At 38.5% G+C, this 72,089-nt stretch overlaps 3 protein-coding genes across 11 annotated transcripts; 2 read left to right on the top strand and 1 right to left on the bottom strand.

Moving 5' to 3' along the window:
• The first annotated feature begins 18,776 nt into the window (after positions 1-18,776).
• Positions 18,777-20,231, top strand: LOC113279499 (dnaJ protein homolog ANJ1-like). The gene is made up of 5 exons (XM_026528194.1): positions 18,777-18,852; positions 18,952-19,093; positions 19,197-19,477; positions 19,561-19,688; positions 20,157-20,231. The coding sequence occupies exons 1-5, from the start codon at positions 18,777-18,779 to the stop codon at positions 20,229-20,231; spliced, it is 702 nt and encodes a 233-aa protein (XP_026383979.1).
• A 19,992-nt stretch (positions 20,232-40,223) lies between these two features.
• LOC113282494 lies at positions 40,224-44,315 on the bottom strand. 9 transcript variants are annotated; one of them, XM_026531513.1, is made up of 4 exons: positions 44,177-44,315; positions 43,743-43,919; positions 41,805-43,200; positions 40,224-40,681 (listed from the first exon to the last, which is right to left on the bottom strand). In XM_026531513.1, the coding sequence occupies exon 3, from the start codon at positions 43,191-43,193 to the stop codon at positions 41,853-41,855; it is 1,341 nt and encodes a 446-aa protein (XP_026387298.1). In that variant the 5' UTR covers positions 43,194-43,200; positions 43,743-43,919; positions 44,177-44,315; the 3' UTR covers positions 40,224-40,681; positions 41,805-41,852. The 9 variants fall into 9 exon arrangements, with proteins under 9 accessions (XP_026387298.1, XP_026387301.1, XP_026387296.1 ...); XM_026531516.1 differs by having other exon boundaries at positions 40,225-40,629; XM_026531511.1 differs by having other exon boundaries at positions 40,225-40,659.
• Positions 44,316-48,856: 4,541 nt separating this feature from the next.
• Positions 48,857-49,408, top strand: LOC113279500 (uncharacterized mitochondrial protein AtMg00810-like). The gene has a single exon (XM_026528195.1). It carries the CDS (start codon positions 48,857-48,859, stop codon positions 49,406-49,408), a length of 552 nt encoding a protein of 183 aa, XP_026383980.1.
• The last annotated feature ends 22,681 nt before the right edge of the window (positions 49,409-72,089 follow it).

The following is a 72,089-nucleotide window of genomic DNA, read 5'->3' on the forward strand; positions in this document are numbered from 1 at the left end:
TGCTGATTGATTCAATAAATGCGTTAGTGGTCGCAGTGACGTCATGTCAGATGTACGGTTTTACTATTTTAACCCTAAGCTAAAAACCACCATCAACATGTACATATTGTATAATACTCTAGTGATGTTATATGATCATAATAGGATGATCATAGTATTAGGGAATTAGACTACGGAGTATAACGCTTATCTTTTTAAATTCGTAGATATAACATCGACATAATCTTGCATATAGTGTTATGATTATGTGAATGGGTTATGGTGAAGATTTAATCCTAGGAAACAATGTTTTATATTTGTTTAAAGGAAATACATTCATGAACTTGTTTTATGAATCGAAAGGAAAATCGTTAGGCTTATTGGTCCGGCTATTCATTGCAAATCTTTGGATGACCAATATGTGTGAGATGGTAGAACCGATCTTAACTTATGTTATGTATCATAACTAATCACAATGCCTGACTTATGATTTGGTATGACTAGTTTTTATTAATTTGTGTAACCGATCCTAAGTAACCACCATGTGATGGTATGATCGATCCTTGTAATTGGTGTGACCGATCCTAGTAATCGGTGCAACCGGTCCTGATAACTGGTGTGACCGATCACAAGTAATACCATGTGTAGATGGAACCGATCCTTGTAACTGGGGTAACCGATCCTAGTGATTGGTGGAACCGATTAAACCCATGTATGTGATTTGGTATTTGATAAATCACATAGTAGTCTTGGAATACAGGAAAACCAATTCTAAACTTGTTTGGAAGTGTGGTATAACCGATTCCAAGAATGCAAATCCATGTAAATATGAAATAAGGATTTGCAGTGAGAAGATGTCAACATACTTTGAACACGAGCAATAACTCTTATCATTTATTGTTCAAAGATATTCCTTAGTACTCACGGTGATCCTGTGCCGAAATAAATTGAGAATCTTTTAATTAAGGTTTTTGGTTTTATATGGTTTAATTACTAGCAATTAAATGCATATTCTAGAGAATAAAAATTAGTAATGTGCATTTACTAATTGGAAATTTTCTATTGAGAGATTTCAGAAATATTGGACAAGCATTTATTGGAATTATGAAACCGAATTTTGCCATTTATTGCATATCTTGAGAATATTTTCGGTTTTGGAAATTCCTTGGTGTCCAAATATCCCTGGTCTATAAATACCTAAGTTTGCATTTCTAGCAAACTATCCTAAGAGCCAGACAAACTTCATTTCGTGTTGTTTCTGGTGGAGCCGTCTATTTGGAGAGAAAAATATCCTAGTTAGGTGAAATCTCTTAGGATCGCTCGTTTAAAGACTTTTGTGGGATCAAGAAGCTCTACGAGTACCGTTGGTGGTAAACTAGATAATTGCAGTGTTATTAGTTTTCAATTGATTTGATTGACTAACGGTTGTTGAAACTTTGATTGCACCTAGTTTGTTTATTCTTGAGAATCTTCCCATTTGATATAAGATTCACTCAAACTAGATCGAAGTATCGACGGGATCTTTACAATTGTTGTTAGATCTAAAGACATCTTGTGATAATTGTTAACAGACTCCGTTTTGTGCGTGATTGATCACAAGATACGAAAACCAATAAGAAATCTTCTTCGTCTTCAAATCTTCTTTAATCTTCAATAACCTGCACAACACCACTTCAATAACCTGCACAACACCAGTTGTGCACAAACCTTGATCGACTGGGATCCAACTAGAATCATATTAATTTGATTGATTAGTTGCGTGAGATTGGCATTCTCAATATATATCTTTGATATTTATTTTGATTAAGTGCGAATATATACTTGACTATTTCGGTAGTTAAAGTTAGATTGATATAACCAGACAAAGGAGTTTATTAGATTAAACGGAAGAGCCTTTGTCAACGACTCATTTATATATTATAGCAAAGATTGATTAGAGTGGTTACCAAACAGATTCTTCCTTTGCTGTTTGGAATACGATCCAAAGGACTTGTTATTCACGTACGTGACTCTATAAGTCGAAGGCGCAGGAATACTGAGGGAACTAAGTAGCTAGGGGTAGTCTTCTTGGTCTCAACTATACGAAGTTGGTTTAGATTTTGTATAGCGTCTTAATTCTGAGAGTATTCAAAACTGGATTAGGTCCCAGGGTTTTTCTGCATTTGCGGTTTTCCTCGTTAACAAAATCTTGCTGTGTGATTTACTTTACTTTTCCTCAATTATATTTGTTTATATAATTTAAAATAAATACACATATACGTTAACTCCGTTATACTTGATAGAGTTTGGTTATTACTGAACCTATCTTCAAGTAGCACACTTTGATTTTCGTATCGTCTCGATCTTGTATCCATAGCCAACCACATAAGTTATCTTGATGTCGTATTGTCTCGATCTCATACCCATAAACGATCACACAAAGTATGAATACCGAAGTTGTTGTATTGTCTCGACTTTGTCCATAGACGATCACACTTCGTAAAAGGACTTATACGTTGAAACAAAAAGATTGTGGTGTATTTGGGTACCCTCGTCTTTTAACATAATTTAATTGGTGGATTTCTAAAACCATGGTAATATTTTATTTTCTAGTTTATTTATTTTATTAGTTTTTATTATTATTTCTTAATTCATTTGTTTTTATTTTTTAGATCAATTATTTAATTATAAATTAGAGATAACAATTTATTTAGTCCTGGTGGAAGGATCCGTCTTTTATATATTATCTCATCGACAGTTGCATACTTGCAGTTTACATATTTTTATCACATCATGAACATATTTTAAAGTTACGTAATCGTGTTCAGTATTTCTTCGCATTTGAACTTTCTGACCCAACTTGCATCAACATCAAAATATGTTTGATCAATAAAGAAACATAGGCAAACTTGTAATGGATTCTACTTGAAATCGCTTCTGGAATCATTTCAGAATTCTTAATTAAATACAAACTTAATTCGAGTACAAACTAGTGTATAGGCATATTTACGAATAACATGTTTTTAAAGCATGAAGTCAAACTAGATTGAGATATCAAGTTACCGAAAGTTCAACACTAACTGGTATCAAGTATAACATTAGTGTTATTCCGAGATCATAAAAAGTAAAGAAAACTATACCTCGTAACCCAATACAATAAGTTGTGGAAAAAAACTAATGTATATCATTTCTGCGACGCTTTTACCATAGTTAATGATAAATTCACCTTATGTATTCAGTGAATAAGTTTGTGAAAACTAGATAAAAAAGGAACAGTTGTTCAAGTTAATAACCCGACTTGAAGTATGATATACTCGTTTGTTCCTTAGTTCTTCGTTTTCAAATAGTCAAAAGTAACTAGAGATTGTCTCAACATTTTTATATCCAAAGTCTAACCTAACGAATTGGATTTTAGTAAGAAATTCAAGCAGTGAGATTTACTATTATACTTGATAACTAAACCTGACATACACACGCTTGGTGAGGTTAAACGAGAAATTTTTTTAAGGTGTGCTCCCCTACGTAGTGTGTTCATGCGTGTAATCTTGCTGAGTATCTGATTAATTGTTTAGTGGTACTCTGTCTTCTTATCTTCATCGTGTTACAATCTTATGCTCAATTTTCCGAGAAATTTTGATTCTGGTGTGCTCCTAGCTACTTGTAGTTTTGTCATCTTTCTGCTTAATTGGTAAGTCTTTGTCATTGTTATTCATAGCACCAGTTGTCCCTAGTTATCACTTTGATCATATATAAGGATCAAGTCACCTTATATATACTAAAGCTATGTAAACAAACTTCGCATGTTATGTTTTCAATGAATTAGACTGTAAGAACAAGATAAAAATGAAACAATTGTTCAATTTACTAACCTCACCTTAAAGAATGATATATTTGTTTGTTCCTCGTCTTCAAATCCTCAAAAGTAATTATCAATATTTCTATGTCCTAAGTCTAACCTAACGAAGTTGACTTTAGTAAGAAATCTAAGCAACGGGCTTCGTTGTTAAACTTGACAACCAAACCAGACATATAAATGCTTTGTGAGGTCAATCGAGCAATTCTATTAACGTGTGTTGTCCTCTATAGGGTATGCGCTTGTGTGCTATCGGGTTTGAGTATCTGGCTGGTTGTTTGGCGGTACTTTATTCTGCTACCGTCTTCGTGTTACAATATTATGCTCTTTTTCCATTTTCCGAAAAAATTTAATTCTGGGGTGCTCCTACTTGCGGCTTTATCGTCATTGTGCTTAATCGGTAAGTCTCTATCATTATTATGCATATCACTGCCTATTTGCGGCTTTGTCGTCTTTGTCGTCAACTAACTTGCGGATTTGTCGTCAACTGAACTTCATGTCTCAGAAAGAAAATATCACAAACACTGGTTGTTGTCTCAACAGAGATATCGTGAATCTTCTTTTCCTAACTGTTTTTATAAGATTCTTTGAGGCTTTTGGAAAAGCTGAGTCGATCCCCTTTGTTAGAGCACTGCTCGGTCGAACTCGCATGCGTTGCTATCTCAAGCATGTTTGTCAATGTTATTGATCAAAACTATAAGTCTTGATTTCTAAGCTACTTATAGATGTCTCGGACTAGGACATAGATTGTGTAGTTGAGACTTAAACTTAACGACGTTCATCATTTGAAGACGAAGAACTACTAAGGAGAGCTTGTGGAACTTCATCAACAAAATATATGTGGAGACTGAAACTCATCCATCACTTGGAAAGTCTATTTATAATTTATCTCCTATATTGAGACATAAGTCGTGTTACGATATAGTTTTCTATTATACACATTTGAGATTTCGAGCTGAGTTTAACTCGCTTACATATTTCTCGGAATGTGTGTTGGCAAAGCTTTCGCTTCGACCAAGTTCATCTTATATTCTTGACGAAAGTCAAAAGATGATCATGTGAAAATTGCCGAGTAACATCTTACATGGTTTATGTGATACAATCATTTGGTGTAGACTTGGAATGTTTCGTTATGATTATTTCAATAACTTGAAAATTGCTTTGATGCTAATAGTGTGTGAAAACGGCTATTGTCATCCTATAAGAAAGTTCCAATGATTGAAATAAGAGTTTAGAACACTTAACCAGTATTGGATATGACATGTTGTGTACTCTTGTACATATGTAATCCATGTCCGGGAACCATCGTATGCATACCCGTATGCGTACCTGTTGGCTTGAGAAATCCGGGAACCTGAGTATGCGTACCCATTTGCGTATTGGCGTAAGGTTCATGTCCGAATATTTCTGTTGGGATTGGAAGTACGCGTACCCGTTTGCGTACTGGCGAAACCCAATCTTGGTCCGGGTATTTCAAGTATGCGTACCCGTTTGCATACTTGAAGGTTAAAGTTCTAAAATCGGTTGTATACATGAACTTAAACATTTATACAATAAGGAATACAATCTTTGCAAATCGTGGCTATAATGTTCATGAATTGATTTGAGTGAATCAAACAGATTTTGATTCAATTGTGTTCTTGTATAATTCTATAAGAATATAGCAATTGAACAACTCTTTAATTAGTTTCATTTGAGTCATTTGAACTAGTTATGATAAAGATGAATAAGGTTGATATGAAAGTGCTCATATGGCTAACCATTGTTAACTATTGTTGAACCAACTAAGTATACACGTTTAAGTACGGTTACCTTTATCTAAATGATGATACATTTCATTTGTGTATAACAAGCTAAGTTCGATCTAACGGTTGAAAGATATTAACTTGAATCTAATCAGGTTTTTATCTAACGGTGAATATTGAATTATTTGTTACTAAGGTAACTTAGATTGCAAGCCTTTATTTGAAAACTATATAAAGGAGAATTCTAGAAACTGGGAAACCTAATCCCCACACTTCTGTGTGTTACTAGTTGCATAAGCTAGAGTCGGTTCTCCTTTAACCTTAGGTTTCTCTCGAGACCCCGTAGGTTAACGACTTAAAGACTTCATTGAGATTGTGAATCCAGACCCAATTATTTTCTCTGTAGTTGCGTGATCTGATCTTGCTGTTTCTACCGTTTTGAGTAAAATTGAAAGAATTGGCTCGAGATTTATATCTCCGATAGGGAAGATAGAAAAGTAATCACAAACACCTTCGTCTCATCATTTGTGATTCCACAATATCTTGTTTCGCTAGTCGATTAAAATTATTGTGAGGTGATTGATAATACTAGGTTGTTCTTCGGGAATATAAGACCAGTTTATCAATTGGTTCATGTTCACCTTGATCTATCAAAAGACGGAACAAAAACTCATAGGTATTTATGTGGGAGACAGATTTACCTACTCCAATAGACTTTTATGTGTGAGACAAATTTATTTATCAAGTCTTCGACTTTGGGTCGTAGCAACTCTTGGTTGTGGGTGAGATCAGCTAAGGGAATCAAGTGCATAATATCCTGCTGGGATCAGAGACGTAAGGAACACAATTGTACCCTGAATCAGTGTGAGATTGATTAGGGTTCAACTACAGTCCAGTGTGAAGTTAATTGGTAGTAGGCTAGTGTATGTAGAGGCTTAATACAGTGTGGTGTTCAAAGCTGGACTAGGTCCCGGGATTTTTCTGCATTTGCGGTTTTCCTCATTAACAAAATTCTGGTGTCTGTGTTATTTCTTTTCCGCATTATATTTTGTTATATAATTGAAATATCAAAGGTTGTGTGTTGTATCGATCAATTAGGAAATCCAACCTTTGGTTGTTGATTGATCCTTGAACATTGGTCTTTGGTACCGTTCAAGTTACTTCTCTTATATTCAATCGGGCTCGCGAATTTCTATTTGTTGATTTCAGATTGAATTAAGAGTTAGAGATATAAACTCTTATATATACTTTTCTCTCGATTGAGTCTGAATGTCTAGTTGATTTTCTAGAAAGTATATTGGAGTAAGTACTCTCAGATTGCCAAACGAATTGTTGGGTGTAGTTGTTATACCCCGCATTTTCACCCTTATTTATGACCCGAATGTGCTTGGGTGTTGCACCTATGTTAGGTACTCCCTTTTTTTATTTCGAGGTGTTATCATATGAGTTTGATGTTATCTTTGCTTTGTAGTACGCCATTTATCGTTATTTCGCGGAATGCTATGTCTTGGGTTATTTGTGTGTTCAAACCTGCTTTACATTAGCTTGCAAGTTTCGTTTGTGAGCCTATGCCTTTCCAACGATCCGTGTGTAACAGTTTCAATAAGTATTTTGATATTGGTTATTTCTTCCATTGAAAGTCGGGCCATGTTGTCTAGGCGATTGCGTCAAATTTAACATTGACTATCTGGCTTCCAATTAAATTGCGGTGTTTTGTGTCGTGGTTGTTGTTGGTGATTTATTTAGTCATGAGGGCATACCCCTCATGCCTTCATGAGTCATTGTTGTGCAAGGTGCACATTAAGGAAACTACACACGTTCTAGGCCTTAAGTTTGTCCTTCGGACCGCTAGATACCAGTGTACAGAACGACCTTATGTATATATGTGCGTAGATATATGTACATATGTATGTTTGTGTGTGTCACGTGCGCGTGCCGATACAGTTCCCATCACGTATTTGTTTAAGGGAACATTATTTATATACCCTTCAATTTTCCTTTCTTTTTCGTGAAAGAACCCTTAAAGGTTGCATTTTAAGGTTGGATAGAACTTTTTTTCTCTTGGACCAGTGAAGAATATGTTGCTGTCAAGTTTCGAATTCAAATCACTTGTATTATCACCTAACGAGTGTACCACTATACTACAACAACATCGGCATGATCGCCTAAAACTTAACTAACAATTTTTTTTTTTGGAGAATACGACGTTATATGTGAAATAAAAACTAGATCCTAAAACTTAACTAATAACCTTTACAATTATACAGGCATTTTCGAAGGATGTGAAAACGAGAAATATTTTCTTAATTCCTTTGAGTGGCCATTTGAAATTAATATTAAAATGGATTTGGAATCATATCTTTGATTAATAATGTATTGCGTAATCAAAGTTATTCATTTAGATTATTAATCAAAAATATTGATGATTAATCTTTTTGAATTAAAATTGTTCCATGTGAGTGTAGGACAACTTACTACGAACCACAATTTCAGTTAATCGATTTATGATCAAAAGCGTGCAAACATATTCTCTGCTAGCTAATGAAAATTCGATTAACGGGATGTGATGTTTCGTACATTGCAGGGTATATCAATCAATACTATTCGTATATGAACCTATTTATCATTGATGTACACATTTTTCAGAAAATTTTAATTTGATATGTTAATCAATTGGTTGAGCAGTAGACGAGTAGCTACTACCGTGTATGGTAATAGTAAATCCTGAAATTAAATCAAAAGGTGATATAAAAATATCCTGGAATTTTTAGGGGAGACCCAACAAGAATTATGGGCTACTTAAAAAACAAAATAGGGTCACTAAAATGTAAATTGAGCCGACCCTTTATCCACAATTTTTCGTATTGGCTAATCTATCCTATGTTAATCGGTGGTAAGATTATATGGTTAGTTTTAGGAAATCATTTGAAGATCAAAAAATTTTGATCTCTAGTTAACGATGATATCTTCCAAAATAATAACTATAAAAATTCGACGATTACAAAGCTGCGGTAACCTAGCAACAAGCTGGGTTCCAACACCTTTTTGAATAACAATGCCTATCCTATGAAAAAGGAAACTACCAAAACCACTACTTGCGTCGTTGTTAGCTAAACAATTCTTCAGACGTTTGAAAAAGCATAAAGTATCTTCTCCAAGTTCCCCTAAGGTAGAGAATGCTAGAACGCCCAGATCATATCCATGAGAGACACACTTGTCCAAGTATTTAGTGCGTCTACGCGAAACAACACTAGAGATAGCCTTGCCTGGAACGAAAGAGCGAATACCATCACCCGTGAAAGGAAAGACACCTGTAACATCCATGCACACATCTTGACCATTTTCCCAGTTAAGGACGAGAATATCAGCAGGCCGTAAGCTTTTGTCATCATCTGACAGAAACCCAAGAGAGACTTCCTTGCGGGCAGGTACACTAGCTTTGTAGCAAATGTCAGCAATAATGTCACGAACAAAGTAAGTCATGTCGAAAATTAATCCCAACATCTTTAGCACAATGGAGCGCGTGATTCCCAAAGATATCCATAGATTTTTTGCAGCTTGAGCATAAACCATTCTCAACAAACAATGGGATACCAAGACGGTAACAAAGGACAGCCCTGAACTGTCTAGTCCCCGGGAATTGGTTAAGCCCACTAATCGGTAAAGCTAACAAATAATCTTGTGCATGCTTAACTTGGTAGCACTGCCACAAAATGGAATCTCTTGCAGACATAGAAAATTGGTCGGGGATTTGCTTCTTAACTGCATCAAAATAAGTGACTGCCAGAGAATGCATGGAGGGGGGGGGGGGGGAAGTATCATCGACGCAATAAGAAGATGGTAGTCCACATACCTGGATGAAGAAGAAAAAACTAGGTTTACATAAAATAAATAACAAAAATGGATGAGTATGGAAAAGAAAATGGGAAACATCATGAAAAATGTCATGTTAAAGGTTCAATAGCGATTAGAAAGACGATTAAATTATGCATTCAGTGCCATTAACATCCCAGAATTGGTAGATAATAGAGTACTTTATCTACCGATTATACTCTTCTGTTCCAATAGAGAAGCACAGTCGGTGTCTCGTGATGTTCATTATCTATCGATGTGATAGTAGCCCCAAATTTTTTTCAAAACAAATGAAATTACGAATTTCTCTATTTTCACAATCTGTAGTTTCGTGATGTTTATCATCTACCGATTATGTTTGAATTTAGGTAGAGTAACTCAAAATACCATAAAATCGGTAGATAAGCATCAATAATATCTACTAATTAATGTCGTTGTTCTTGAGAAATGAAGAACACAGTGAAGATCAGTTGTGAAAACCAGTACTAAACTGCCGATTGTAATAGGTATTTTATTAGCTACTAGGATATCCCATAATCACAACTATAAATGCCTATAGAAAAATCACCTCTAGTACTTTTTGGATCGCCCACAAAAATGTGAGGTAAAATATTACGAGCATACCCGACTACTAACCACGGACACCAACACACCACCACTCTGGATAAGTATACGATGAGCATGTACCCACGGATAAAGAGAAAAACACTGCTCAAAAACCCCACCAATTAACACAAGTTGTTTTCCACTGTTTGAGATGACCCGAAGACACTTCTGCACGGAATGCAGTATAATGGACTGACGTGTTCTAAGCATGTACTTTCAACTCTGATTAAGCGACGTGTCTAATACTTCCCACAACATATTCTATTGTAGAAATTAACGTTTAATCCCATATTAGTTGGGATTTGGACATTCTAGTCCTGTCCCCTTAGGCCTAGTACAATGAGGTCCAGATTTACCAAATCCTCGACGAGTTAATCCTTTAACGAACGATTCAGTCCAAAATTGATCATTTTTATGGCAAAAATACCCATCAACGTAATATCACTTCTCAATGTTTTCTTCATTTTCTTTGTCGTAGATACCTCTCCCAGCGAAGAACAAATCCTAAAACCTAAACTTGATATCTTTATCTACCAAAAGTAAATCTGAAAATCAAACAAACACTCGATTCAGTTCAGTAATAAGCCTAAATCATCATCATCTTCCTAAAGATTCACTTGAAATTGAGGGGAATAGTTGATGAGATTTAATTTCAGCAAATTGATTTGTGAATTTCATCACTAAAAACGATTTGAAAGGTAAGCTTAATCTATTTTTATTATTTAATTTGATTGCAATTGTTAGTTTATCGATTTTGAAATTGATTTCGGGGAAAAAAGAAAAAAGAAACGTTTGAAAAACCTAATTACTTCAGTTTCAGTTCGAATTCTTATTCAATCAATAATCAGTTTAGATCTATATCAATGTATGTTGGATGGTTGCTTATGTTGGATACACATAGACCCTTCAATTTTATTAGTTCCCACCTGTTTTCTCGGTTTATTTGAAAATTCGACATCTGGTGATTAAACTATGTTTGCAATGTAGTTATTAATCTCATTCGTCATCAGATTATAGAAATTGGGGTTGGAAATGTATTAAAATTATTATTTGGTGGTTAACTGTGATACATAACGTAGGTATGGTTTCTAACCTTTTCAGTCAGTCTCACCATCTGTTTGATAAAATGCGTAACAGATGGTAGTCTTTTTTATTTTTCTTTTCAATGTTCTGCAACTTAGACGTTGATAGACATGTATTACCAAATCTAACTTGGAATCCATTCTATGGATTGAATGGTTGCAGATGGAATTGCTTCCCTCTAGTCATTATTATTATGCCCACTGAATTTTGCTTTGGATTGGAGAGGGGATTGCTAACTAATTTTTTGTGTCAGAACCGTTGAAGAGGGGAACTGTTATACTATAAATTTGTATCTGCTACTTTTGGTAACACTTCTAAAAGATTATTATGGTGGGATTTAAAAATAAATACTTGGTAATAGAGGTATTCGTGGATCCTATAATTAGCCAGTCCAGTTCAATGTATTAAAGACACATTAGTTGTAAAGTTCGGTGAATGTGATTTATCCGCGTCTCTAATTGGACCATTACAGGGTAATCCAATCATGTCCAATGTTGTACAAATTCTAAGTACTACTTGTTTTGCAGTACCTAGCAATGAATGAGAAAACTAATATGGACAGAAAGATGGAGATAGTGAAGGATTTGACCAAATCTATGTTGAATGAGAGGATCAAAGACTTGACTGGGCAGACGGGCCTGTTTTGGGAATAGCATAACCGCTGGAATATGGAAGAATCTAGAAAGGTATGGCTAGTGTTTTTTTTTTTGTTTTTCCTTTCTTATGAGCATAACTCCGATCTACAAATATGAATTTTTTTTTGATGGATATTAGGATATGATGGTAGTATTAATCAATCACTTTTCACTTGGTAGTTACAATACATGTATAGATGGGACGATAGTAGTAGATACCGGTAGCAGTACCAAGTACTATTGGTAATCATAGTGAATACGAGAAAATGAATGTAGGCAGCAAGAAGTGGGACAGAGAAAATAAGTGGAGGCTTTATTAAATTTCTAACAAAACATTTGTTACAGAGGTACGTGCATAAGAGGGAAAATGAACTTGCTATTTATAGCATGTCCTATTAAGCCGGTAATGGAGGAAGTGATACGTACCTCTTACAAAAAAGTCTTAAATATTAAGAAAGTAACTTTCTTATATCTTAAGAAAATCTCAATCATCTTTATCTTAAGACCATCTCCAACCGAAGATGAATCTTTATATTTTTCATGACACGTAGGATTTTAGACCCCTAATTAACATAAATCCATCTCCAATGGTTGGATCCTACAAATTAGAAGGGATGGAAAAATAAATATGAAGGTGTTAAAGAACCTCCCTGTCATATTTTGAATTATTTTATTTTTTTAAAATTAGTTAAAGTTAAGATAAACGGATAAAATTTTATCATATAAAATATTCTGAGTATTAAACCCTTCACTGTTGGAGATAGTTTTTTAACCAAGGGATCCTATATTTCTTATATGTGTAAAATCTCCTAAATAAAAGTCTTAATTAGACTTCCATGTAGGATTTTTTACACCCACTATTGGAGATGCTCTAATGAGCAGTGCTCTCCCGCACCGTTTTGCGGGAGAGCTAAATGAGCAAGCACATTATTGATCGTTGGATCAAGCCATCATCCGTCGGATTTACTTGCCCTTTACTTTTCCAGCTGTATACAACTAAAGAACTTAACAAATTAGAGTTAGGTCCTTTTAGTTTTTGTCTAAAATAAAAACCACCCTCAACATATAAAATTCTCTTAGCTAATCCATTCGAACTCTTAATGTGCAGAAGTCTTACTAATATCTTAATGTAAATTTTGTCTTGTGGGAACGTTTCGTGTGGAATCTTTGCTTCAAGTTTCCAAAACATGTGCCCATGTATGTGATGTTAAACTTTATCCACTAAATGCAATTTGTTTACTGCTCCTGTAGTAATAAAAAATTTGTGCAAGCAAAAACACCACCCTGTGCTGCATAAAGTAGCTTGAAACTTTATATGGGTTGAATTTGATTGATTTTTTTTTTATCATTACAGCCATACTACGCACAGATTAATATCTTGTCATTTAAATTTATGCATATACATTTCAGCGTCGAATAGGGAAGATTTCACTGAAATAAGCAGTTATCAATATGAAACTTTAAGGTGTGTGTTTTTCGTCTAATAACGGTCTTGCGGGTTCTACTCTTCATGCTAGCTAGCAAAATTTGCATGGTGATTATGCGAACTCTATTATCTATTTACAGTTCATCTATAAGTAAAAGTGCATACATGCCAAATCAACTAAGTCAAATGGGTGAAATCGATCTTAATATCGATCTTACGGGTCATAGTTGGGTAATATTACGTTCATATATTTCGTCAAACGATTTTATATTTATATCACTTCATACAGTCACTAATTAATACTCTCTCCGTCCTAGTTTAGATGTTATTTTGACATTTAACTTGGGGATTTTTTTTGTCCTAGAATATTTGATATACTTCATATTTTTCCACCTTTTATCCTGATTTGCCCCTAACTTGGAATCATGCCATAACATGGAGAATTGTGTATTTTAATTTTCAAGACACTTTTAAATACTTTTCTCTATATATTTCCTTTAATTTGAATTTTTCCAACTAAACAACAAAAACCTAGACATCTAAAAACTGGGAACATTAAATACTAACCTAGGGTAATTGTGGAAGAAAAACTATTCTCTTTGTGTTTCTTAATCTTTGTGCAAAATATTATTTTGACATCTAAACTAGGACGGAGGGAGTATATTTTTATGGGGTACATGATGCGCATATTTGAATGCTTGCTATTGGTATCATCAAGGAGGAACAAAATGGTTTAGGAGTTTTCTTTAGATTTTGTAGCAATAAAAGATATGCGGTTCATGTATTTTGGATGGACATACTTGATTTTACTACAAGATATGAGTTTTACTACAAATGTGTCTAAAATCATACTTGATTTTGAGAACTTCATCAGAAACTCTCTTCTTGATAATCCAAGTCTACTTTTAATTGTTGTTTTTATTGGTGTCGTGCCAAAAAATGTATGTGTTCCTAACTTACCAGTACCTCCTAACGAGTCAACCAGTTCCTAACTGGTCTGAACATCCAGAGCAGCCTACTATCAAGTGGTTCTCTTCATTGGCAACCACGGTTTCAGACTTTGCCATGGCTTTGTTTCTCACAGGCTTCTCATGAGCTAAGTTATATTGGAGCAAACAAGTCCTTAGCAATACAGTTGGTTTATTTATCTTAATTCTTTTTATAAGGACCTAACTCTAATTTGCTAAGTTGGAGAGCTGTATACAACTAGAAAAGTAAAGGCAGAGGCAATCCAACGGTTGGTGAGTTGATCTAACAACCAATAGTGTGCTTGCTCATTTAGCTCTCAGCACTGCTCTATCTTAATTAGTTCAGTGAATGAAGGTGGAGAATATTTCAGAGACTTAGCGATTCTTCTAGGCGGTGAAAATGGTGGGCCACCAAAAGTGACATGGTTATTGATTTGTTAGGTTTTTCAATGGTGGGATCGTTGAGTGTGCTGCGTTACCTTTTTATTTTCTTCTAGTTATTTAATTTTTTGTTTGCTTCTCTTGTAACCTCATGCACTGCCTTGGCACTTTTGACTGCATGTAGACATTCCTGTCCCAATAAGAAATTGATACCTCATCCGAGTATCACAGGTTTAAGTTTGTTGATTGTCGATGTGTGCATAGTTGTACACATATTGATTCTTAATGTGTACATAATTGTACACATGTTGATTTTTAGTGTGAAAATAGTTGTATACATGTTGGTCGTTAATGTGCACATATGATTGTACACCTATTGGTTGTTAACTAGTGCCCCTGTTGAAACCCATTTTGATTTCAAATTTATTGATAACCATAACTACCTTAGGACGTCTTCTGCTTAACTATTATGGAGAAACACTTCATGTTGTTCATTCCTGTGTGTTGACACTTAGCTCATCTTTTATGAACTCTCAAACTTTTCAGTGGTAATGGGTCCTTGCATTTTCCTTATTGTACTGACAATTATATATTGTCCACTGACCTTGCTTCAATTGTCTGTTAGGTTGCTCTTGAGAGGAATAGAAAAATGAGAGGAAATGCTCCTGAAAGACTAGTATCGGGGTCTGATGATATCACCATGTTCCTACGGAAAATTGTTGTCAGTAAGCATCCCAAAGCTCGCCTGACTGGTCACCATCAAACATTTCTTGGCCTGCATACTGAGAGAAAATTCATAAAAGCTAATGGAAGTTGGTCTTTTCTGTAAAGTTGCACCGTCTTTTAAGCCTTCTCCCACTATGTTCGTGATGCAATCTGCTGGCTCAAGGTATCCGCGTTTCTATTGTTCAAGCTGATATGCTTATACACTATTATATTCCAGGTTGCTTATTGATTAAGGGAAAGATGGGATCATTTAGGTATATCTGCTTTGGAAATACATATGTGTATAACATGTGGACATAGTTGTACACATGTTGATTCTTAATGTGTACATTATTGTACACATGTTGATTTTCGATGTGTACATAGTTGTGCACCTGTCACGCTATGTACCTTGCTGCAATAGGTATACTGTCATCAACCCACTCTTTTTTTCATTTTACAGCAATATAATTGAAGTAGCATATCAAGAGGTTATTGGTTTGAAGAGGATGAGGAGCTCATTTGTGAGGAAGAGGAGAGTTGGCAAGATGGAAATGAGCAAAAAGTAAATGATGGAGATGCTGACAAGGAAAAACGCGCCAAGGAAAAATAGATGTAAGTGTCTCTAGCTTTGTAATTTACCGACTAGGATGTGTTGATCAGATTGAAAGGGAGAGTTGTCCTTCAACCTCAGGATGGCCTATTGTTTGTTGGATTGGCAGGTAACATTACAGATTCAGTATATGACATTTCAGACATACTTTCTTATTTTATCTTTAGATTCGTCCCAATACTAAATATTATTTTACAGAATAACTAGGAGCGGTTAGTTCGAGGTTGAGATACAGATCTCAACTTTGATTAGAAAATCAAACAAGTAGATCCTAATTGTTCTAGTTTATATGCATTAGTACTCCATGAGGCCTCCACATAAAAACCAGATCAATGATAATGAACACATTAGCTGCAACAGATGATTCTGTCGTCGTTGTAGAAAACAACAAAATTATTAGCGAAACTTGCATTAGTGCTACTATTAGCTAAACCTGGATTAGTGCTGCTGATGAACATTACCATGAATAGAATAGAAGGAAAGTACTTCAATTCATAGAAGAAATCAACTAATCTGGATAAAGTTCAAACTCAAGTTCTGTCAGAAATCTTATGTTGCAATGCGTAAGTTGATATGTACATAGTTGTACACCTGCTGGTTGTTAATGTGTACATAGTTGTTCACCTGTTTATGCATCTAATTTAGAGACTCAGAAGCTCAAAATGGTAGAGCGCCCAAGCCTATCATAAGGTTTGTGGAGGTTGATGGTTCAAATCCATCTGAGTTTCCATGTTTTTATAAAATATTGGCTAGGTGTGTATATACTAGTGCACCTGTGTAAATCCCATGAAATAGATTTGTTTGTAGGCAAACATGGTTGATTTGTTTCATGTTTTGAATGGGTGTACATATTTGTGCACCAGTGTATTCTCTGTTAAAAATAGGTCGGCGTGTGGGAATGAATGGTCGATTTATGCATGTTTTGTAGGGATGTACATATTGATGCATTTGCATAATTCCTATGGAAAAGTAGGCTTGTGTGTTGTTATGAATGATCAATTTTATGCATGTTTGAAGGGTTGTACAAATTGGTGCATCAATGTAATTCCCATGAAAAAGAGGTTTAGATGTGCTTATGAATATTCGGTTTTATGCATGTTTTTCAGGGGTATATATATTGATGCACCAATGTATTTTTCCATGAAAAAGTAAATTTTTGTGTGTGGTTACGAATTAACGGCTTCATGCATGTTTTGCAGGGGTATATATACTGGTGGACTAGTGTAATTTGGATGTAAAAGTAGGTTTGAGTGGATATGAATGATCTATTTCATACATGTTTTGCAGGTGCATGTGTACTTTTTTGTACACCAAATAATGAAGAAAAAATTAATTTTTTTACAAAAATGAAAATTATATAGCCATATGAGTACTCTTTTGGAAGATTTCAGAAAGAGCTTTCCGAATATATAAATTTCTTTAATTTTGGACGAGCGGTTCGAAAGATAAATTGTTTTTTAATTATTTTTATCAAAACTAGTGACAAAACCCCTAGGTGAACAAACTAGTGATAAGAAAAAACCGGTCATATTATTTCTACCAAATAAAAACCGTTTCAAATAAAACTGGGACAAAAACCCCAAACCAAATAATAATTTGTAAATTAATTTTTGTTACTTTAAAAAAAGACAAACATGCCATTGACCTTTTCTTCTTCTTCTTCTCTGATTTCTTTTTTCTTCTTTCTTCCGCCTCCTTCTCCCACCACCACCGTCTTCTTTCTTACGCCCAGAAAAGACGAACAACGAGCCTGCTGAGGTGTATTGTTTTGTATCCCCACAAATATCTCCAATGGGGTTTCATTTTACTCTTTAGAAATTTTCTCCCAGCTTTTCAAAACCCCATGGAATCCTGCAAAATCATCTCTTCATCTCCAATTCCGAAGCTCCGATTCCCGGAATTTCCAACTACAACTAAACACAAATCCCTGGTTCGTTAATCCTTCGTCTCTCTTAATCCACTTTCTGGAAATTTTTTTTGTTACTTATTTCAATTTCTTCTTCTTACAGTTCCTCTATTTGAAATTTCTTTGTTTTTTATTTACAGAACTTAAACCGGCAAAATTACAACATACGACGTCATCGAATCATCACCAGAGCTTCTTCTTCTTCTGGGTCTGATGAAAAATCTATTTAATAGAATAGATTGAGAGAAACACCCTCCTTCGTGTGAAATTCTAGGGCTTCCTTTCTGAAGAAGAATTAGGGTTCCACCCACAATCATAAAATCGATCGATTATTCTGAACATTCAGCGTGTTTGAAATTCTTGGTATGTTTTTAATTTTCAAGGATCTGTTGATTTTGGGAAAAATTTCAAGATCTGTTGAATTCTGTAATTTTTTTTAAATTTTTTTTTCATTTTTTTTGATGGGTTCTTCTTTTTGTTGTTGATGCTGATTATTTAGATTAAAGATGTTTGGAAGATTTGAAGAAGGCTTACAGAAAGGCTGCCATTAAGAATCATCCTGATAAGGGTGGAGATCCAGAAAAGGTATTGTGTTTTTCTATTAGATTATTACTGATCTAGTAGGGAATCAGTAACTTTGTTAATTACTGTAGATATAATTAAGAATTTCTCTTGGTTTTCCATTTCGAACGTATAGAGGTTGCAAAGGTCAGACCCTGTGTATGTTTTGTTTACTCGATTCTGTTGGTCGTGTCTATGCGCTTCATTTCAGACTATTATTTGGGCTGGGCAACTGAATTTTGAGATATCTAGTAGATGCTTGAATGATTTAGGATGCCGGGTTTTTCCTGGTTGGTTTGTTGATTTGTTGATTTGTGTATGTTTTAATTTGCTCTCTGGGGCAGTCAAAAAGGGGTGTTTATTGAGCATTGTAATATTTCTCTCAATGCAGTTCAAGGAGTTGGCCCAGGCTTAAGAGGTTTTGAGTGATCCAGAGAAACGTGAAATTTATGATCAGTATGGTGAGGATGCGCTCAAGGAAGGAATGGGAGGAGGTGGTGGTGGCCACGACCCCTTTGACATCTTATCATCTTTCTTTGGAGGAGGAAGCCCATTTGGAGGTAGGTGGAGATATCATTTTCTAATGGGTTAATGTTTTTACAAAATTTATTTATGAAAGTGAAAGGTATTCATGATGTTTGGAATTTGTTTACCGTTAGGTGGTGGCAGCAGCAGAGGAAGGAGGCAGAGGAGGGGAGAAGATGTTATGCATTCTCTTGAGGTGTCGCTGGAGGATATTTACAGTGGAACATCAAAGAAATTGTCCCTCTCTCGTAATTCCATCTGCTCCAAGTGCACTGGGTAAGTTTTATTAGACTGGTGCTTTCCATTGCTAGTTTAAGGATACTTTGCTTAGTTGGCTTCTGTCTGCTGTAATCTTATTCTTTACTCTTTTGTATTCCAGAAAGGGTTCAAAATCTGCTGCTTCAATGTGTTCTGGTTGCCAAGGTTCTGGCATGAAAGTTTCTATCAGGCACCTAGGTCCCTCTATGATCCAGCAGATGCAACATCCTTGTAATGAGTGTAAGGGTACTGGAGAGACCATCAGCGATAAGGATCGCTTCCCTCAATGCAAAGGTGAGAAGGTTGTCCAGGAGAAGAAGGTGTTGGAAGTGCATGTTGAGAAGGGAATGCAGAATGGACAGAAGATTACCTTCCCTGGAGAGGCCGATGAAGCGGTACACAGTAGACTGTTTACTGGGATGTGTTAGCTTTTGTGTTTGGCTTTACAAATTTACTGATTATGTCTTCTTTCGTGTTGCATCCAGAAACTGTCACTGGGGATATAGTTTTTGTCTTGGCTCAGAAAGATCATCCCAAGTTTAAGCGAAAGGGTGATGATTTGTTTGTGGAGAACACATTGTCCCTGACTGAAGCCCTCTGTGGATTTGTTTGTGTATAGTCAGTAACATATGAATTGGTATGAAGTAAAACAAATAGGCTAAGCATCATGGGCATGGGTACACAATTTACACTCACGATGGAGTGATGAGAAATAGCTAGTTACTTACTTAGAGTAATCCCGAAATAAAGAAAAATATAGAAAGATAATCTTATTATGTTAACATAGGAGAGGGTGGTTCCACGAAGAAAGATTTGTGTTTATGTCTCCTTTAGTTATAATTAGCTCGTTAATTGCTAGACTTTGGTCGTAAAGAAGGAACATTTTTATTTTTGAAAGACATGGTGGAAGGTTGGTTGTTCTTGTTGGTGAATGAGTATGTTGCACCAGTCTAAGGAACAAAGTCATGTTCATGTTTAAGATTTAGTTATGATGATTTAGGAGCTAAATATGTAACATATTGATTTTTGATGTAGCATAGAGCATGGATCTGTGTTGCTGTATTGTTGCTGTCTTGTCTAGGGATACAAGGATGAGAAGAAGATGGTCCATGAAGCAGATGGTGCTGCTGTGGATAGACGGAGGATGAAAGTATAGCTGAGTTATAGCAGATGATGCTGTAAACTAGAGAAGAAATGAAGCTTAAATGAAGTGCAACTACTGATGAATTCTGATGAAACCAATTATGGTTTCATCTTATTTATGATGAAACCATAATCGGTTTCATCGTATTTATGATGAAACCAAAATTGGTTTTATCTAATTTTTGGTCAGTGGTGGTGGTGGTCGTTAGCTGATGTTGGCGATGTTGCTGGTTTTAGTCGGTGGTGGTCGGCGGTGGTCGACAATGGTGGTGCTGGCAGTTGATAATATGTGTTGTAGCATAAAGCATGGATCTGTGTTGTTGTGATGTTGCTATATCCAAGAGAACTGCAACATAAGATCCTTGTTGAATTTTTCTTGTAGTTGAATTCTGATGAAACCAATTAGGGTTTCATCTTATTTTATGATGAAACCAAAATCGGTTTCATCGGATTTATGATGAAACCAAAATCGGTTTCATCTAAATTTTGGTCGGTGGCGGCGGTGGTGGTCGGTGGCGGCGGTGGTGGTCAGAGGTGGCGGTGGTGGTCGGCGGTGGCGGTGACGGTCAGAGGTGGCGGTGGTGGTCGGTGGCGGCAGCGGCGGTCGGAGGCGGCATCAGCGGTCGGAGGTGGCGTCGGCGGTCGGCGGCGGTGGTGGTCGGTGGCGGCGGCAACGGTGGTGGTCGGTGGCGGTGGTAGAAGGTGGCGTTGCTTGTTGGTGGTGACAATATAATAAGAATTAAAGTGGGGTTGATTTTTGTTTTTGTTGGGGTGATTTAAACTAAGAGGGTAATATAGATCAATTATATTAAATGGGGTTTCTGTGAACAATTTGTTTTGTTGGAGTTTTTGTGTATGGATAGTGACATCTTTGGGGTTTTAACTCGCGGACCGTATTTTTATATTATTTAAAATTTATGACATCCTTATAAATCACTTTGGACTGTAATACAAATATTTGGACTAAATTGTAAATGATAAGGGCTATTAGTGTACTTTCCATATTTCAGGACTAATTTGTACCTAGTTGAATGCGTGTGGACTAACTAGTATATTTGAACGAGGTTTTGGACTAAACCATATTTTTCCCTATTTTATTCTCTTGATGACGAGGATTCAGTTGGCAAGTATTTTGTTGTGCTCGTGTCCTTCACTCTGTTTTGCAGTAAAAGCTGGACAGACAGGACACTAGTAGTTCATATATGAAAAGACCACCTGATACAGTAGTATCTGAAGTAGACATAGATGTGCAATCTTTGGCATTTAGATGTAGCCCCCTGTTTACCTCATTTCATTTTAGAGGTGCTATTCAGATCCCAAACACCTACAATCTCCTTTCAACCTTAAGAGTCATCACCTACTAAAACTCACCTAGGAGATGGGAGGATTACAAAGGAGAGCAGAGAAGGAGTTTTGAGATTTAAATATCTACACAGTAGCGGTGTTCGTTGTTTGGGGCGAAAGAAGTTCACATGACCCCTTTTTAGACCATATATGGAGAGTTTAGGGTCAAGTCTAAATCTCTTCATGACTCTCTTTATGGTTCCCTTATACCCATGTATGTCCCCTACAGCTAAATGTGGGTTCGTTCACAATTTGGAAACTGGAATTAATGAGTTAGTTTCATTTGACTCGGCTTGAAGAGGTGGGCATTTGAAGGTCAAAATAATCAAAAAGTGTTATGTGGGCATTTGATCGAATTTTTCTAGTATTAGTTTGCACCTCATTTATTGGCAATTGGCATATTGAGTTCAAAAGCAAAAATAGAGTTCGATCAATCAATTTCTTCCTCAACAAATCATATAAAGAGAAGTTTCAATATGTAAGATTTGTCACCACCCTGAAGAGGAAAGAAAATATATAGGTGAGTTTATCCGTGTCGGATTTGTGTTAAGCACTTAATTACTGAGACAATTTTTTTTTCCAGCAAATGAACTTTGCTGATCCTGCTTTATTACTTCCTCCATTTCTTTTTAATAGGCTGATTTTGTTTTTAGAAAAAGATTAAGAAAATTAAGAGAACTAATCATTGAAAGTGGTCCCTATGACACTTGTCAATAAAAGAAGTGAAGTGAAATGGTTCACATGACACTTGTCAGCAAAAGAAGTAAAGTGAAATGATCCACATGACACTTGTTATCAAAAGAAGTTAAGAGAAAAGTGGTCCCAGAAAATTAAAGTAACATTTGGCTTTCTCAATTAGGTTACCAACCTATTTTTTTTTGAAACGTCTATTTATAGAAACCAACCTATTAAAAAGGAACAGAGGGAGTAGATATTAGACAATGCTTCTGAATTAACGAAAAAACATAGCGGGTTAAATGTGATTTTTATCTTCAAATTGATGATATAATCAGAAGACCAAACATCGTCGGTTTGATTCATCTTTTGCCTATGATTATGCTATTGTTTACTTCTCATTTTTGCTTTCTGTGCGATCTAAGTGCTTTAGGTTATAGTGTATTACGTCCAAATTAAGGTCAGTGCGCTAATCATCTTTGTTAATTGATATTAATACTTCTTTCGGCACTATTTTTTTTAAAAATACTATTCTTGATTGATTAGTAGAGCTTAAAGACGTTATCTTATGCATGGAGGAAAACTTTCCACTGAAGTTTGATTTAAAGCAGCCAAGTTTCTTGAAGCACTTGAATAGTTTATGTTTTCCTGACCATCTTTAGCAGTTTGTTTCTCTTTAGAATGACCATTTAATCTTTGAAGTTCACTTTTTGATCGATTGAGTGGTTGATAAAGAAACTCTTATGATCGAGAGTAATCAACCGATTCAGCTTGGTCTTACGCGAATCTCTTTCTATTTTTATTTTTGTGGTAGTTACAACTTTACAAGTATATATATATATATTTTTTTTGTTAGATAGTGTAGAATCGCCCACATGCTTTGATCAACCCAGTTATGTCTATCTAACCATTGAAGACCGGAATGAATCTGTTATAGATGTGGAAAATCCTACAACTACATCCAAAGAATCACAAACACACACACCATGAAGTAAACAAGCAAGAGATGCACAAGAACACAAGATATACGTGGTTCAGTATGATTACCTACGTCCACGGGGATAAAGGGATGATCTCATTACTCGATTCAAGGTTACAAAATGTGTATCTCACCAACAAGTACTCTATTCTCTCTTTGAAGCTCTTGATATTCTCTCCTCACTCACTGGTCACTTAGCCTTTAGCTCTCTACATGGCTCTCTATTTATAGCTACAAGTGACAATACATCCAAGTTACAATGTAAGTCGTGGTACATCTTTCTTGATGTCCTTCTCGGGGGATGGATGATGCCTTTTCCGAAATGTTGGGCCGAGCCTAGTGATATCTTCTCCCGATGTCCTTCCACCCGACGTTGATTACTCAGTGAGTATGGCCGATGTCTTCCTTGATACTCTCGGCCCGAGTCTTACTTTGACCAGATCCTTCTTATCCTTTCACCAACTTTGTCAGAGCATTTATTACTCTCGTACCCGATGGGAAGAGGTGGTAACGCCTGGTATTGATGGAATTTGATGGAATTGACGTTCCATAATGAAAGAGCGTTTCACCATTACTTCCTGCATTTACTAACCGTTTTATTCTTAATACACTGTCTTGAAACGGGCATTTGTGTATGTCGCACGCTGTAAACCGCCAAACCAAAACCCTAAAGAGCATCCCCCAGTTTGTGACATGTATTGATGTCTCGAGTGTTTTCGTGGAAAACGTGTAGCATGTCGCTGGTGTTTGATAAGTTGAGCTTGAGAGATGTGCCGGCTCAGTGGCGACCTTCGACGGTCGAGATTTTGCATCTTAAGAGAAATCGTGGCCTTTGATGTAGGCACGGCATGCCAAAGTGCAAGGGTTGCACGGCATGTGCCAATGGCTTGTGCGGAATGCCTTGGTTGTAGGTTGCACATCGGGTGCAAGTGGTAATGCCAAAATGCAAGTGTTGCATGGCATGTGCCAATGGCGTGCGTAGCGGCTTTGGCCCTAGGTTTGCACGGCTTGGCATGCCAGGTTGCAAGCGTCGCTTGGCATGTGCCAATGGCGCGTGTGGCGGCTTGGCCTTAGGTTTGCACGGCTTGGCATGCTAGGTCGCAAGCGTCGCTTGGCATGTGCCAATAACGTGTGTGGCGGCTTGTCCCTAGGTTTGCACGGCTTGGCATGCTAGGTCGCAAGCGTCGCTTGGTATGTGCCAATGGCGCGTGTGGCGGCTTGGCCCTAGGTTTGCACGGCTTGGCATACTAGGTTGCAAGCGTCGCTTGGCATGTGCCAATGGCGCGTGTGGCGGCTTGGCCCTAGGTTTGCACGGCTTGGCATGCTAGGTCGCAAGCATCGCTTGGCATGTGCCAATGGCGCGTGTGACGACTTGGCCCTAGGTTTGCACGGCTTGGCATGCTAGGTCGCAAGCGTCGCTTGGTATGTTCCAATGACGCGTGTGGCGGCTTGGCCCTAGGTTTGCACGGCTTGACATGCCAGGTCGCAAGCGTCGCTTGGCATGTGCCAATGGCGCGTGTGGAGGCTTGGCCCTAGGTTTGCACGACTTGGCATGCTAGGTCGCAAGTGTCGCTTTGCATGTGCCAATGGCGCGTGTGGCGGCTTGGCCTTAGGTTTGCACGGCTTGGCATGCTAGGTCGCAAGATTCGCTTGGCATGTGCCAATGGCGCGTGTGGAGGCTTGGCCCTGGTTTGCACGGCTTGGCATGCTAGGTCGCAAGCGTCACTTGGCATGTGCCAATAGCGCGTGTGGTGGCTTGGCCCTAGGTTTGCACGGCTTGGCATGCTAGGTCGCAAGCGTCGCTTGGCATGTGCCAAAGGCGCGTGTGGCGGCTTGGCCCTAGGTTTGCACGGCTTGGCATGCTAGGTCGCAAGCGTCGCTTGGCATGTGCCAATGACGCGTGTGGCGCAATGATTGTGCAACTCGAATTTGGCACGGTTGCCGTGAAGCGCAATGATTGTGCGGCTTGGTTTTGGCATGGTTTCCATGATGCGCAGCGATTGTGCGGCTTTGGTTTTGGCATAGTTGCCATGATGCACATCGATTGTGCGGTTTTGGTTTTCGCATAGTAGCCATGATGCGCAGCGATTGTGCGGCTTTGGTTTTGGCATAGTTGCCATGTTGCGCAGCGATTGTGCGGCTTTGGTTTTGGCATAGTTGTCATGATGCGCAGCGATCGTGCGGCATCGGGTTTTGTGTGTCGAAACCCTAGTTTAGCATTTGAAAAAAGATACCCTGGTAATTTTTTACATAAGTGCATTAAATGTTCTAATAAATGTGTTTAGCGTCACCGGTGACGTCATGCTATGCGTAAGGTTTTACGATTTTATCCCTTGTCTAAAAACCACCATCAACACCAAATGAAACGAAAAACGTCCTTATCCCTAATGTGTCTTAGCGGTGCGGCTTCCACCCATTTGGTGAAGTAGTCAGTAGCCACGATCAAATACTTTCTCTTCCCTGACCCGACATGTAAGGTTCCTACAATATCGATCCCCCACTTGGAGAAAGGCCAGGGACTAATCACTGAGTTCAAGGTTACTGCAGGTGTATGTATCTTTTTACCGAACTTTTTGCATTCGTCACAGATTAGTTCCATATGTTTTGCATCTTCGTTCATGTAGGGCCATAAATATCCCATGGTCTTGGCTCGGGTTGCTAGACTTCGACCCGAGCTGTGATTGCCCGCGGCCCCATAATGTAGTTCATTCAGGATTGAGTGCCCCTCTTCTTTGCTTAGACACCTTAACAGCGTCCCTAGGTAGGAATTTCTATACAAAACACCATCTCGTAGTTCGTACGTAGCTGCTTTGCTTTTAATTTTGTTGATCTCGGGTCGTCCTTTGGGTAATTCTCCCGTCTCCAAATATTGGTGGATGGGCTTGCGCCAATCGCCGACTTCATACTTATCGGCCGTGGTTACGGCTACGTATGCTCTTGTGTCCACTGTCTCGGATACAGATGGCATCAGGATTCTCATGACTCTGATGCCTTCAACACTTGTGTCTGTTAGCATGGAGGCGATATATGCCAGTGCGTTTGAATGTCAATTATCTTTCCTGCAGATATGTCGGAACTTGATGTTTGGTATCTGGCCGATATAAAATTGGGCGAGCTCCCAATACTTCTGCAACAAGGGGTCATGTATAGCGTACTGCCCACTGATTTTCCTAATGACTAACTGAGAGTCGCTGGTTAGCCTCACATCGTGGACCCCCATTTCCACTATCATCCGCAAAGCATGTATTACAGCCTCGTACTCGGTGACATTGTTTGTTTCCTTAAATTCAAGCCTAAATGAGTGAACCATCTTCTTCCCCTTTGGTGTGGTGAAGACTATCCCTAGGCCCGACCTATCTTTATTGGACGACCCGTCTACGAAGACTTCCCACCGTGTCGGACTACAGGTTTCAAGGAGATCGTATGGATCCTCTTGGTCTTCCTCCATGCCCGGAATGTCTTCGATTTCGTCCTCGTCGTCCAAGGGAAAATCTACCAGAAAGTCATCCACCGCTTGTGCCTTTACTGCCGAACTCATCTCATAGAAGATGTCGAACTTTTTGATTTGAGCGCTCCATTTAGAGATCCTTCCCGACCTGGCTGCATTTTCAAGCACTGATTCTATGGAAGACTTCGTAAGTACTCGAATTCTGTGAGTTTGGAGATATGTCCGAAGCTTTTGTGTTGCAAATACTAAGGCTAGTATCAATTGCTCAATTCTGGTGTAGTTCTTCTCCGCTGGGTTCATAGTTTTGCTTATGAAGTACACAGGCTTCTCTTCGGCCCCCACATTTTTGACTAAGACCGCGCTTATGGCATAACTTGTTGCCCCGAGATATAGGGTAAGCACTTCATCGGGCTCGGGTCTTTGCAACACCGGTAGGCTCGTGAGATGTTGCTTAATCTTTTGGAATGCCTCCTCACACTCCTCACTCCATTTGAATTTTCTCCTTTTCTTAGCGTCCAAAGAAGTCTTTACATTTATCCGAAGACCGAGAAATGAATCGCCCTAGCGCTGCCAAGTTTTCGTTTAACCGCTGCACATCTTTTATCGTCACCGACGACGGCATTTCCAAAATGGATCTAATCTTGTCTGGATCGGTTCTATACCTTTATCAGTGATTATGTATCCCAGGAATTTACTCGAGGTAACCCAAAAGGTGCATTTGGCCGGGTTCACTCGCATTTTATATTTTCTCATAGTTTGAAAGATTTCCCGACGGTCGTCGATGTGGTTGGATGCCACTTTGCTTTTGACTAACATGTCGTCCACATAAACCTCGATGGTGTTGTGTATTTTGTCTACGAACATGTCCTCCACCAACCTTTGATAAGTGGCGCCAGCGTTCCTCAATCCAAATGGAATTTTAGTGTAACAATATAGCCCTTTGGGTGTACAGAAAGATGTATGCTCTTGATCCTCGGGAGCCAGGGGGATTTGATTGTATCCCGAGTACCCGTCCATTAGTGTTATCGCCTTGTACCCAACTATGGATTCCACCAGCTGATCGATACTGGGGAGAGGAAAGTTGTCCTTTGGGCAAGCTTTATTCAGGTCGCTGAAGTCGATGCAGATCCTAACCCCTCCATTCCTCTTAGGGACTATCACCATGTTAGATATCCATTGCGGATATTGCGCCTTTTGAATAATCCCAGCCACTTGTAGTTTCTTTAACTCGGCATCTACCGCTGCTTGTAACTCGGGTGCGATTCTTCTCATCTTTTGTCGGATCGGTTTGATATAATTATTCACACCTACTTTCGGGTCAATTCCCTCCATATCGTGCATTTGCCATGCAAATATGTCCATGTGTTCCTTTAATATAATTATCAGCTGCTCTATTTTTTCATCTGATAGCAGGGTTTCAATTCTTACCATCTTTGGTTCTTCTTTGGTCCCTAAATTGATCTGTCGGGTAGATTCTAAGGCCGAGAAGTTGGGTTTTGGTTCATCGACCGTCGTCGCCTCCTTTGATTGCTATAAGATCTCTTTCTCGCCTGTTTCGTAAGCTGTAATGGCTTGTGAGAGTACCTTCTCCAGTTCTTCCCCTGCTCTAATTTTCTTAGCTTTGTTCTTTTCTCGGCGCTGTGTTGATCGCCTTTCTTGATTTTGTTGGATATCTATCTGCACGCACTGTCGTGCGGCCTGGGGATATCCTAGTACCTCCACAACCCCTCGATAAGTTGGGAACCTTAACCTTTGATGGTATGCCGATGCCACTCCCTTGATGCCTACGATCCAAGGCCTGCCGAGGATCGCCTCATACGGTGATACGACGTCAACAACACAGAAGGTGGTAAGCGTGTCTAAGTATCCTTCTCCATCCGAGACTCTGAGAGTGACTTCTCCCTTTGGTACAGTCATCGTACCATTGAAGCCGTAGATCCGATAAGTTGACGGGATCAAAATGTCATCAGATAGTTCCATTCTTTTGAACGTGTCATAAAAGAGGACCTCGACTGAACTCCACTGTCCATCAATATTCTTTTGACTCCCCATTCCTCAATGAGTAAGGTTATCATCAGGGGATCTTCATGTGCTTGGATATTTGACGGGACATCCTTTGCTGTGAAGGTGATCGGCTGCATCATCCAGGGCTCCATAGGCAGTGTTTTTGCTACACTGAAGATCTCTTTTCCAGTTCGATCCCTCTTATGGATTCTTGAAGTAATTCCGGTGCCTAGGTAGAACCCTTGATTTTCCGAGTGTGAGATGGTATTGCAGGCGAATTGAGTTCTACGGTCGATCCTTATTTGATGCACGGGAGCATCAGATTGGGTAGGTGTCAGTGTTGTCTTAACAAAGTGTCGCAAGTACCCATCTCGGATCAAATGCTGGACAATATCTTTTACCTCTCGACAATCGTTAGTCGAGTGGCCTCGGTACTGATGGTAATGACAAAACTCGGGATGGTTTCTTGTCTCATGAAACTGGATTCCCCTAGTCTTAGGGTATCTGATGTCGCTTCTCTTTTCTACTTCCTTGAATATTTCTTCCAACGGTGCATTTAGAGGTGTGTAAGTTCTCGGCTCGTGACGAGGCCTTTTTCCTTTCTCGACCCATTCCTTCTTGCCCGAGACTTGTTGTGGTACCATCGACCTTTTTTCTGATCACTTTGAGTCCCCTTGAGGAGTCTCCTCGGCTGCCGTGTTGGCTTCTTGGACTCCCATATCCTGTGCCCCTTCTTGTATTTCCTCCAACGCAATGTAATGTTCCTGCATATTTCTCATTTCCTTCAATGTCTGCGGCTTCTCGATGTACATGGCTATCCTTATTGGGTCAGACTTCCCTAAAGAGTTCTCGAACCCGAAAATCTGTTGGTCGACAGGCACTTTACCGATATCGGTATACAGCTTCCTCCATCTGTCCGTCAGAGACCTTAGGGGTTCCTGGAATCTTCGTGCCAAAGTGAATAGTTTATTTACCCTTGGCCTAGCAATACTATTATGCATGTAAGTCTCGAGAAATGTTTCCACTAAACCTCTGTAGCTTCCTATGGACTCGTTGGGTAAGGTATAGAACCAATTCCTTGCCTCGCCTTCCAAGATGGCCGGGAAAAACTTACACATTACCACATCAGAATTTTTCCACTGCAACAACGACATGCTATACATCTTAATATGCTCTCTTGCGTCTCCCATGCCGTCAAATCTGGAAGGGAGCGTGGGAAGTGTACACTTAGGTGGAAATGGGGTTCGCTCTAATTCTCGGGTAAATGGGGTTTTCTTTTCTTCACTAATCACCTCTGCTAGATTGTCGTCTTCCCCATCTCCTGCCAGCTTCTTAACCATCCGCTCAAGCTGTTCTAACTTAGCCTTAGTCGAAGCATCAAGTCTACCATTTTGCACTTCTTCATCGGTCAAGGAATTTGCAGGAGGACCGTATCCACTCCTCGTGTGGTTAGGATCGGGTGCTCGGCCCCGGCCGAGTGGTGGAGTTCTAGTAAGCCGTGATCGGGTGTGGCTGCTGGATGCCCCTTGGCTCGAGGACCCTCTTGATCTAGATCTCAGGTTTCCAAGTTGGTAATTCTCATGCTCTAGTGCAAGATTCCTCCTTTGTAATTCCCTCATCAAGTCATCCTGTCTTCTCTGGTTGGCCAGAATTTCCATCAGTGTTGGGTCGGTGCTCTCATGGCTGGAGTGACCGTTCACATGATTTCTTGCTGTGGTAGGCGGTGCAGCTGGTGGCGCTGTTGGTGGTGTTGTTGGGGAAGCGACAGGGGGGATGTCTCGGGCTGGGTTGTCCATCCCCAATCGTACTCGTCTAAGCCTTGCTTCTTCTTGATCCAAAGCATACTGGTATTCCGCACGTTGTCGGGCTCGTCTACGGTCCTCACGCATCATTATTGCTTCCCCATCGTCCTCTGTGTCAGAAGCGGTCATTCCATCCACCATATTCTTTGGCCTCATTTGACTCGGGTTGATGCGCAATCCTCTCGGGGGAGGGTCATCGTCTCGGCCCAGATCGACTTCCTCATCGACAGTCGCCATTCCTCCACCTAGTTCTCGGGATTCTTCTGGCTGGTGTTGTCGATTGCTCTGCTGTCGTGAATCCATCACTCCTTCTTGCGCGCTTGTTACTGCTACCGTTCGATTCCTCAGAATCCTGCCTGTTCTTGAAGTACTATCCATCGGCTCGAGTGTAAGTCGTATCCTTCGGCTCGCCCGTCCCTACCTACGTCAGCAAAACATATAATACTTCACTTTGAACTGTTTTCGAAAATGTTAAGGATGAAGTACAGCAGCTCTGCTATTCAGAGAAGAAAAAGTTCATCCAAGTACGATTCCTTTTACTTTGACATGCTGAACTCAGCAAAATGGGTGGTTTTGACTAATATGACAGTTTTTTAGAACGTTGCTTTGTTACGTCGCTTTCGGTAATTTTCTCATGCATTAATCATTATTTGTCCTAACATTCCTTGTACCAGAAATCATTAAAAATCCGTACGCTTGGTCGGAAAATTTCTTTCTTGGCCAGGGTTTGTAATCGTTTCGCCGGTGTCTTAACTACACAGGTTGCCACAACAAGATTTCTCGATCTTTTCCTCAGAATTCCGCAAGGATAGCTTTACCATGGGATTCTTTTGGCTTTCTAACGACGCTGTAAGGCTCTTGTTGTGGGATTAGGATGAGACTGTCATCGAAGTGCTCACTATACCCTTTCTAGGCAAAGCTTTGGAAACCCTAACTCAATGATTTTGAGTTGGTTTTTCCACTGCTACTATTTTGTTTAATTAACCCACGACGAGATATGACCAGCGAGATGAAGTTTCATTCTAGCTTTTACCAAGTATCAAAGATGATCTTTTTGGGAGCTTTGAATCTCTCTAACATCTCGTCTTAGTCATAAAAGGAAACACAATCAACGATAACTCAAACCTGAGATCTTATTCCTAATTATTTCAAGAACTTTGACGTAAAGAAAACGTCTTCAAAACAAAACAAATCACAAGTTTCTTGGGCTCGAAATCGTAAGATAAGAAGATTTTTGCTTAATGTGCAACAAGAGCAAAATAGTTCAGACTATTGACAAAGTTTTTCGACTCACATGAAGACTCTGTGAGCTCAACAAAGATTGGATAAAAACGAATGTAAAAGACCCGAGTTTCGAAGGAAAAATTGCTTTAAAAGACTCATCTACCAACTCATATGCTTCAACCACAAGAGTCTGTCACTTAGCATCAACTAACATCAAAAGATATTTTAGGAGCTTTTGAATCTCTCTTTAATGGTTTTTATGCAAGGTGTCTAAAGACGTTACACGGTCCTCTTAGTCGGCGCCAGAATGTAGATGTCGAAAATCCTACAACTACATCCAAAGAATCACAAACACACACACCATGAAGTAAATAAGCAAGAGATGCACAAGAACACAAGATATACGTGGTTCGGTATGATTACCTACGTCCACGGGGGTAAAGGGATGATCTTATTACTCGATTCAAGGTTACAAAATGTGTATCTCACCAACAAGTACTCTATTCTCTCTCTCAAGATTTTGATATTCTCTCCTCACTCACTGATCACTTAGCCTTTAGCTCTCTACATGGATCTCTATTTATAGCTACAAGTGATAATACATCCAAGTTACAGTGTAAGTCGTGGTACATCTTTCTTGATGTCCTTCTCGGGCGATGGATGATGTTTCTTCCGAAATTTTGGGCCGAGCCTAGTGATATCTTCTCCCGATGTCCTTCCACCCGACGTTGATTACTCAGTGAGTATGGCCGATGTCGTCCTTGATACTCTCGGCCCGAGTCTTACTTTGACCAGATCCTTCTTATCCTTTCACCAGCTTTGTCATAGCATTTATTACTCTCGTACCCGATGGGCATCACATCAGGGTTTTACCTTTACACGTATCGACTTCACATGCGTCTCTTTTCTCGCGCCAAACTAGGATAAAGTGATTCAGTGCTTCGTACTTCAACTACTATCGATACAGTATGGTCTAGGATTGCTCCACCTGGATCTGTGGATTATTCACACTTACATCTGTAATGATGAATTGATGTTCCAATTATGGAACAAACGATATCCTATGTTTAATGCAATGAGGTTGACCACTTTTATGAAAAAAAAGAAGTATATTTTTTTGTGGGTCGACTACGTACAGTCATTCAACAAATCGTTACTCCAAGAAAGATGAATATGAATTCATTTATTAAAATCAAAGAAAGGTACTGCGTGCAGAATTAATATACAATGAGACATATTTGAATGATACACGGATGACAAGGACGGGCAATAGTTCTACACTAACAAAACCTAAAAACATAGTTGTAATAGACATCGACAATTAAAGTATAAATAGAAAAATATTCTACGCTCTTCGTTATTATCCCCCCTCAAACTGAAGAGGAGATAAAACCTTCGGTTTGTTTTTCAGAAAATTAAAGTGTGGAGTTGTTAGTCTCTTTGTAAAATTGTCAGCAGCTTGCTCCAGAGTTGACAAATAAATCACCTGTAAAGACTTTGACTGGACCAATTCTCTTACAAAGTGAAATTCCTAAGCAAGGTGTTTCATTCTACTATGAAACTTTGGGTTTGAAGCAAGAGCAATGGAGTTCTTGTTATCACAGACTATAGTTGGAGAAGATGGGAGAAAGATATGCAGGTCTTTAAGTAGTTGACATAACAAGACCACTTCAGTTGTTGTAGAAGCTAGGGACCTGTACTCAGCCTCAGTACTGGATCTAAATACAATTGCTTGTTTCTTTGTAGACCATCTAGTAGAATTTACACCAAAAGTGACACAATAACCACTAGTGGATCTTTTATCATCTGGACTCGCAGCCCAATCGACATCAGAGTACCCTTGTAATGCAGTGAAACCTTGGTAATAGAAGTCCCGATCTAGTGTACCCTTAACATATCTTAACACTCTCTTAGCAACAATCAGATGAGAGGTTGTAGGGGAATGCATAAACTGACAAACCTTATTAACATAAAAACACAGTTCAGACCTTGTCCATGTTAAATACTGAAGAGAACCCATAATGGACCCGTATTATGTAGGATTAGTCAAAATATCTCCATCACCGATTACACTTGTTACCTTTGTTACTGCTACTATGAAAAAATCATTGGTAGAAGGATGGGTCTATGGATCCTACTACACCTTTGCCACCTATGTTACTATGATTTAAAAAAACCCTTTGAGAAATGGTTGGATTTTTGGATCCTAACATCTCTACTATATGTAGATTTGTTATATGGTTCGGATGCGTTATTTTTGATCCGATCAAGGTCATTTAAACTCGTCATGATATTTTGGAATTTGTTAGAAATGGTAGGAACTATTTTTCAAATTAGGGTCTAGGACTATGGTGTAAAATGGTTTGAATTCGCTTGTTGTCTGTTTGAAATCTTTGAATTTATTATAATGGCTGTTGGAGACCGAGTCTGCCATGTAATTTATGTTGATCTTGAATCATAGTTTAATGATCAATATATTTGAGGCTTGCCTTTTACGAAGAAAAAAAAATGAAGCAGGACAAGGAGTTGAACAAAGCTTCATTCCAACAAGATTAATTGTTATTCAATAAGTCTAAAGCATACTTTTTCTGAGAGAAAAAAAGACCATGTTTATTCCTTTTAACTTTTAACCCCAAGAAGTAAAGTAGACTGCTTAAATCCTTGACAGGAAATTGAGTGTATAAATGCCTGATGATAGAGTCACAATGAGAACTAAGATAATAGTCAATTCAGACCCTAGTTTCTGAACAAATAAGGAAGAATCAACAAGTGACGGTACAAAATCAATGGCTATAAGAGCATCTATAAATTTCTTATACCATGCTCTGGGTGCATGTTGCAGGCCATATAAAGATTTATTCAGTTTATAGACATAATTTGGATAATCTTTATCTTGAAATCGAGGAGGCTGTGACATATAAACATCTTCTTTCAAATCTCCATGTATAAAACCATTTCTTATGTCTAGTTGTTTGAGCTGCCTACCAAATTATCTTCAAGTGATAAAACTAGCCTGATAGTTGCAGGTTTAACAACTAGACTAAAAGTATATATATAATCAAGTCCCTCTAACTGATGAAATCCCTTAACAACTAACCTAGCTTTGTACCTTTCTATAAAACCACATGCATTATATTTAATATTAAATACCCACTTACATCCAATTAAGCTATGAGAAGGATGAGGTGGTACATAATTCCAATTTTCTGCATCCTTGAGTGCAATATATTCATTTTTCATAGCTTGTTTCCAAACTGGAACTTTAGCAGCTTGAGAGTAACAAGTTCGATTAAAGACTGCAAGATGAGAAAGATGAGCAGTTGAAACAACATATTTAATAGCAAAGAATACCTTTGGTTTGGAAACACCATTTGGTTCTTATCAGCATTTAATGAAGAGAGACATTATCTGTAGTAGTATCAGGAGGTACTGTTGTTACTATAGAATTAGAATTTTCAACTGCTAAAGTAGAAGATCTGTAAGAACTGACTGAGATGAAGTAGTAGAAGTATATGTAATGTCTGACTGAGAAGCTGAAATAAAAGTATATGTTATGTGTGACTCATCTAACATAGGTGGGAGAAGAGGAAAGTCAAGAAAAACAGTTTCTGAACTAGAAGTATTCTTCAGTGTTCAAAAAGGAAAAACATCTTCATGAAGTACAACATCTCTAGAAACAAAAACCCTTACATTTGTAGGATCTAAACATCTGTATCCCTTGTTGTGAGAACTATAACCAATAAAAATGTGCTTAACGCTCCTTGGTTGAAGTTTGTTTGATATATATGGTTTTATCTTGGAAAACATAAGCACCCAAAAATCTTCAAAAAGAAACAATCGAGATCCTTGTTATAAAGACACTTATAAGGAGATTCAAAAGATAATGATCTTGCAGAAAGTTTGTTAATAACATAATTTGCAGTTGAAAGTGCATCAAACCAATACTTAAAAGATAAGCTAGATTGTATGAAAAAGTTCTTGTAATTGCTAGTAGATGTTTATGTTTTGGCTCTGCCACCCCCATCTGTTCAGGGGTATGGCGACAAGTAATCTTATGTTGTATTTCAGTGTCTAAAAGAATTTCTTTTAAACTATTCTTAACAAACTCACCTTAACAAAATCACCTTCACCATCAGTTCTGACAATCTTTATTTTTATAATTAACAAGTTTTCTATGTAAGCTTTGAAGTGTATAAAAGTGACTCTAAAATCAAACTTAAGAGTAAGAGGATATACCCAACAAAATTCGGTGAAATGGTTAATCATATTGACATAATAGTGAAATCTATTTACAGAAGTAACAAGTGCAGGACCCCATACACCTATGTGAAGAAGTTGTAATGGAAAAATAGAAACTGAATTGGATACATTGACTGGGTTGCTTATGAGATCTTGCTAACTGACATTCATATCAATTGAGAGGTTTACTGATGTCAGAGGAAATAATTAACCTACAAAGCCTAGAAAAAGTCCCAAAGGAAGGATGTGTCAATCTTCTATGCCAAACAGTTGAAGGATCTTTATCACAGGACAATCCGGTAGAAGAATCTGAAGTTGAATCTGAAGATGATAATGTGTCACAAACCAGAAAATATAATCCATTTATATCGGGCCTTTGAAAAATCTATTTGGTGTGTAAGTTCTTAATAGTAAAATTAGATGAAATAAATGTAAGAGAACAATTATTATCTTTTGTGAATTTATGAACGAAAACTAAATTTTATGTACCTAAAGGTATATGAAGTATATGTTGCAGGTTGAATTGTTGATAGGGTATTGAAATAACAGAAGAACCAGACTTTAAAACAGACACACTTGTACCATTAGCAACACTGATAGATCCACCACCAGTATAAGCAGAAGTAGATGCAATATTGAGGAATCAACAGTAACATGATGAGTTGCTCCGGAATCCATATACAATGAATTTTCCCCTAGTACATTAGAAGCAGCAAGCATAGCTTATAAGTGTTTAGGAGGATCCCTACCTTGATATGCAAAATTCATGCAATTCCAACACTCATCAGCATTATGATCATATTTGCGACATATCTGACATGTAGGCTTGTTCCAGATGCAAGATTAACTGGTCTTGCAACAACAGTTGGAAAAGATGGAGATGTTGTTAGTAATATACCAGAGTTTCTACCAAAACCTCTACCAGAAGGTCCAGAACCACGACCTCCTCTAGTAAAAGTAGGATTAAATCCTCTAAAACCTCTACCATATCCTCTTCTGGTAGTTAGTGGAGTCGATAGAATTAGCAACAAGATTACTTTGACAAACAAACTCCTTACTGAATAAAAAATTGTGTAACTCAATGCTTAAAACAAGAGGATTACGAATCTTTATAGATGTAGCAAAAGAACTAAATTCAGGACCTATACCAGCTAATCTGACTACCATAATTCCACTGTCAAAAATAACAGATCCACGGACAACTAGTTGATCGGTAATTCTCTTAAACTCATTAGTGTAAGCAGCGATAAAAGAAGGGAAAATTAGGCGCATGCCCAAAAAAAATAATATTCTCATTGTCAGGCCCACAATTAATTTTTAGTTCTGTGACACCCATAATTATATGAAATTATTAAAATTGTCTACATGACGGATTATGCATCCGCATGACAGGTTATGCATCAGGGGTATATTTGGCAACGCAACTTGGATATAACATATCTAAAAATCCGGGCCTTGGAATTTTACAAATTTTATATCGTTGGAAATCTTTTTAAGAAAGATACGCAACGAGTACAAACAAGAATATCAAATTTTTGTTTTTCACGAAAAAATCGGAGGTGATCATCATTTTAGGCAAAATTTTCGAAAACTTGATACATAATCATTATGCAGCCACCAAAAAATATGCATAACACATTCTGCAGATGCATAACGAACTATGCAACCATTTTCTCGGCTGCATAACAAATTATGCATATTCTATAACAAGTTATGTAGCCATTGTTTTGGTTGATTTTAGTGCGTACATAAAAAATTGATGCATAATGCATTATGCATCCATATTTACGGATGCATATCAGGTTATGTATATATTTTCTCGATGCATAAAAGATTGTGCAATAATTTTCTCGATGCATAATGCATTATGCAGCCATATTTTCACGACTGCATAAATGTTATGTAGATATTATCGTAGGCGCATGACAAGTTATGCAACCTTATTTTTTGTTGGTTTCAATACTAACAAAAAAATAGCCGCATAAAGTTTTATGCAACCGTTTTCTGGACTGCATAACAAATTATGCAAAAACAAAAAACACTGCATAACGTGTTATGCAACCATTTACGGGACCGCATAATAGGTCATGGAACAACTTTTGTATATGCATAATAGGTTATGCAATCATTTTCATAGCTGCATAACAAATTATCCAACCATTATGACCGACACCAACACAAACAATAACTCCAAAAACTTCATCAATGTTCACTGACCATAGACCAACACGGAAACACCTCATCTTCATGAGACTCAGTAATGGGCACCATGTGCTTCAAGAAAATAAACAATTGAAACGAAAGAAAATAAATGCGTGCATGGTTTATGGAGTGGTGGGAGTAGTGGATATTTAGAAAAAGAAGGGCATGGGTCATATGAGACTGAACCAAGATAAACTAGCGAGTAGCGACCAGTACGTTTTCTTCCTTTTTTTGTCATCCCGAGCTTCTCCCTGTTTTATTATCTCAGATTCAAAACACTAAACTTCGCCATACCAAACTAATTCAAATCAAACTTGTCCAACACCTCCTTGATCTCCTACCACTCAGCCACTATATGGTAGATAGCATCACTACCATCTTCGTTATATGTAATTCTCGCTGACATGATTGGCAGCAACCATGAACAACAGCACAACGCCCTCAACGACATCAAGCCAATATACTTGAGTCTTAGCTTATTCTCCCTCACGAAAATGGCAGAAACCTAATAACTGATTTAAGTATAGTTTAGAGGAGCCAAAGGTAGACTCATCCTCTTTTGTTGGTTGTAGTACTAGTACATAACGCATTTACTCCAATCCTCTTCTTGGTGTAATAATGAGATGTTGTTGCCGATCATAAAAAAGGAAACAACTTGTTGCCGGATCCTTGTCTTCCCAGACGCTACAAAAAAGGAAAAAGTTGTCTTTCTTACAAATACTTCAAAGTAGAATATGCTAGTTTGCCCTCTGAAGTTGGATTTTGAAGTTATGGATTTCTTAGACGGAATAACTTGCCGTACTACAAAACCATATCAGCAGAATTTGGGCAACGCTACAAACCATTCTCCGTGGATAAGCGCGGATTAAAACTAAAGCTGCATCCAGCCGCAACATCTTGCCCTGTTGAGTAAAGGATCCAGCGGCAATATGAACATAAGCAAAAAACAACCATTTTCGGCAAATGTAATCGAACACCAGGAACTAATTGTTTTTGCTACGAGTTCAGGAAATCAATTGAACGAACTCCAAAAACTATTAATTAACGAAGACTGAGAGTGAAACCTCATTACTTGAAAACCAAAAGAAACCCTTCGAATCAGTAAAGGAAATCGTATAGAAACCTCAAATTGTATCACAATCCCATAATACCAACCTTAGTTGCATCAATCAGATCTAAAATATATTTTTTTATCAAGAGATCGAGATTAAAAACCTTACCGATTCCGCATCTCTCCTTTATAAACCATAATTACACCATCACTGATCCATTGGGAGAGAGCACTAAGAATCATAACTCAAGTGTTATGAAGATTTACCCTTGGGAAGAAGAAAACGAATTGAAGAAGTGTTTTTTTTTCCTTCAGAGAAGAGCAAAACAGAATTTCATAAATTATGGGTTTGAGAATAATTTTCGTATAGGAAATGGGTGCGCGCCTGAAATTTCCCGAGTATGGGTTTCACAGTGTCCAAAATCTAAAAAATGGGTGTGGTAGTAGTTTTCACGTAAAAGAACTACCTTTCTTGAGTGTCATTAATTTGGTTCGTAACTGAATTGAATAAGTTGAAGAGACTCTAACAAACCTATCTTAAATAGCTTTCCATAATTCATGAGAAGAAGGAGCATTTGCAAAATAAGAAATTACCGCATCTGAAATTGTTGATTTGATCCACATGATAATGTAGAGTTTTCATCTACCAATCTGTATAAAGTGGATTCTCCACACTATTGTTAGCAATTAGCATGAGATCCATCAAGAAACCTCGTAATGTTGAATTTTTCGAATTACATGTAGCATCGAAGATTTCTATGTTAGGGAATTTGCATCCGTTAGCTTAAGAATAACAATACTCATCAACTGATTGATCAGAACTTTAGAAATCAAAAAAGAAATAGGGTTTTCCACTAAAGCAGATCTATAACTCATCAGAAAGGAAAATTTAGAAGCAAGATGAGATGAAGAAAGAACAAAGAATGATGAGGAAGAAGATTTGATTGAGAAGAACATAGAAAAGCAGAAACAATAAAGATCGTAACCACGAGAAATCTTCAAAGAATTCTTGACTATACCATAGTTGCACCAAAGAGAAATATGAATTCCTTCACTATACTCAAAGAAAGGTACATACATAGTTAATATACACTGAGACATATTTCAGTGATACACGGATGACAAGCACGTGTAAAAAGAGAACTTACAAGAAGTCATTTTGTTGATTTCCTTTCTCCATTATAAATTTTATTGTTGATTTCATTTCTCCATTATAAATTTTAATCTAAAACAAATCCATCGGATTATCGCCATTTAATCTGTTTATCCGTGCATCTATAGGACGCCGAATTGGATAGGATGCCAAATCTAAATCCGTAATGATTTGGATTGGGAGCGAATGAGGCGAAAACCAGTCCATACCGGCCAAAACCAGTCCATACCGGCCCATGCTCGCCCCTTGATCAGACTAAGGAAACTTGTGCTTGTAAGGCCTCAGGTCATCTGCACAAGGCTTGTAAGGCCTCAGGTCATCTGCACAACCCCGATATAGATACTGAACCATGAAATTGTCTCAACTATTAGCAAATTTTGAAAGCTAACCCATTTACTTTCCAAGAAAAAGAAAACTACCCCATTAATCTTATATTTGTCGCATCTGATTAAATTAGTATCGTAATGTCTATGTGATATTAAAACACAATCAAATTCTCTAGGTCAAACAGATCTGATCTAGCCAATTCAAAAAATTTGATCAAGTTGTTTATCATGTAATCGGCTAGGTTGAACCACTAACAACTTGGACGATTGTAAAAGACACTCTGGCCAATAATAAAAATACATATAGTGACCATATTATGTTATAATTGCATCAGCCCCAAAATATCATTCCCAATTTTATCCATTACATTTGGGGCGACTTTCAAGCGAGGAACAAATTGACAATTCTGGACTATGTGGGTTATCTACATGTTGATGACATCACCCCCTCAAGAAAATTGTCCCAAGACCAATTCCATATGATATTCATTAGCAGATGACTATGATTATTATGAAAACTAAATAACAACAAAGCTAAATAACAACAAAGCTAAATAACAACAAAGCATATGATAGTTGTAAAATACCCAGAAAACAAGGTCCAAAAATGGCATAACCTACACAGAACTGTCCGTAAAATGTGTTTCTGCTAGCTAGTGCTTTGCTAAAGTGCAGTTTCATATCCCCTTGTTCAGATGGTTGCGGCACGAGTCTCTTTCACACTTTGGCGTGCTGACATAATAAATAGTATCAACATACATTACTTACAGTTGTACAAGTTGTTCCAATGTGGAATCATACCACCTCAGAGTTCACTTTCGTGTGTGAAGATACCAATGTAACTTATTTGCAGAGATATGAACCTAATTATGACTCTTGGTCAATCAAAACGCATAATTAGAGAGAGCACATACATGCAGGAGCCACAGAGCACAAAAGGAGATGCTTTTTTATCTTTTGCCAACATTATAAACATACCATAAGCTGATGGCTACATAATACTATAAAAGGTGAACCTACTTATATTGGATAGTCAACTCCACTCATCACCAAAAGTACTACATGCAGATGGATAAGATAGCAAGAATTCTCCATGCAAAGGGCTTTAGTAAACATAAAAGGTTACTAACAGTAAGTACCTGATGTTGTGCTGCATGTACTAGGTATACGATGATGACCCATGCCATTCAGTTATAGTTAGACTCTAACTCCTTGCGCTTCAACTCTAGTGTCATCCGCTCATTTTCAAGCTTCATCCTCTCATTTTCCATCCTGAGCTTATCCAACTCCCTATCTTTCTTCCTACGAAACTTCTGCCACTTGAACCGCTGTTTTTCCAACTCTAGGGTCTGTACCTGAAGATGTAACTTCTGTTCTTCCAATTGAAGTGAACGAGACATCACCCATTGCTTTTGTATCCAAGATCCTTTGCTACCCTCGGGGAACACTTGATTGATATCGACAGGGGAATTAACCATATGAGAATTAGATCTTTTGCCGCAGTCCTGCGAATTTGATGGATTCCCAAAACTTACATCCTCATACTCGTGCCCTTGTTTCATTCTCTTCGGAAAACACCCTGGCAGCCCAAACATCGCCTGATCCCCGTGTAAATTGTGATTTTCATCAGCTTCGTCATCATGATCCTCTTCCCCATCTTGATCATCATCATCATTAAAGTCTTCTTGTAAATTCCTCCTTGAATCATGACTATCATGATCATCTCTACTTCTAAGAGCTAGCTGCAAGGATCTTTGAAGTGCTGGGTCAGAAGGTAGATGTAAGCGGTTTCCATTGTGGTATGAACACATTTCTTCATAGAATAAATGTTTTGAGCTCAGAATTTTCTTAACATCCTCCTTAGCTTTCTCTGAGAGGTGATCCATCATATCCAAAAGTGCAGGATTCTCAACCACTTTGCAAGAAGTGCCCCTGCCAAGCACATCAGTTAGTCGTTTATACCTTTTGTTAAGGTCATTAAACTTATCCTCAGACTGCTGAGGCGACACGTAACATCCTCTCTCAGCCATAACTTTTGATACTGACTTCCACTTCCCTTTCTTTTGCAGAATGGCAAATTTTCTTCTTCCCCCACTACTGCAGTCGCCAACAGCATCCTCTCCAATATAAGAAACAACAGTTATCAAAAGCCTCACCATTTTATCTGTCCACTTCATTCGCTGCCATGGGGATCCTTTCTTCCCTCTGCCAGCTTCATTATGCCCATCAATACTATCTTCATTGAAGCTTTGTTCGTCCTCCTCACTCGTACAAATCTTCCCTTTATCTCCTTTGTTGTAATTCATCAACCCCATGGGTTGCTCACATTCATGCATGTTTCCAACTGACATGGGAAAATTTTCACAAATTGGAGGATCAACCATGGATCCTTGAAGATTATGAGAGTTGTGTTGTTGATGGAGGGTTTGTGGGTGTTGTTGATGAGTAACATGCATAGGTCCTTGCAAATCTAAAACCCCGTAAGGTAAACCTGGAATCATATATCCAGCCGATATATTCCCTTCCATTTGCTTACTACAAAAGAGAATTCAGATAAAAAACATTTAAGATTCTCCTATTAGAAGGCGTAGTAGTGCTTTTCCTGCTCTATATAGCTTTACTTAACAAAAGAGATCAAAAAGCTAATTGAGCATCTAAGACACCCCTTCTCATTTAGTGCTTCCACTTTCCTGAGAGGTGCATATTTAAAACTAGTTTTAACAACAGCGTCTTGCTGTTTATTATCAAGGACCCTTAGCTTAAGGATAAAATCCTATATTGGAAGAAGAAGAGGGGGGAAAAAAGCACTTTCACCCATACTATCAAGAGCTATTCCTAGGAAATCATTTATGACAATAAGAGAACACCCTCAAATGTATCCAAATTCAACTAATGAACCATTATAAAAGTAAAATGCTCAATATTACCTAAAGCAGAAAATGAACAACATAAAGATCTAATCTAAAGGTAAAGCTTCTATTGTTCAAACATTTCACAGGCTAATAATTAAACCAAACTATATTGGAACCCAGGATCTTGTTAAAATAAAAAGGGACTTTTGTAGTAATTTAGTATACCATCAGATACAGCGAGCATCCAGTTTGACAAAACGGAATTCTGGAGAGTGCGATCCAGTGAACCAAAGCATATCCTAGGACCCCATTTAAGCATATTTGACGCCACCACGGCTCCCAACAAAATAATCTCCAGTAAGTAGGGAGAAGGAGAGCCTCAACTGATGAAGCTAGTTATCCCTGCACATATCAGCAATAACATTTTCGTTGGAACCACAATGCAATGAAAATTAATCAAAGAGAAACAACAATCACCCAATAAGCTCAAACCCTAGAAAATACATAATCCCTGAATGTTACTCTTGAAGCTCTAATTTTTCGAAATCGAGAAATCCAAAGCACATGCAATCAATTAGGGCATCGTCAATTTAACATAGATCTAATGAGTGTACAAAATGATTTAGACAAAAGATTGCCTTAATATTGAATGATCATACTTGAACTTTCCTCTTTTGATATCGAAGTGGGGGACTTGCACTAAAAAAAGAAATGGGCACCCCTAAAATCTTGCTATGAGATTGAGAAATTCTTCTTCTTTTCGTCTTCGCGTTTTCTTACTTAATGAAACACTTTGGGGAAAGTGTAAAACACGTGTGAAGAGTTATAGTACACGTTTAGACATCAGCAATGCATGCTATAATGCCTCCAAATCCCAATGGTTGGTAGAAGTGCAAAATGTTAACCTGGTTCTTATGGTTGAGTAAATTCAACATTCAACTTCCATGACACGTTGAATGAGAGGCAAGTTTTATGGTTTTTGCCTGAATCAAGAGAATTGGGCACAATAATATGGCACAGATGGGTTCAACGGCTCGGTTTAGTGAGTGTGGCCGGTGGATCAGATTACTATGTGAATTAGATGGGCTACTCATTTCTGCAAAATACCAAGCCATGGATGATAGGTATTTCCGGGGTGTTTTAGATCATTTTGCATTTAGAAAGGAACATGACTTGAAAAGCGGAAGTATGAATCAAACACAAGTACCACATGCATCTCTCACTTGGCTAATTACATAGAAAGTAGGAAATCGACTCCTGCTGAACCAGTTGACAACAACTTAGTTGCCGAGGAATTGACTAGAATGTTCTTGCTTTGGTGTATCGGTTCTTTTTTGTTTGCTTATTGTAGTGGAAAAGTTGATAAACGTTGGTTCTGGTGTTGGATAATTTGGAAGAGGTTGGGTCTTTTGATTGGGGAACTGCCGCTTTGAGTAATTTGTACAAACGTTTGGATATTTGGAGTTCGTCCAATAAAGGTGATATGAGTGGGATGTGGATGATTTTAGAATTCTGGTACTATTTTTATTTCCGTAATTGTCAGCCAGTATTGGCGGACAACCTAAGAAATGAGGTCCTCGATTGTCACCATGCTATCAGTCTATTAAATGTGTTGAACCTTCAGAACATGGGGCAGAAGGATCTTCACAAACATTCAGCGACTGACGCTCGAAGCCAGATTGACATGAGGATGGGTGGTGTGGTTATTTGGAATTCATGGTTTCAGGATAGTGTGCACCAACCTTTGGATGATTTTCAGACTGCACTTGAGTTGTCTAAAAAGAGGATTGTTTTCAAAGATGTGGTTAAGGGAACAAGAGTTTCCGCTTATTTGGTCGAGAGATGTATGAGGCAGGTGCTAGGGTTAATAGCTATCCCATGCAACCCTCCAGGGTTGGATTCGGTATCCGATGATGATGTGCTTGATGTGGGTGAACGCTATTTTGATGTCCCCGAAGAGTGGTATCTCTGGTTCTGGAAGAGTAAAAGTGTTGCGCCTTTGAAGACATAAACAACGCACGAAAATACCCGTGACGATCTCGATGTAGGCGACTGAGGTGTTGCTCGAAGTTTGATGCCTCAGTACTCACCTCCTAGCATGGTATCCCAATCATACCCAAATGGCCCAGTCGGAGAACCCATGACACAACTTCCACACATACAATGGGACGTGTCTTTTTCCAAAAATGGTGTTGAAGATCTATTTGAGGTGCCAAGGCCATCGACGAATCCATATGATTTTTCAGAGATCAATGCTACGCAGGTTAGTCGCTTTAAATTTTTTAATGGTTTATCATTTGAATATTGTTTCTTCGTAAATAATGGTAGCTTACGTAAAAAAATTTGTTTTGGTTTCTTTGCAGGAAGAGTTGATATAGTATTTCGCAGAGGCGTACTAGTACATCCAAGCTACCAGACATGCGGTTTTTGATGAGTCGGCTCGTCATGAACTATGTAATACTCATACTCTACCTCGTTCTTCTTCTCATACATCTGGTGGTGTCTTCGCATCGAGTCAAGAAAAACATACATTTTCGAGTACTTATAATCAAGATGGAGCCGGACAGGAAATACAACATCGTCGTAAACGTCTAGCTGCTCAATCATCAACCGCACAAGGATATTATGAACCGTTCGGAGTTGAGAGTTTAGTTAGGGAGGAACCTCATGTTGTTATGGCAAAAAACTCACCAAACTCTAGTGAATTCTTAAATCTCAGTATTAGTGGTACTGGTCAGGGGAGTGGTCATAGTGGTGGTCATAGTCTAGATATAGATTTTGTGCTCAATAGTCAGTTTAATTTTCTGTGATGGAAAACTTGTTGTTCTTTATTTAAATGGAGTGTTAGTTAGATTTGGACTATAAGTTTATCTTCTCTTATTTTGTGTTATTTATGTTGTTAATGTATTCAATTTCGTCCTTCTCGTATATATTTTGTTTGTATGTATTATAAATTCATTTATTGACATGTGAGTTTGATACTAATAGGTCTTTTATTGTGCCGCGCGTAGATAAAATGTAATGTATATTCCGATTATTTCAGGTGAAAAATGGAAGCAGTTATCTTAAGCCATATGCGACGACGAAGAGATGCAGCGGAAAATCCATCACGCAACCACAGTGATCGTCGCCGAAATGCCACAACCTTGTATCAGATGGTGGTGTAGGAGGCGCATAATCTTCATCAACCCGAGCCGATTGTGGTGACAAACAGGAGACGCATTGACAGATGTTGTGTTGATGTTGATGCAAAGATGATGCGGGACTACTTCAACCGGGGTTGCAGATATGGACCTGAGAGATTCAAGGGACGACTCAGTTTTCCCCATCCCCCTTTTCATAGAATATTGGAAAAAAATTGCGCACATGATTGTGATTTTCTCCAACGAAGAGATGCTTGTAACATCCTTGGTCACACTCGCATATGAAGTTGGTTGTCGTAATGAAGCACCTGGCAAAGGGGATTGTTGCAGATAGCCTAGACGATTACACTAGGCTAAGAAGTTTATGGATGCAGTCATCAGGGTATTAGACAATAGATACATGAGGCGCCATATAACTGAACATACTAGAAGGCTATTAGATCAGAACGAACTTCATGGATTTCCTGGAATGCTAGGTAGTCTCGATTGTACTCACTGGGAGTGGAGGTGTTGTCTAACTAAAGAAGTCGGCCGACACGTGGGACATAATAAGAAACCAACTCTTGTTTTACAGGCGGTGGCATCTTAGCGATAGATGGTTCGGACACTGTTCTTTCGGGGAGTCCGGCTCTAACAACGACCTGAATACTTTCTGGCAGACATGATTATTTGACATAGAGGAGAGAGATACATCACCTCCGGTTAAATTCTGGATCCACCGTCAAGACTACGATCGGGGTTACTATTTGGTGGACAATATCTATCAAGAGATATCGATGATCGTTTAAAGAATCTCTTCTACATATTTTATCAAATCAGTCATGTAAGAGAATTCCGAATCCCCTGGATCTGGCGGCACGTTTATGGAGAAAAGCAGCTCCGGACCTTGGCCTAGTCAAGCCGTTCACAAACCCGGTTCGTGAACAACCTTTCCAGACCCAACTCAGGTAAACCCGTTCGCATACTAGGTACGCAAACAAGAGTTCCAGACCTTCTTAGGTAAATCCATCCGCATACTAGGTACACAAACAAGAGTGCCGGACCTGAATCATCACAATACAGTTAGCATACTAGGTATGCATACCGTGTTGTATCCATACATTGGTAATCGTTCTAAACTCTCATTTCAATCATTGAAACATCCTTGGAAGACGACAATGGTTTCCTCACACAAACCACTAGCTTCAAGTAATTTTAAAGTGATCGAATGATCAATACGAAACTTCTCAAGTTAACATCAAATGAATGTCTCACACAAATCATACAAGATGTTCAAAGTAATTTTCACATGATTACCTTTTGGCATAATATTTAGTTTCCAACAAATAGATTGTTTCCAACTAAACTCGTCAAGAATATGATGAACATAGCTAAAGCAAAAAGCTTCTAACACATATTTCAAGAAATAGATAAGCGAGATAAACTCGGCTCGAAATATTAAATGTGTATAATGTAAGAGTCTATATAGATATACGACTTAGTCTCATTAGAAGATAGAAAAGAATAGACTTCTGAGCGATAGATAAGTTTTAGTCCCCAAATACCTTTTTTTGATGAAGTTCCTCCAAGCTCCTCAGTAGATCTTCGTCTTCAATTGGTGAACGCCATGAAGTCTAAAGGTCAACTACACATTCTATCATAATTTGAGACATAGCTATAAGTAGACTAGAAATCAAGTATATAGTTTTGATCAACTAAACTTGACAAACAAGCTTGAGATAGCAACGGTTGCGAGTTCGACCGAGCAGTATTCTAACAATTTTGATGAAACTTTTGCTCTTGTAGCTCGTTTAGAAACAATTAGACTTTTAATTGCATATGCCCGTAATCTTAAGATTAAGCTTTTTCAAATGGACATTAAGTCTGCATTTCTTAATGGAGATTTAAAAGAAGAAGTCTTTGTTGCTCAAGCTAAAGGGTTTGAAGATCCATTATTTTCAGATCATGTTCTTAAGCTCAAAAAGGCATTATATGGTCTAAAACAAGCTCCAAGAGCTTGGTATGATAAGTTAACATCCCTTTTACTTCAAAAAGGATTCTCTAGAGGTGGTGCTGATAAGACTCTTTTCACCAAATGGAATGGAAAGAATATACTTATTGCACAAATTTATGTTGAGGACATCATCTATGGATCCACCTCAAAAAGTCTCACAAATGAATTCCTAAATCTTATGAGTGGGGAATTCGAAATGAGCAATGTTGGAGAACTACCGTATTTTCGGTTTGCCAATACAACAACAAAAAGACAACATTTATCTTTCTCAAGAAAAATACGCCAGGAATTTAGTTGAGAAATTTGAGCTAAAGGGTACAACTCCTATGACAACACCAATGTCAACTACTGGAAAACTTCAGTTTAGTCCAGGAGAAAAATCGGTAGACCAAAAACTGTACCGATCCATGATAAGAAGTCTGTTGTACTTGACTGCAACAAGACCGATATTGCATTCAGTGTGGGATGTTGCCAGGTTTCATGCAAATCCTAACAAATCACATCTAAAAGTTGTAAAACGAATCATAAGATACGTTAATGGTACCTTAGATTATGATCTATCATATTCTATGGATACGAATAACAGTCTTCTTGCCTATTCAGATGCTGACTGGGCAGGATGTGTAGAAGTTCGCAAAATCACATCTGGTGGTTGTTTCTATGTTGGTCAAAACTTTGTAGCCTGGCATAGCAAGAAACAAAACTCACAGTCTCTATCAACCTGTGAAGCAGAATATATTGTTGTTGGTATTTGATGTAATCAAATTCTGTGGATGAAGCAGATGCTCATTGACTATGGTACAAAAATTCCAACTATGAATATTCTTTGTGATAACTCAAGTGCTATTCGTCTAACAGAAAATCTCGTTGAACATTCTCGTACTAAACACATAGATATTAGATATCATTTTATTAGAGAATTGTATGAGAATGAAGTTATCAAACTAGAATATGTTTCCTCTGAACGACAAGTAGCTGATATTCTCATAAAGCCATTAGACCGTGCAACCTTTGAAGATCTCGGGAAGTCTATTGGTATTGTTAAGGTACATTAATACCTTTGTTGATGGTGGTTTTTAGTTCAGGGCTAAAATTGTAAAACCCTGTATTTAATATGCCATCGTTCTGCAAAAAAACAGAGCCACTTAAAAGTTATGAGTGCCTAGGCCTATTTACTTACATATATATTGAGCAATTCAGTATATTTATATATGAAATTTATCCAGAATGGTGCATGTAGCAACAATCCCAAATATTCTATAAACTTTATCTTCAGCTGCATTACTTACTAATGCATGGCCTGTTGAGTATTTATTCTATTCTATGTTCCCCAGCTAAACTCTTGATATTGACATGACATGACAATTAAGTTCGCTCGCAGCTGAGTAGCATGGATTTCCCGAAGTGTCAGGATTAAAACGTGCGTGGAAGTACTCAATCAGAGGCACACAAAGTTATGCTGCCCTCTGAGATAAAATTAGTGATTTTGTGTGAATGCACAAAATTCACCAAAATTGATTAATTTTGTGGCATCTTGCAAAATTCAACTTTTAACCTAATTTTACCAATTTATAAAAATTAGGTTTTTACGTCCTGCACAATATCTCGAACCGTATTGGTCGAGACCAAACCTAGGAAAGCTAGGAAATTAATCTATCATGAAACTAGTAGGAGCAAATCCTATTAAAAAACGGGAAGTAGAAAGAAAAGAGGAAACCGTGACCGGCTGAAGCCGTGGCAGAAAGGGATTGGCCGCGCCACTTGGCCGACCAATTTACCCTAACTCGAGCTTCCTTCAGCCGGTGTTCCTTCTTCTATTTTGTTGGCTGCCGGTGAAAATGTGGCGGTACAACAACCACACCCAACAATTCGTTTGGAAATCTGTGAGGACTTACTCCAATATACTTTTTAGAGAATCAACTAGACAGTCGGACTTAATCTAGAGAAAAGTATATACAAGAGTTTTATATCTCTATCTCTCAATTCAATATGCAATCAGCAAATAGAAATTTGCGAGCCCGATTGAATATAAGAGTAGTAACTTGAACGGTACCAAAGACCAATGTTCAAGGATCAATCAATTTCAATCAACAACCAAAGGTTGGATTTCCTAATTGATCGATACAACGCACAACCTGTGATATTTCAATTATATAACAAAATATAATGCGGAAAAGAAATAACACAGACACCAGAATTTTGTTAACGAGAAAAACCGAAAATGCAAAAAAACCCAGGGACCTAGTCTGGATTTTAATACCACACTGTGTTAAGCCCCTACAGACAATAGCTTACTACAAATGAACTTCAGACTGGACTTTAGTTGAACCCTAATCAATCTCTTACTGATTCAAGGTACAATTACGTTCCTTACGTCTCTGATCCCAGCAGGATACTACACACTTGATTCCCTTAGATGATATCACCCACAACCAAGAGTTGCTACGACCCAAAGTCGAAGACTTGATAAACAAATATTTCTTACACAGAAAAGTCTATAGAATGAATAAATCTGTCTCCCACAGAAATATCCAAGATTTTTTATTCCGTCTTTTGATAAATCTATGTGAACTGGAACCAATTGATAAACCGGTCTTATATTCCCGAAGAACATCCTAGTATTATCAATCACCTCACAATAATCTTAATCGACTAGCGAAACAAGATATTGTGGAATCACAAACGATGAGACGAAGATGTTTGTGATTACTTTTTATCTTGCCTATCGGAGATATTAATCTCGAGCCAATTATTTCAATTGTACTCAACACGATAGAAACAGCAAGTTCAGATCACGCAACTACGGAGAAAATAATTGGGTCTGGCTTCACAATCCCAATGAAGTCTTCAAGTCGTTAACCTACAGGGTCTGGAGAGAAACCTAAGGTTAAAGGAGAATGGACTCTAGTTTATGCAACTAGTAACACACAGAAGTGTGGGGATTAGGTTTCCCAGTTGATAGAGTTCTCCTTTATATAGTTTTCAAATAAGGGTTTGCAATCTAAGTTACCTTGGTAACAAATCATTCAATATTCACCGTTCGATGAAAAACCTGATTCAACAAAGCTAATATCTTTCAACTGTTAGATCGAACTTAGCTTGTTACACAGAAATGAAATGTACCCTCATTTAGTTTATGTAGCCGTACCTAAACGTGTACACTATGTTGGTTCAATAATAGTTAACCGAGGTTAGCCATTTGATTACTCTCATATCAACCTTATTCATCTTAGCCATAACTAGTTCAAATGACTCAAATAAAACTAGTTAAAGATTTGTTCAATTGTTATATTCTCATAGAATTATACAAGAACACAATTGAAGCAAAATCGGTTTAATTCACTCGAATCAATTCATGAACATTATAGCCACGGTTTGCAAATATTACATTCCTTATTTTATAAATGTTTAAGTTCATGAACATAACCGATTTTAGAACTGTAACCTTCAAGTATGCAAACGGGTACGCATACTTGAAATACCTGGACCAAGATTGGGTTTCGCCAGTACGCAAACGGGTATGCGTAATTCCAATCCCAGCAGAATTATTCGGACATGAACCTTACGTTAGTATGCGAACGGGTGCGCATACTTAGGTTCCTGGATTTCTCAAGCTAACAGGTACGCGTACGAGTACGCATACCGTGGTTCCCGGACATGGATTACATATGTGCAAGAGTACACAACATGTCATATTCAATAATGGTTAAGTGTTCTAAACTCTTATTTCAATCATTGAAACTTTCTTAGAGGTCTCCTTAGTAGTTCTTCGTCTTCAAATGATGAACGCCATGAAGTCTAAGGCTCAACTACACAATCTATGTCATAGTCCGAGACATATATAAGTAGACTAGAAATCAATACTTATAGTTTTGATCACTAACATTGACAAACATGCTTGAGATAACAACGCATGCGAGTTCGACCGAGCAGTGCTCTAACAATCTCCCCCTTTGTCAATTTTAGTGACAAAACTATTAATACATATGGATTACAAAATAATAAAACTTTGTAGCTTCTCATCCAAATGCTTGATCTCTTTGGCATCTTCAACACGACTCGAAATCTTCGTCACTTCTAAGTACTCCATGATTCTAAACGTGTTCAACTCAGCATCATAGTTTTTGAAGATCCGTAGCAATAACAACGAGAAAACAAATGCTCTCAATCATTGTTATACAGTGTTATAGTATCATTACACATCATCAAAGTTCAATTGTATCACAACTTTGACAGCAATACTATGGTGATATGTATCACTCCCCCTTAGTCAATACTTCATCTCGACATGAAAACCACTCCCCCTTACATAATGATCCGTAAACCATATGTATTTGTAGTATGAAACTACACATTAACTCCTCCCCTTTTTGTCAATATAAATTGTCAAAGGTACGAAAACTAGTGGGATCCTCATGAAATTTTCATTGAGATACTTCATGACAAAAATAGAATAACATACCAACTTATTTAGATGCAATCATATAGCCGAAGCTAAATGCATTCATCAAGGAGTTTATAAAGATACAAGATAACTCCTACAATATTCCATAGTCGCACTCCCCACAAAGATTTGGCAATTAATCACAAGTTCAAAAAGAACTCTCCCCCATAAAATGTCATTCCCGAAAGAACAACAAGAGCGACCTTACTTTTAGAGAAAAGAATGATTTCTTTGGACATAATCAAATCACATGAGAACATGAATTTGTATCCAAAATTCACAATTGAATTAGCTACAAAAATGATCAATTCAATTGGCCATGCTCAACATAAGAGAACTTACGGAGCAACACAGTATATGCACAAAAATGTGGATCAGGGAAAGACCAATACTGCGGAATAAACAAAGATTCATTCTATTTTTCATCACTATTTGCACAGTAACATATAATAAACTTAATCTTTGTAAACAAAAGTTCATCCTTTCTTCCATCAAATGACATAAAAGGTTTAACTTTTTTATTCAAAAGTTCATTCTATCTTTTACCAATACTTTCATATCGACATATAATAGAGATAACTTTTGAACAAGTATGGGACAGTCAAGGTTCACGGACGTAAACAACATATCCCATAGCATATTGCAATATATAAAACCATAAAGATTAATACTGCAAAAATCATCTTCCAAGTAACTTAGAATTTAACTAAGAAAATCTAAAAACATTAAAGATGAAAACGTTGGACATAGTTCCGTGTACTCACAATAATGGCTATTCCAAACCCTAGTTATCCTTCTTAAAAAAACAAGAATAAAGTTCTCATAAAAAGTTTCCTAGACAAAATAATAAAAAAAAAATCTCTAAAAAACAAAGACCAAACACAAGCCAAAAATCAGAGTTCGGAAGCTTTAGGCGATCCAGGACTTTCAGGCTTGTGACTAAAGGTATCAACTGCATCTTTGATGAAGATATACTCATTGAGAAGATCCTTAACATGTGACTTCATGAGAACAAAATCATAGTTAACATTTTTCAACTCAGTTCGTAGCATGTTATGATCCTTTACAGAGTTCTCAAGCTTCAGTTGACTCTTCCCGAGATCAGTGAGAAAACCATGAACCACTTCAGCAGAGACCATCTCAGCATTCTCTCGATCTTGATGAGAAAATGCATAATAGCATGAGGCACAAGATTCGAGTTCGTCACACTTAACAAGGGTTATTTTCTTCTTTAAAACAAACTCCAAATAAACCGAATCATCAATTGAATCGGCTGGTATATCCCAAGAACTTGGAGGCGACCCCATCCTTAAAGAGCAAAACTAGAGTATGCGTACTCTCATAAAAGGTTTGGTATTTATAAGGTTTTTAACCAGAATTTAGGGTTTCCAAGTTTGGTTCGTGCCATGTAAAGTTGGTACACGCACGTACACAAACTTACCCTCATTGGTAAAAATACCAAAAAAAAAGGTTGCATAAAAAGAACAAACAAATACCTGTGCAAAAAATGTTTATAAATGATAAACCGACTAAGAACGATAAGAAAGTAGCTGGGAAATCAGAAAACACTTTTTCCAACAAGTATACTCGATCATATCTCACTCAACCAGGATTTTTGTGAGTGAGATTTCAACCTTGTGATTAACTAGCACAAGTATGAGCCTTGATCTCATTAAATGAACGTTGTTTCTGGTTAAACCTCTTTTTCTTGATCTTTGGAGGAAAACCATTATGATGTGAAAAGTTATCATAAAATTTACTATCATCAAAATGTGACGAATAGGGTTGATTCTTACCCAAAGAATTTTGCCCAGAGGGAATTGACAACCTGTTGATAATATCTTTATATCCTTAAATTATCCTTTTTAGGTTGCCTTCCATCTCTCCATTACTTCCTTCTTCTTGTACCTTTTTCACATCATGAACAACATAATCTCCCTTCTTAATTGAGGAATATCCATTAGTTCTTCTTCGAAGAAATGGTTTAGGAAGACTGTTTCTCATTTGAACATTTGAGGAACACATTGAACTGACTTTCCAGATGGGGTACACAGGGTGAGTAGTAAAGCCAATAGGTTAAGACATACGAATGTCAGTTACACCTTTAAGAATTAAATCTAAGGTGTGTTGAAGACGAATAATAGAATTTCCATTCAACCCAGAATTCCTCTTTTGTTCACCAAGCCCTTTTGAATCACAAAAGAGGCACACTTTCTGATCACCTGAGTGATTAGACAGAACAGTCTTAACACCATCATTGGGAGAATTCTTCCTTCCAAGAGATGTGAATATTCCTTCATTAGAGGAAGACACCGGAACATCCTTTTTAACATAAAGGAATTTTGATTTTGCTTCCGAACCAAATTTTTTTTTAGTTAAATCAGAAGCAATTGGTATAATGGACTCTTTGGAACATTCTTGAATAAAGAGCTTACTCAAAAGAAGTTCAGTTTCCAAAGCATCCTCTTTGAGTTTTCCCTCATGCAAGGTCTGTGAAGTACATAATAGGCGTTTTCCTCACGAAGGATTTTTAGAAGAGAGTCACGCTCATTTACGATACCAACAAGAACATTGACTTTGTGTTTCAACCGATTGACATCATCAGCCCGGATTCTAACAAGCTATAGAATCACTGCACTCTCCTTGGCTGCATTCCTTTCAACTTCAGAGTCAGACTCGTCAGTAAGGTAGTCAGGGTAACACTTTTCAATGTCTGTCTGTTTCAGTGGAACACTGAGTTCATCTATATTTGAGATTGAAAAATCTTTCTCTTTGATAGATTTCATAGAAACAAAGCTTTTATTTCTGGCAATGCGTTTATCAGATATAACACTTCTGTCCATATTAGATCTCTACAAACAGAAACTTATAAGGTCTTTAATGTGTTTTCCTGCTCTGATACCAATTGAAAATGCGGGGATACAACAACCACACCCAACAATTCGTTTGGCCATCTGAGAGGACTTACTTCAATATACTTTCTAGAGAATTAACTAGACAGTCAAACTCAATCTAGAGAAAAGTATATACAAGAGTTTTATATCTCTATCTCTCAATTCAATTTGCAATCAGCAAGTAGAAATTTGCTAGCCCGATTGAATATAAGAGTAGTAACTTGAAAGGTACCAAAGACCAATGTTCAAGGATCAATTAATTTCAATCAACAACCAAAGGTTGGATTTCCTAATTGATCGATACAACGCACAACCTGTGATATTTCAATTATATAACAAAATATAATGCGGAAAAGAAATAACAGAGACACCAGAATTTTGTTAATGAGGAAAACCGCAAATGCAGAAAAACCCCGGGACCTAGTCCATATTGGAACACCACACTGAATTAATCCGCTACAGACACTAACCTACTACCAATGAACTTCGGACTGGACTGTAGTTGAACCCTAATCAATCTCACATTCATTCAAGGTATAGTTGCGTTCCTTACGTCTCTAATCCCAGCAGGATGCTACACACTTGATTCCCTTAGCTGATCTCACCCACAACCAAGAGTTGCTAAGACCCAAAGTCGAAGACTTGATAAACAAATCTTCCTCACACAGAAAATTCTATAGAATGAATAAATTTGTCTCTCACAGAAATAGTCAAGATTTTTGTTCTGTATTTTGATAAATCAAGGTGAACATGACCCAATTGATAAACCGGTCTTATATTCCCTAAGAACAGCCTAATATTATCAATCACCTCACAATAATCTTAATCGATTAGCGAAACAAGATATTGTGGAATCACAAACGATGAGACAAAGATGTTTGTGATTACTTTTTATCTTGCCTATCGGAGATATTAATCTCGAGACAATTATTTCAATTGTACTCAACACGATAGAAACAACAAGATCAGATCACGTAACTACAAAGAAAATAGTTGGGTCTGGCTTCACAATCCCAATGAAGTCTTCAAGTCGTTAACCTACAGGGTCTCGAGATAAACCTAAGGTTAAAGGAGAATCGACTCTAGTTTATGCAACTAGTAACACACATAAGTGTGGGGATTAGGTTTCCCAGTTGCTAGAGTTCTCCTTTATATAGTTTTCAAATCAGGGTTTGCAATCTAAGTTACCTTGGTAACAAAACATTCAATATTCAGCGTTAGATGAAAAACCTGATTCAACCAAGATAATATCTTTCAACCGTTAGATTGAACATAGCTTGTTACACACAAATGAAATGTACCCTCATTTAGGTTTATGTAACCGTACCTAAACGTGTACAACATGTTGGTTCAATAATAGTTAACCGAGGTTAGCCATTTGATTACTCTCATATCAACCTTATTCATCTTAACCATAACTAGTTCAAATGACTCAAATAAAACTAGTTAAAGATTTGTTCAATTGCTATATTCTCATAGAATTATACAAGAACACAATTGAAGCAAAATTAGTTTGATTCACTCGAACTAATTCATGCACATTATAGCCATGGTTTGCAAAGAATGCATTCCTTATTTTATAAATGTTTAAGTTCATGAACATAACCGATTTTAGAACTTAACCTTCAAGTATGCAAACGGGTACACATACTTGAAATACCCGGACCAAGATTGGGTTTCGCCAGTACGCAAACGGGTACACGTACTTCCAATCCTAGCAGAAATATTTGGACATGAACCTTACGCCAGTACGCGAACGGGTGCGCATACTTAGGTTCCCGGATTTCTCAAGCCAACAGGTATGCGTACGGGAACGCATACTATGGTTCCCGGACATGGATTACATATGTGCAAGATTACACAACATTTCATATCCAATAATGGTTAAATTTTCTGAACTCGTATTTCAATCATTGAAACTTTCTTAGAGGATGACAATAGCCGTTTTCACACACTATTAGCATCAAAGCAATTTTCAAGTTATTGAAATAATCATAATGAAACATTCCAAGTCTACACCAAATGATTGTATCACACAAACCATGTAAGATGTTACTCGGCAATTTTCACATCATCATATTTTAACTTACGTCAAGAATATAAGATGAACTTGGTCGAAGCGAAAGCTTTGCCAACACATATTCCGAGAAATATGTAAGTGAGTTAAACTCAGTTCGAAATCTCAAATGTGTATACTAGAAAACTATATCGTAATACGACTTATGTCTCAATATAGGATATAGAGTAGAAATAGACTTTCCAAGTGATAGATGAGTTTCAGTCTCCACATACCTTTTGTTGATGAAGTTCCACAAGGTCTCCTTAGTAGTTCTTCGTCTTCAAATGATGAACGTCGTGAAGTCTAAGTCTCAACTACACAATCTATATCCTAGTCCGAGACATCTATAACTAGACTAGAAATCAAGACTTATAGGTTTGATAACTAACATTGACAAACATGCTTGAGATAGAAACGCATGCGAGTTCGACCGAGCAGTGCTCTAACAGCCGACCCCTTTTTCCCGTCGACCAATCAAATCGCTCTAAATGCGCAGCCTACACTTTTAATTAAAGGTGGAAGTTGGCTGGTCGACGCGTTTAAATTCCTTAAGAAACTGAATCTAGACTGTCCATGTCAGTCTTAAAACAATCACGGCCGCACGACTTGGCCGGCCAATTTAACGAGCTTGGTCTTCTCCCAGCGTGACCAAACAAGCTCCATGGTGTTTACCGGCGGGCGCACTACTATTCCAACCAATCAGAATTCTCCTAGCCCGATAGAAACAACCATAATCGCTAACCGAAAGTAGGTCAGCCGCGCGGATGAAAAGATTCTGATCGAATTATGACCGCACACGACAATCTTAAATCAATCGTGGTCGTCCAACTTCGCCAGCCCAGTTGACCGGCCTAGATTTAATTTTAAGTGACCGGCGAAACACGTACATGCTCACATGCGGCTCAGTTATATCCCCGACCCACCACATTGCTTCGAACTTGCAAGCAAGGCCTCAAACCGATCAGTCAAAGTGGGATGATTGTGCGGCTTTAAAACCTTAATTTATGTTAGCAACAGCGCATTGCTGTCACAAAAGGATCCCAACCGTCCAATTTAGCTAGCCAAATCGACCGGACTATATCCAATTTTAGGCGGCCAATGAAGTACCGGTATGCTCACCAACAACTCGCCTTTATCCCTGGACAATCGAATTGCTCCAAGCCTGCAGCTAACGCCTAAAACCGTTAGCTCAAAGTTGGTTGGTCACACGGATTTAAAAGCCTCAAGGTTGACTAACGGCAGCGCATAACTGCCGCAAAGCAATCTCGGCCACCCAACTTCGCCAGTCGAATCGACCGGCCTAGATCCAATTTAGGGGGAACCAATGAGATGCCGCCGTGACCGCTGGGAGTCCCTCTTCCATACAAAAACTGATCGAATTGCTCTTTGCCTGCTCGAGCGGCTCCTGACAGCTGCCCAAACATGGCTGGCCGCGCCACTTTTAAGACATTAAGCTCCGCGACTAATCTAAACGAGCTTTATACAACGATGCTTCATGAACATCGATTATTTTGAGCTGCTTGATGCTTTATATGGATCGATTACAAATGATGTTTTACAAATATCGATTTCACGAATAATTTAATTATTTGACCTAAAAGAATTATATGCTATTTTTTGCGGCAAGTCTTACAACTTGACTTGTCACATATAACTGCTTGCTGCCTTGCTTGCACGTGATTGGTCAAAATAATTAAGTCTTTCCTGCAAGACCTACCCAGCAGCCCGCTGGATATTTTTTTATAAAATACTCGAGACATCAAACATGTCACAAACTGGGGAATGTTCATCAGGGTATTGGTCTGGCGGTTTACACCGTGCGGCGTGCAGCACGCCCATTATGAGAAAGTGTCAGGAAAGGCGGACAGTTAGTAATGATAGAGAAGTAGTGGGAATAAAACCAACCGGTCTTCCCCTCATAGTAGGAACACGATTTTCACCATTCTACACGATCTCACTTCTCCATCACTCAACTATTTCCACTTCCTATAAGATCAGGGTGTGTTCGACTATGACATATAAATAGATTTTCAATCTATTTCAACCGACAACGGTTATCAACAAAAGTATCCATAAAACACCAAGAACTTATAGCTTACATTCCGCAAGCAAGTTCCACATTATGATACAAGTCATAAAACAACCAGACCTTCATAGTTCATCATTCTGATGCCAACACCTTCTTCGCTTCCCTAAGATCAACCCTTCTCCTTCATTTTGTGACCGAATCAAGACTGGAACAACCATTTCTTGGTTTAGGCCAGCATTGTAAAGATTCATCTCTCAAATCTAAAGTACTCATATGCAGTACATTTGTTTAGGGTTTAGATTCGTTTCTCGGCAGCACACCCAATTTACCATTTTCAGCAGGATCAATTTTTACTCCAAAACAACAGGCGACCACATTGGGAGATTAATCTCTCGGTTGCGAAATCAATTTCTTAATTTTCATTCAAGTTTTATCAATTTCTAGATGGTGGATCTTAGGTCTGGGTCAGGTACCAATCCTGATGCTGCTGACGCTGATAATACTCCTGGCGCCACTGTTTCCGCTGCTAACACCAATGTACCGCCTGCCAGCACAGTTAACACATCTCATGGTGTTACATCCTCTAGCACCAACACCAGCAGCGCTGGAAACATCCCCTCTGGCGTGACGCCTCCTATCACCAGAGCCAAAGCCGCTGCTATTCCTAATATTTCTTCGAGCGTAACACCTCCAATCGTCACCAGAGCTGCTACCACTTCTTCGTCAGGTCGGGAGACTGGAGGAGCTATAAGAAACAAACCTCCCATTACCATTGTCGATTTAATGGAGAGACAAGAAGTTATTTCAAAAGCTCAGACGGCCATGGCTACAACTCAGAAGGAGGTACTCACTTTTCTCAAGACACTAATGGAAAGATTACCACCAGAACCGCGCCAACCCCAAATGGAGCAGACAAGGAAGACTTTCATGATTTCTGGTGCAAGTACTTCAACAAGGTGTGTCTTTATAGATGAAAAAGCTCGTGTAGCTCCTGAATGACCATCAAAAAGGAATCAACAATCCAATTTTATCACACGTGAGGACCTGGAACGACTTCTCCAAAATCGAGGCAAGGAAATCCAGCTACCTTTCATCAACACCAACCTCCTTATCCTCCTGATGTGCAAAGATTTCCTCTTCCAAAATGATATTGTTCTCCCCAGTTATCCCTTTATGACAGTACTGGTAACGCTCGTGAACACATCTCTCGTTTTTTGGAATCACTAGGGGAGCATGAATACAACCACGTCCTCCGCCTGAAATAATTCTCAAAATCACTCATTGGAAGAGCGTATACCTGGTACAACAACATTGCACTAAATAACATAACCAATTGGTGTGAGATGGTTACCGCTTTATACAAGAAATATTTCTTTGTGTCTGAGCAAATCACTTTATCAGACTTGGGAAGGATGTTTCAGCGAAACAATGAACATCCAAATGATTATGTCAAGAGATTCAGAATTCAAGCGCTAGATTGCCATTATCCAAATATGATTGAACATCAATTGGTGGAGTTGTGCATTAATTGCATGGTACCCGTTTATCGCGCTTTACTGGAGAACCTACGCTGCCAGACATTCTCTGAACTTCATGAAGCTGCTAAGCGGTCGACTACAACAGCACCAGCCTTGCTGGAAAGAACCAGGACCGCCAGGAATCAAGATGCACGTGAGACTCGAGGGAACAGACGTCTTATCAACAAATAATACAAAATTCAACCCCCTGTAAGCGTGGTGAGTGAAGGAGGAAAGATAAAGTCTCCAGCTGCAGAACAACAACCCAAACATGCGGCACCAGTGCAGCAGACAACTCAACCCTGAAAGGCTGCGACTAAGACGTGTGCACAGCAACAAGAAACTGGAGAGGCTGCTCTAAACTTACCGTTTCCGATTGAAGAGGTAATCGAACTCCTAGAAGCATGGATTCAAGATGATGGCATCAAGCTACCTCCTCTCAGACGTCCACCAACTGAAAAATAAATGGCAGATCCCAAATATTGTCGTTACCATAAGTTCGTCAATTACCCAACCAGTGACTGCAACAAATTGAAGCGCATTTTCAAAGAGAAGGTGGATGCAGAAGAACTTCAATTAGGAACTGAAGGAGTTCACAGAGATCCTCTTCCTGTCAGGAGCTGCATGATTTCTGGGGACTCCCTCCACAAAACCGTACAATCTATGATGAAGCATTTATATGAGATTTTGTATTTCTCCAAGGCGCATCGTCAAGACATATTTGCATCCCTCAACCGTGTTGTTTCAGGCAAGCGGCTATTTCCATCCAGAAAAGCTGCTCCCAAACCCCAACCTCTCTTGGAAAGTACGACTGATAGATGCAACTGGGGACTCCTAACCACTGCTCACCTGAAAGATGTCGAGTTTGACAACACACTGATCGATGCGGCCTCTAAATTTAATATTGTCACCGTCAAGACTCTGAGAGCTGCAAGGATCTCAAAGCAGGAAGATGTTCATTTCCCAACCGTAATCAAAAACTTAGAAGGAGAATCCAAAAATGCTTACGGGTACATTAATCTTGAAATCAAGGTGGGAGATGCTCTAACACACGCCCAATTTCATATATTTAAAGAATACCCAAATATGATATGGTCCTGGGGCGCTCATGGATACATGACAACAAAGCAAAGCTAGGAGTATGTTCTTTGCCAGTGTCTATACCTGAAAGGGTCCCAACAATCCATCCGATCCTGAAGATTATTTGCTGCCGTATCAACAACTCGCAGATGTGACGCAACTACATGGAGAGAGCGCAACAACATTTGTTCGCAGATCACAAGTAAGTCTTATTGAACAACCCCTTTTGCAACTAGTCACTCCTCCTTCCGTCAAAGCCCGGGGACTCGATCCGATTATCAACCCAGCTGTCACTAGGATATGTGAATGGGATGCTGGTCCTTTCAAGTGTTTTATCAACTGTTTAGAAGCTGTCTCAGTCAAAGATAATGAATCTAAGAATCAAGTAGCTGTGCAAAGCCCAAACCCATTTCAAGTTGGAGATATGGTAGTAAGGATTGTTGCTCAACCTGCTCCGTCCGATTCCGCAGAAGGAAAAGACGAGTCGTACCTAGTTGCAGAAGTTATCTTGGGAGGATACTGCAAGCTCATCAATGCTGACAAGCTAGAAGGCGTAGTAATGCACGCCCGGTGGCTCAAACCTTTCAATACCTAATATATCGTGTCGCCTTTTCCTCCAGCGTTCCTTTTAGTATTTCCTCTAGAAGTTTCCCTTTTCATGCAATATATGTAATTCCTCCAAAATGATTGCACTGCTTGCATTCACAATTAGGGTTTCAATTTATCAGCTAATCGAAGCATCTTTTCCTTTTAATTTTTTTTTTAACTTCTGAATCATTTCAAGACAAAGTCTCGAGTAAACTCAAATTCCTCACAAAACCATTACCCAGAAAAAATCAAACCGTGAAAGAGACATCTTATATCTTTCAGAAAATACCGAAGAGGGGAATATGTAAAGGAAAAAGAAAGAACAAGATATTCAAGGGAAATCATCAAGCAACAACACATTCTTCTTAGAGCAATCACCTTTCATATCTCAAAGAGCAGCCAGCTTCAACGATGAGACAGTATCTCAACCACCACCTATCTTTGCCTGACGAGATCCCTGGAAGAAGTTTCGTCGTCAATTTTCGGATTTTGGAAATCCCTTCATGGAACCAGGAAGCAGTGAACCTGAAGTTAGCACACGTGATACTCCCAGATTGCAACTACTTCTTCAAAAACGACGCGTCCAATAACGTTTTACATGCCATCAATTGGAGATAAAGCCTCCTCACCTAACAAGCACGGGTTTTGGATTTCTTGGTTGTGGCAATGTATGCATGATTCTTCTACATGTTTGGGAATATAACTCTGCATACTTAGCCGATGTATAGAACCCACCAAACAACACACGTGATATGCAAGGGGAATATCAAATGGAAAGTTACAGGTTCGCGGCCGAATCCTCAATCATTATTGTTGTTTCCCCTACTTTGAGTTGTTGTTATTAGGGTTACATGTGTGAGGGAAAAAGATGAGCTCGCTACGTGGCGCAAGATTAGAAGCCGAAGTATCCTACTAAAATGTAACCATATACACAATGTATACCCAACCACTTAGTTTTATCCTATCTAGTCATCCCTAAGAGCGTATTTGTAATTAATGTAACCACCTACCCTATAAAAGAGAAAGAGAAATAGGGAAGTGGGGGTCTGATCTTTGGATGGTCTCTAGCTAAGGCTAGCCTCCTTCTTCTTCCTTAGAGCTCCATGAGAGCCTCTCCAATGGAGATCTTGTAAACAACTCATATCATAGTGATACCCCGTGGATGTAGGTCACCATTGACCGAACCACGTAAAAGATCTGTGTCTCCTTTACTTTGATGTTCTTTATCTTGCTTATGTATGTTTATGGAGGATAGAGGTGTGATTTGATGGTTAAGATCATCTTGGGTGTAGTAGCAGAAAATATGCAACTACATTTTGGCGCTGGAAACAAGGACTAGAGTGATGGATTTATCCAACCTAGTCCCTTAGAACATAATTTGTTCACTACCAACAAGTTCTGTAACAGATCCAACAGAGATACAGTACAAGAGCTTTAGACAACAAAGTGTCTCGTCCGAGTCCAAACAGAGACTAAGGAAAAAAAAGAGGCGTAAAAAACCAGAAGTTGTTATTACACAACAAAGAGAAAAGAGACGAAATTGCTGTGGCGGAGAATATGAAGAACAACTTCATCAAGCACTGAAATCAGCAGATTTTCCATCAACATCAACTGGGAACGAATTTCTTCTTCCTATCTCTCTTATCTTTTTCTTAATTTTCAGATCTACAAAATTTAAAACAAAAGTTTTGGGGAAAAAACCCTTCACAAAAACCAGGGCTTGTTCTTCAATACAAGTCTGATTTTGTTTCAAAATCTTGATTAAGAATGATTTTTTGTTACAGATCTACGACCAGTAGATCCTATTCTTCAAACCCATTGAATATTTTTCAAAAAAAAACTCTAAGAATCGACATTTTAGCCTGACTTTGGGATTTTTCTTTCATCGCTCTCTCATCTTACTGATTTACAAAGTAATTGCAGAACGAGTTTACTGAGATTACTCACTTGATCGATTTGTTGTTTCAGAATATGATGATAGACGAAATCATTAATCGAAGCAACACCACGACTATCTCGTGGACCAAATACAACACCATCTCGTATTGGCAGTATTGCTCAACTCGGAGCAATCATATCGGATGGCTCAATCAAGAGCACCAATCTCGGATAGAAATCCAAGTTCAGTTGATATCGGATCGGAGCGACATGGAAGCCTAAATCAGTCAGCACGATGACGACTTAACAGAGCTCGGGCTCATCAGTTCATCAGTCAATGAGCACAAACTCGTACATACTAATGTGTTTTATAGAGGAGATATTACTAATCCAATTGGACATACACCTTGTACAACTCAATCTAGAGCATCAGTTCGATCTGCTCGGACTCATCATCTCATCTCTGAGCGGCAACCAGTGTGCGTTAGAGAGCCAATTGGACAGAGAATCCAAGCTCAATGATCTCGGACTCAATCCATATCGGAGCAACTGTCTTGGCCAGACAATGACAAAGCTCAACCCACATCGGACTAGGAGCGATGTCAGGATGGAAACCAACCATCACGATAAGAGCGATGTCGGACTCACCAGTCATCGGAATGGAGCATGAACTCGAACCGTGACAGCTATATCAGACTCAATAGTTCATCTCCGAGCACCAATCTCGTACGAACAATCTAAGCTCAGTTTATATCGGACCAGATCAACATCGGATCCAAAGTCAGTCAGCACAATGATGACTCAACAGTGTTCGGACTCATCAACTTATTTCCGAGCACTAATCTCGGACAGACAATTAACAGGACAGCCAGAGCATGAACTCAGATGCCTCAACATCTCTACTTGGGCTTATTTTTTCAATATCTCTTCGATACTTTCTTATCGTGAATTGCCGAACGAGTCAATTCCATTACATGGTTACTAACTTGATTGACTGATTAACTTGCTGTTACAGAAAGATGATGACGGAAAAAGTCGCATCGGAGCAGCAATGTCGAACAGATCCTCACGATTGGATCGGACAGGCAACTCTCATCAACTCGTGGAGAAACACCAGCATGATGGGAGCCATCCAGAGCTCGGACAGTTCAATTGAAGCAACCATCTCGTATTGACGAGGCAATCAACAATATGAGAGCCAATCAGAGCTCGGACTCACCAGTCATCTCCGAGCACCAACCTCGGACAGGAAACTCTCACCAACTCGTGGAGAATCAACCAACACAATGGGAGCCAACCAGATCACGATCGGACTCACCAGTCATCAGTGCACGAACGATATCAGAAATAGAATCCATATCGCACAGCTCAACTCGGAGCATCCATCTCGGACAGTCAACTATGGTCGACTCTTATGAAATCTATCAGCACGATGATGCTCAACCGAGATCGGACAGACATTCAACACAACAAAGTCCAACCCATATCGTATCATAGGCGATGATGTCGGACACGATCAAGCAATCAGCTCGGACTCATCAGTTCATATCCAAACATAACTCGGATAACATTCCTTCCCCTATATTTTGATTTCATTCATACTTGACATGCCATACTGTGCAGTCTTTTGATTAATGGCTAAATGCTTAATATCTAAATACTTAAATTAGTATTTAAAACCTTTGAATCAAATAAAATTTGATACCTTTCCTAATCAACAGGTACATACTATATGATGTACATAGGTACTACTCTATGGTGTCTATTTATGATGGTCGTTTCAAGACCCATAATCGGATGTTGTGAACGCATTCATCCAGGAACATCCACAATAGTGCATCCGAGCTCGCCAAGCTCATGATTTAGCTTGCAAATATTGTCCATAACAGGGGACATCTTATCTCTTTATCTTTAAATTTATCATTTTATATAAATGAACTTAAATATGCCTAGTCGTTGACTTGAAGCATAATCATTTATAACTATACTTTCTCTACTGTTAGTAACCAGTAATTGGAATTTCTAGGGGCAAAAGGAAACCTCATGACAAAGGCTACAAAGCTAAAGGACGATACGATCTCCTACCTTTCTCGCCAGTCTAAGGACAAAAAGGGCACTTTCTAACTCACATATTGAATATACATATGCCTAACCAAGGAACAATTTTGATTAAGAGCAAGCTAAGAAAATAGCTAATCGCAAAGACTCAAGACGATATACGTATCGCACTGGTACATCCAGAATTAAGTGCCGCAATCTAGCACACTTGCTCCACAACGAGCATCACATTTGGAGATTGAATTCAGTTAAGTCGGATTAATTATCCGCATAAAGTAAAGTCGTATTAGACGTAATCCGCATAAAGGCATGCTTATCATGCATTAGGAACTAGCATTATGCTAGATAAGGATAGAGTCAGATTAGTTGAAATCTGCATAAAGGCATGCTTATCATGCACTAAGGTTAGAGTCGGATTAGTCGTAATCCGCAATAAAGCTATTGTTGTGTTTCTGTTTTCTTGCAGGTACACTTGATGTATGTATGGTACATCTGCTTGTTATATATATATGTGTTTTCCTGCAGGGCTACTTGGTGTATCATACATACATCTCCCTCTTGTTCTATATGTATGTGTTTGCTTGCAGGGGCATGGAATTAATGTGATATAAATATCTCCCTTTTGTCATATCTGTGTTTTTTGCAGGATAATTTAGTATTCTTAATATGAAATTTGTCCATCACTGATGGTAATTTGGGCATGATCCCCATCCGAGAAAACATCTTCTCGAGATGGTAATTGGGGCATGATCCCCATCTGAGAAAACATCTTCTCGAGACCATTACGAATGGTATCTGGGTAAACCAGACCCTCGTGCGAGAAAATATCTTCTCAAAACCACCACGAGGGTAATTGGGCTATGATCCCCATACGACAAAATATCTTCTCCAAACCACCACGATAGTAATCGGGCCATGAGCCCCATCCAAGAAAACCTATTCTCGATGCCATGTAATTTGTTTTCATGTGAATGTTTTATTTATTATTATCTGTTGAATGTATGTATGATATATATTTGCTTGCAGGATCACTTACTTAGTATTGATCCATTATAAATGGAATCAGGATACTAGTCCTATGAGAGGAAACATCTCCTCGAGACCATCACGAATGGTAACAAGGGCACGACCCCTATGCGAGGAAACATCTCCTCAATACTATAACGAATGGTAAGGTACTAGCCACACCATTCCATCCTCAAAAAGGATGATGAGAGCAATGCTCAAGCTACCCGAGACGGACACATTGACCTAGGGTAATGCCATCTCGACCGCGAGTCAGATGATGTCCTGTACTTCAGGAGGTACCCTGTAGTTGACTCACTTTAGGCTGAAGTGCGAATCAACTATCAGAGGTATCACCCTCACTCTAGTTAGTGCCACGAGCCGACTATGGGGCAGAAGCCTTCCCAAAGAGAAGCACTGTACATAATTTACGAATATATGTTCGAAAAGGACACATATTCAGAACCAGAAGGATCCTTGAAATCCTCTCGACTTGTATTGTAAGAGGTCATCTGGCCAAATGGGAAATTGATCATTTCTCGGACTTATAGCCCATAACATGTCCAAGGACGAAAGAGATACCACTATGGTGTGACCCTCATATAAAATCGCACACAAGTGCAACAGCAAAACTGTATCAAGGTACAAGCTACAGGTAGTAGCATCATAAATGATGATTTAGAAAATGGAGTTAGGGGCAAACCTTGACTTTGGCTTTCAAAAGCTATAAGCTCTTAAGCTTCCAAAAACCAAAGGGGGCAGTATATACCCTCGATATTTTCATATTGAGGCAATCTGTAAGTCCTAGGGGCAAGGCTTCGGATTACAATCCGAAGGCATTTGAGTCCCCACAGATACAAGCCTCCAATTGGAGCACGAAGTAAGACCTCGGACTCCACTCCGAAGGCATTCAACAAAATCTTACGTCCACACGATTTGAGGCAAACAGTAAGTCCTCGGGGCAAGGCTTCGGACTGCCATCCGAAGACATTTTGAGTCCCCAAAGATATGAGCATCCGATATATCTCGGAACCAATACAAGACCTCGGACCACCATCCGAAGGAATCAGATAAATCTTATAGCAGCACGATTTGGGGCATTTGGTAAGCCCTTGGAGTATGACCTCGGACTGCAATCTCAAAGTCATTTGGCAAGACCCCACATCGATGTGTCACACGCATAAGACATTTTACACCAGTAAAAAGCTACATGATTCAAAGCTTATCTATCCTCAACTTATCTCAATTTATTTCATTTCATGGAGTTTATTTTGGATTTGTTCAAAAACTTATCCTTTCAAATGATAACAAGAGCATATATATTGGAATAAGGAAAAACCCTCGTCGATCGGAGCAAGGAGCAAGCTAAAGATGCAAAGGCAATCATCCAATTGCGAAGAAAGCTAAGTATCACCTTTATTAAGGAGCTATCTCATTGTGCATTCCACTAATTCTTCTATCAATATGCTTAATATCTTAATATATAGCTTAAATAGATTACATATGCATGAAATCATTCATACCATAAGCATGCTCAATGATATCAAATATCTTATTTGTCTATGCCAGTGCAAGACTTTAAACTGTTCTTACCTCTTACAACTGTAGTACTTGACTACTATAATGTTTATGCTTGTGAAGCAAAGTAAATCTTGAACTTATATTTCTGCAATATAACAATTACTACTCTCGCTTGAGCAGCAGGTACCCATGATGGTCCCAAGAAGCACTACACGACAAGTCGTCAAGAACTGATGCTAACCAAGCCAAACGGAGCTGGAGCACGAACCTCCAAGGAGCAACCACAACGATCACGAACACAAGGACTGCCTCAGAACTTCATACAAGAACAGGGGCAAGTATTAATACTTTAAAAGCTGGTTATATTCTTCTGCGAAGTTCCTTCAGCAACAAAGAGCCATGAAGCTCGGTACCACATACCACCAACTGAAGTCATGAACCAACTCCAGCAAAGAATCAAAGACTAAGAATTGAGAACGACCTATCACTGTTACTCGGAACCGCAACTCGCACATCCACATCGTGTAGCACATATCAGGGATCATGAAGCACAAGCATTGCAACAACCAACTCGGACGACCCCAACTAAAAACTCTATAGAAGTGAAGCCTAACTACAAGCCAGATCGGAACCAAGCATGTTCAGATATCTCTCTCAGCCACTCTTCTCGTCCTCAAAGCCATACCGATGATGATTTGCTTAAGGATTATTTTTCCAACAACCCTCAACCAAAGGAAAAATGTGAGGGCAAAAGATGAGCTCGCTACGTGGCGCAAGAGAAATAGGGAAGTGGGGGTCTGATCTTTGGATGGTCTCTAGCTAAGGCTAGCCTCCTTCTTCTTACTTAGAGCTCTATGAGAGCCTTTCCAATGGAGATCTTGTAAACAACTCATATCATAGTGATACCCCGTGGATGTAGGTCACCATTGACCGAACCACGTAAAAGATCTGTGTCTCCTTTACTTTGATGTTCTTTATCTTGCTTATGTATGCTTGTGTGATTTGATGGTTAAGATCATCTTGGGTGTAGTAGCAGAAAATATGCAAATACAACATGTGTTAAATATCATTGTGGAAGTGATACCCATTCACATGAAAAGAAAGCACGGTTCTCCCAGTCTTGTCGGCCATCTCTACTTATGCGTCATCTTCCTATCTGCCACATCTCCTCAATAAATTGGTAAGGGCTTGAATTGCAAAATCAAGGTGCTAATTGTGACAATCGAAGAATGAATATTGTGTGCGGAGATTCTATCGTAACCCAACCTAGAGTGCTACATCTAAATTTTTCGAGAAATTCGAATTTCTCAGTGAAGGTTTCATTCATTCGACTGGAAACATAAAATCATGAAAGCAGCCTGAATGAAGAATTATTATTCAAAGAAGTCTTGGTTTCAGCAACATGTAGCAAAAAACTACAAAATATCAGAGGAGCATCTGCTAGCTACGAAAAGATGCTTATCTACAAGAGAAAATCACAAAGTTGGAAATCTAGTTATCAGCATTAACGCCAGGATTAATGCCCCCTTCATCAGAGCTCTCTTTGGAAGCTGCTTCAACATCTTCTTCAAAGGCCGCTCCTATATACTCTTCGGAAGCTGCTTCGACATCCTTTTCAGAAACTGCTCCAACAACCTTTTGAGGATGTTCCGGTTCGTCCACATCAAATTCGAGAATTATGACGCCGTTATGAATAGGGTAATCATGTTTATTGTCACTTGGAGGCTGCTTATGCTCAATCCTTCGTCACTTTAGCCGACCTGCAAATCTTTCATCCCTGACGCTCGTTGGCTGAGATGCTTCATCGTGTCTCCACTTTTCCTACATGCTAACCGAAGCCAGGAAAGCTTGGACATGCTCTCGAACGATGTTCAGATGTTCAAGGGACATACCCTGTATAGCTCGACCAGCTTCACGTAATGGACGATCTATTTTAGCCAATACCTCTTCGAATACGGTTATCCTGGGTTTGTCAACTTCAAAATTATTCTCTGGGGAGTTAAAGGAATAATCATTAGGAGTTCCCATCATATACTGCAGAAAAGTGTTACGGTATGTCAGCAACTGATACGACGAACAATAAAAAACTACAAGAGAATACGAAGCACGTACCTAGAAGGAAGAGAAGTGCAGATCTGTGATTATAGGTGTGAAAAGAAGGACTCAAGTGCTTCTTTTTACATTCAGCAAGTCGACAAGATCCGGGAAAGGAAAGGACTCTCTATCCGCCGTGTATAGAGACTTTAGATGTGGGATGTCAACCGACTATATCCTTATCTATCTGGAACTAATTGGCGTATGCTAATGGGACGATCACTGAGTGCCTTGATACTTAATTAAACGTGTCTTGCTCAAAGATCAAG

This window comes from Papaver somniferum, chromosome 5 (assembly GCF_003573695.1).
Source record: "Papaver somniferum cultivar HN1 chromosome 5, ASM357369v1, whole genome shotgun sequence".
Classification (NCBI taxonomy): domain Eukaryota; kingdom Viridiplantae; phylum Streptophyta; class Magnoliopsida; order Ranunculales; family Papaveraceae; genus Papaver; species Papaver somniferum.

Bases quoted from the DNA above. Each gene is read 5' to 3' on its own strand.
- LOC113282494 (XM_026531513.1), bottom strand. From the start codon at position 43,193: ATGGAAGGGAATATATCGGCTGGATATATGATTCCAGGTTTACCTTAC.
- LOC113279499 (XM_026528194.1), top strand. From the start codon at position 18,777: ATGGGAGGAGGTGGTGGTGGCCACGACCCCTTTGACATCTTATCATCT. The intron at 19,094-19,196 runs GTAAGTTTTATT...TTTGTATTCCAG, and splicing joins ATCTGCTCCAAGTGCACTGG to AAAGGGTTCAAAATCTGCTG. The intron at 19,478-19,560 runs GTAGACTGTTTA...TGTTGCATCCAG, and splicing joins GGCCGATGAAGCGGTACACA to AAACTGTCACTGGGGATATA.
- LOC113279500 (XM_026528195.1), top strand. From the start codon at position 48,857: ATGTTGGAGAACTACCGTATTTTCGGTTTGCCAATACAACAACAAAAA.